Raw genomic sequence first — 72,089 nt, 5'->3', positions numbered from 1 at the left:
TCACTTAAAAGAAAAGCAAATAAATTGCCTTGCAGAAAGAATAGCCTAAGCGAGAATATTTTATATGGCAGCGGATTTTATACCCCCCCCCCCCCCTCCCCGAGTCATTTCGCTGTTTGGTAGCAGCTAAAATACATAAAGAAAAAATTTTTAATGCAACGATTTCGTCAACCAGTGACATTATAAAGATATTTCATGGGGCAGGGTGGTGGGTTTTTTTTTTACGCCGTATTCTCTGCTCAACAGAAGCGCGCGCACCGAGCACGTGCTACCTTATAATTTCTTGCCTGGTTTAGCTTCGGATGATTGTTAGCACAACTTGCGTGCTCTTAACGAAGCAAATGATTTTCTAGCCCAGTTTATTCGAATTTTGTCTAAACCTAGTTTGCAACGAAAATGGACGCCGCGACAGGAGTCTTTACGAACTTGACAAGTGGCCGTTCAAGTGTTCAGAAATGCAGAAAGGAAAATAAATATTTTTTTAACCTGCACAAAGTGGTTACCGTAACAACTTCAGCATTGTTTTCAAGATCCTGATTTTGTTCCCTCCTGCGTGCAAATTGTCATGAACCAAAGCGTCCCACAAGCTTTCGTCCACCTAAGGAGCTTTAATAGAAGGTAGCATGCATTGTCTATCCTATAATGCGTTTCACGTGTGTTTGTTCTGAAAGAAAACCTCTTGGAAAAATTCGAACAGTCACACAACCATTGCTGAGCCTCTGCTCGGCTCTCCCGCTTCATTAACTTTCGTCGTGCACAGGTTCAAAATTTTTGCGTCGTACCCCGTGCTTTTGTAATGAAGTCATTTCTCTCGACGTCGTCGGAACCGGAAACTGCATTATCGCCGAGCAGCAACTTCTAGAAACAACATTTTTTTTTTACTAGAGGGTGTTTTCGCCCAACGATCAAAAGTTGTTTTGTTGGTTGATAACATTTGCCTGTTTCTCTGAGCTCGCTGGAAATATTCCCTAATGTCTTTAACTTCTCTGTTCTTGATGCGATTGTGTTCATAGGGTTGCCGAGTTATTCGAGCCCGTATACTTTTATAGCCCTGCTGCTCCTGTACCTCCTTATTATGCCATGGTTAAATAGGGCTCCGTTTCTTTTTATTAGACTTTGTAATGATTTCGTTCATAGCGTTTTTATAGTCGGCGAAAGCTGTGTTGGCAAACACAGTGTTCGCGACAGAGCTCTGTTTTTTCGCGCTTTTGGCTCTGCACAACGATTTAGTCGCGGCGTCAGCGTCGTCTTCAAAGGTAGCGACAGAAAGCCCTCATGTCGCGTTTTCTTGCGTAGCACGTACAGTGTTTGTTATTTTCTGAGTTAGGTGTGGTGAGATCTTGAAAATGGCTTTCAAATGTTGGCTGTACAGCAAAAGTAACAAAACTATGGATATGAATATTTCAAGTATTTCTAAAGATATACGGAACCTGTATTAGAGTAAAACAAAATACGACAAAAATGATGTGGGTATTTTTATTTTTGCTGATAATTTTTTTGTTAATGTATCTTTGTCTTGAATTCTACTATCTGCACAGTGTTTAAATCATCTACGTAGGTAGGAACCAACGCTTCGCACATATGGTACCAAAATTGTGTGCTTCGAACGAAAATAGGATTTATGTTTTTTGGTCGATGGAATATAATTGCAATCCTTGAATGTTTTTGTTAGTCAGAAAAATACAAATGAACTTAGACTTTTGATTCTGATACCTTTATTTAAAAAATATTTATTAACATCTGTGAAAACTTTGCTTATGTATGATGCACCTATCTTCACAGGATTTATTCATTTTCGGATGTCATCTGAGGGTCTCAGACAGTTCAGTTATAAAAATTAGATGTGCTTCAATATCAGTCTTTCATACCCTGATCGTCAGTGCTTTCCACCCACGATATACAAGAGGGAAGGAGTGATGAAAACTAATGCCTCTATCGTATTTAGGAAGACGAAAGTTCCAGAGCGAAATACACAAGTAGTTCATTGAAATAAAATCTCAAGACAGCCGCTTTGAGCAGATCAGTGTTATTAATAAACATTTTGCCTACCTTTACCCATGGAGGGTTGAATTTGAAACTTCTTGAGATTTCTTGACAACTAGAGCATATCGCGCCGTTCAAGTGCCACTAAAATAACAGGTAGGCCGTCATACTTTGTAAATCATAACGAGAAGTACAGATCTTACCAGTTCAGAGCATTTATAGCAGTAGATATTTTACAGCACTCAATCACGTCTTCATGAACTGGAATCGATTCATTTCCTTTCCGCTGAAACTGCTACTTTGCTTTTTTCTCGATGCTTTTCATCTCAGTCACAATGCGTAAATGATCTCAGCAATACTTGAATTTTAGTTTGTTGAGGCTGACCACACCACTTGTAAAAAGCAGCGCCTATTGCGATCACCGGACTATGAACACAGTCATAACGCACCTCGATTACCCCGCTGCTGTCGACATTAATTTTGTGCAAAAGGAGCAAATCGAGAAACACTGCTCTACGAAACCCTAATGGCAAAAGAACCCCGACGAACAGCCTTTTGAAGCCCTGTGGTAATGACCCAGCAGTCCCGTGCTGTAAGCTGTATTGAGTAACTCACGGGAGCAAAGCGGACCTGAAGGGCGAGATTAGGATGAATTGCTCTGTACCCTGCGACGTTTACAACTCCCTTTGTCCTGATTCCATTAATTATATTGCCCGATGTGCTGGCCGTGAGGCTATGGCGCTCGTCTTGTAAGCACGAGGTCACAGGCTCTATCTCAAACACGGAGCCTACATTTTGGAATGAGGTTAAGTGTACAAACATCCATGCACCTGTATTTACCTAATTGCGAGGAAACTCGAGGTAGCCAGAGGCTTCGTAGCCTTCAAGTACTTTGTACTTGAAATGCAAACTGTGGGTTAGCTCGTATAAACTGGTTATTAATTTCGCTCTTTTCGTTCACAAGTCAGGCTGGCGAGGAGAGAAAGTTCAGGAGACAAAATGCAGCGAGATGGAAATGAACAGGGAATAAAAAATGTTTGACTAAATCTCGCGCACTCGAGGGCACCACCGACCTGGCCGCATCGCCCGCGTAGAAGCGGGGGGCCTTTCTTACGTCGCCGTAAGAACAAACTGACTGAGTGATGTCCTGTCTCGGCTCCTCATCGACATCCTTGTCTAGTCGACTTTCCTACAGCAAAGAGGGTCTTGAATTGCAGAGGGGTATAATTTTTATTATTTTTGTGCAAGTGGTGACGAACATGTTCGGGGTAAAAGCTGTTGTGAACAAAGCTCTCTGCTCTTGTGGGCTTCATTTCGTATGCACCGCGAATCCGGCCCATGAGTGAAGATATTAAAATTTGGGCTCATTGATGAGTTCCATATCGAGATATCGAGATTTTATCGAGAATTTATCGAGATAGCATGAGTATTGATCATGCAAAACGAGATGTCAGGCAAGCACGAATATTGATGGTGCTTCTAATAAAATGACAAAAAAGTATTTTAAGTATAGCCCACTTTTTCGAACTAAAAATGCATACATCTAGAGATGAATACTGCACTCCAATTATATTCGCTTTTGAAGAGGAAGTAAATGGAAGGAAGAGGTCACTGGAACAGCTATAACGAGATTTAAAGGAAGTGCGCCAGACTGAGCTTTTATTGTATTCCTCTTAACCGGCTTAAGAAGAAAACGCAGTGACAGTACAGAAAGGAACAAATACTCGCGCTTTTGTTTCCGTGACATTAACTTGCCTTCCTAGTTAAGAGCCCATGAAATTTCTCTCAAGGCTAATCACAGATGAAAACAAAAAAACTGCACACACTAGTACGGCCACCGAATATACAGAATATAAGACACGCCACAAGAGTTCGCAGTAATGAGAGGCCAAGAACTACGCTTGAACTAATTGATACCGCGCACTCAAAGAACTCTAAGTATGACTTAATTTATAGGCAGAAAAATCCAGGATTAGCGGCGGAAGCTAAAAGCAGGCTCGCAGTAGTTTGTACCGTATAAGCGTACAAATGGAGAGGGAGAGAGAGACTTATAAAGAGAGACGTATAAATGGCTGGCAGCTAATTGCAGCAGCAACACGCTACCTAGGTGCTTCGTCTACTTATTCTTTCCAGCCTACCTGCGTAGCGTCGTCTTTTCTCGGCAGTAAAGAACTTCATAGAGAGCGAGAGCGAGAGAGAGAGAGAGAGAGAGAGAGAGAGAGAAAGGCCAGGAAGGAGCGGAGAGGCTCTCGCTCCTAAATTTCGGGCACATGCCTTATTTCTACGTGCGTTTTTCCCGTAAGGAGCTTTCGGCGACGCTCAGGAGTTAGAGAGCCGCGTAGAAGACTCGTAGGCAGTTGGAGCCTCAGAATAAAAGGGGAGCGTTTCTCCTCTCAAGGAATGCTTGTCCGCTCAACCAGACTGAAAACGGAGTCATATGAAAATGCACGCCAAAATAACTCCCTCCTGATAACACAGTCGTAAAACATGACAGAAGAGAATTTCGCGAAATTGCTGCCTCCGATTATAAAATAAAATTTGAGAATTTTTTTCTTCGCTTGTTTCCCAACACAGTTTCTGTGCACTGCTTTCTTGTATCAAAAAACATGTACTGATCGGTACAAATTAGCGATGTACACAATTCGGTACTGCTAAACAATTCGCAAGCAGTAGGACAAAGACTAAGATTTCTGAGTTTCAGCAAGTTTGTACGCATACTAGTGCATTTCTTTCAACTTTTCCTTTCGCCAAGCAATAACTACTTAGGGAGGAATGCCAACATTCTTTAGGTTTCTTTGAAAAGGCTTCATGTTGGCGCAACCAAAGAGCTGAGATCCCTTACGACGGAAGCGGTGGCTACAGACAATTGAAAAAAACAAGTGTTGAAATGCCTGGAATTGTTCCTTTCACTAAAATACTGATTGGAGAAGTTTCCCGGAAGAAATTTTAGTGTATGCAGTGCCGGCACCTGCGTTGCTTCAGTACCTTGTGACCAAAAGCTTTAATTTCGCCTCTTGCTAATTTAGTAGGTAATCTGAGCTGGACAGACAGCACATGCTGAACGCTTTTCGCCCGTGTAGACCATGTGGACTTCACGCAATGAACGTAGCCATGGCCGCGGTCATTGGGGAAAGGGAGAGCGTACAGTGCCTCTCTCACGTCCTCGTTATTGAAAAAAAAAGTGATCAAGTTAATTTATTGATCATTCGCAACAGCTTATAATCGGTGCTACAAATTGAAAGCTTTTATGCCAGGGCACTCTACCAGGTAGAAGCAATGAACTGGAAGTGCCTGTAGAAGATCGCTATCATCTTTTACATCAACAACAAAAACGCCATCGTCTCTGGACTTCGTCTTAAGTATCTCGCTCAATACCCTTCTTCGCAATCTGTGCCAGCGTATGCCGAACGCACATTACGGTGTGCTATTCCCCGAATCCCTTTTTTTCTCCCATCCGTGGCAAAGTGTGCTCCCCACAAGAAGCGAGAGCGGCGTTAGGGTGAGCTGCAGGCCTTGCTTACAAGGCTCTTATCGCATGCCCGCCGAGTCCTGCGTTATCACGTTAGGCAGAGAGGCCTGTATGCTTGCCCGCCATTCTGGAATCCCATAAACCCTTCCACGCGCCCGTCTTTCCTTCCCCCTCTCCGTAACCCTCAGACCTTCGTACACAGAGGCCATTCTGCAGGCCCAAATTAGACGTAATTATTGGAATCTGTCTCGTCACTAGCAAACTTTGTCCAGCCTTTATACCCCTTTGCGTCGGGCTTATAGCACCGTGTAGGACCTCTGAAAGACGCCGATACTTATTGAAGCTTGAATGAACAGACGTGCCGGGAGGCTAATCGCAGGTTACCAAGCCGTGGCTCAGGTTACAACTTAATGAATCCTACAATGCTTAAAACGTGCTCTTCAATACATACTAGACAAAGTGCTCTAGCCACTGTGAAAGCAGGTCTGTTGCAATTAGTGATGTGCGAGGAAGCGTTCTATGAAATGGAACGTACTGTCTTTGCATGGTATAGACGCTGTTTTGTATCTTGGTGTTACGTTTGCTGTCACCTGAAATTTTAACGGCGTATCAAATTTTTTATAAGTAGACTACTTTGAACCAGGTATTACCAAATTCACATGCTGGATTAGAGCACGATATTCGTAATTAATTGTGTTCTACAATAGTTTCTTTTTTTTTCTTAGTCGTCTACATTTTGTTACAAGGCACTTAAATGATAGTATTGTCACGCATAGAAGGACGCACAAGTCCAAAAGAAGAAAAGTGCTGGGTGACCAGTCTAAGAACCCCGCAGTCAACAGTAATAATAATAATAATTGGTTTTTTGGGGAAAGGAAATGGCGCAGTATCTGTCTCATATATCGTTGGACACCTGAACCGCGCCGTTAGGGAAGGGATAAAGGAGGGAGTGAAAGAGGAAAGGAAGAAGGAGGTGCCGTAGTGGAGGGCACCGTAATAATTTCGACCACCTGGGGATCTTTAACGTGCACTGACATCGCACAGCACACGGGCGCCTTAGCGTTTTTCCTCCATAAAAACGCAGCCGCCGCGGTCGGGTTCGAACCCGGGAACTCCGGATCAGTAGTCAACAGTAGCAGTTATCGCTTTCTTCAGAGATATGGCTAAGGAATGTTGCTTTAGGAATTGTACACTCTTGTTAATGCTTTCAGGAAAAGTGTTCAAATCGAGGGTCTTTTACTTTTGGACTTGATTGAGGGTGTGCTTTTGGACTGAAAAACATATACATATAACGTAGATTTTGCTTATTACTTTGTATACCGAAATATGTGACCTTATTTGCGGTATATATGGTATGCGCCTTTGTTAAGGAAGATGCGTGCTTTTACGAATGTTTTTAATAAATGCGCCACTTCCGCTGTCACCCCCAGAAAAATAGTCATGAGTCTTGTATATGGGTTGAAATGTGGATGTACGAATAGTACTTTTGAAATCCGAGTTGAACATGAATTGTCTCATTTGCTTAGTTTTGCATACTGCAGCACTGCAGGCCCTATCGCGCTTTGCTAGCGAATTCTGCGGCAAAAAAAAAATTACAGGATAGTTACGAGTGTACAACGCGAAATATTTATCGTTAGCTTTGGCAAATACTCGCTGCTTGTGCGAATATTAGTAGGGGGGAGATTTTTACTGGTTAGTAAACCTCCAACCGCCGATTGGAAGATGCTGCGGAGGTTGGCACAATACACACACGCAAGCGCATGCACACACTCACACATTCAAACAGTCACACACGCACATACGCAAACCACGGCTCTTTTGGCAGTAGAGGACCACACTCCTAAAGCAGTAAAATAGAGATAAAGATGGGGTAACTTATGACACTATAACAGTGTCCGAAAGCTAAGCGAGTCGTGCATAAGACATCGTTCAGTCAGCTCAGGCACGTAGGAAACGAGATGTCCACAAACCCTTTTAAACGAACTGAAGAGAGCCAGTCAGAAATGTGCCTTTTCATAGTAGAGAGCTAGCTGTGCAGTCAGAAAGGTGAAACGAGGTTATATGGAGGGTCATGCTCAAGAGCGTGGTGCCTCCGTGGAGCGTCGGGAAATATACTTATTCATTCGCTTCAGATACACGAAATTTCCTTGCATGGACATTATATAAAAGTGGAGGGGGAGGGGGGGAGCATTTGCATCTTTTTCCTTTCATGCTTCTGAAGCGCGCTTCCGTTAGTTCTCGCGGAGTGCCTCCATGCTGCACTACGTGCTCAGCATGCGTGAACACGTGGCGGCGGGTCCTGATGCTGTTATATGAGAGCACAAAGAAGTCCGGAAGGTTGCTTTGCCGTCCAAACATGCCTGTGCCATTGAACCCAATACAAACAACCACCCAAACACACACAAAGCAATGCCGTGATACGTGTGCGCAGCGGGCTAAATCCCCAGACACACCTACCGGATATCAGAGCTATAGGACGCCCTGCTGCCGCTTGAGTATGCGTATTATGCGGCGTGGTGTGGCGTGCGCATACGAAGCAGTACAACGAGTGACTGAGCCTGTATCTTTCACGTGATGATTTTGATCCAGCTTAGCCTACTAATGTCACGTGGCTAGAAGTCAATAATAATAATAATAATAATAATAATAATAATAATAATAATAATAATAATAATAATAATAATAATAATAATAATAATAATAATAATAATAATAATAATAATAATAATAATAATAATAATAATAATAATAATTAATTGGTTCCTGGAGAAAGGAAATGACGCCGTATCTGTCTCATATATCGTTGGACACCTGAACCGCACCGAAACGGAAGGAATAAAGGAGGGAGTGAAAGAAGAAAGGAAGAAAGAGGTGTCGTAGTGGAGGGCTCCGGAAAATTTCGACCACTTGGGGATCTTTAACGTGCACCAACATCGCACAGCACACAGACGCCTTAGCGTTTAGCCTCCATAAAAACGCAGTCGCCGCGGTCGGGTTCGAATCCGGGAACTTCGGATCAGTAGCCGTGCGCCGTAATCACTGAGCCACCGCGGCGGGGTGGCTAGATGTCATCATCTCAATTTTTAGTGCGGTATCACTAGAGCTTGTATTCAGTCTCTTAGACTTGTTTGTGCGGTCCTTCTGCAACGTTGAAGAGCTAAGTGGTAGTGGCGTCACCTAGGCCACGTGTCCTTCTGAGAATACTGCTCACCGAGGCCGATGGCAGTTCAGTCAAGTATTAGTCGTAAGAGGTCGCTCGGGAAGACTAACTTGGTTTTCACAAGCCCCATCAGTGGCAGCGCCTGCCGTAGCAAACACCGGCACATCACTTAACGGCTACACAACTGCGCCAGGAGTGGCATGAGTACTCTCAGCTATCTATGAATGCGAAAAAAAGTTACCAATTCCTCATGTATGGGCGTTAACCCTTTGACGCTATCGCGTCATACCCGTAAGGCGAAGATTAAGTGTCCCCTCCAGTTTTATTTGTAGGAAGCCAAAATTCACCGAGACCAGGTAACATATTGTAATGCTCCTTTTTTATAAATTATTACAAATAATAGCATTATCATTATAAACTATAACAAAGAGAAACATTCCCCTATGCTACTTGGTTTCAGTGACTTTTGGGTTCCTTCATATATGTACCTTAACAAGCCCCTCAATTTCCTTCCCTTGTCTGCCCTCCAGTTTTAGAGCTCTAGCACAGAAGTCCCCCCTTCTATGATTTCTCCGATCTTTGTATGATGACTGCTTGAACTTTAAACCTAACCTAGACCAGAAATCTAAACCGAAGTGAGAACAGAAGTGCTAAAGCACCTAATGCGCATTATGCCTAACCACGCTAAAACTTCCGCTATTTTTTTCTTTGTTCAGTACTATTGAGGTTCTAAGTCAACACTGCCTATGATTCCTTCAACCAAAAAGGTGTGTTGTTCGCTTGCCCCGTACACAAGGTCGTCCAAGAGATAAAAGTCTCAATGCTTCTGGAATGAGCTCAACGCTAGGAAGGGGGAGTGCCTAACCGATATTAGGGACCACTTAGGCAAAAGAGGTTCCGTGGGCATGTCTTGAATGGCATTTCGGCGCGTTGGTGCGACGTTGCACTAAACCTAATGAACTCCCTTCTCGCGGGACCTCTATGTGGTTGACAAAAAAAGGGAAGAAGATAGAGATGCCACTTGTAAAAAAAAACAAGGCTGATAGAGGCATGCCGCGAAGCTCCTTCGTATATATTCTGCCGGGCGAAGTTCAGAACTCATTCTTGCAGAACTTCGAAAAAATAGCTCTGGCAGTAACCTTCAAGAAAATTAGTATGTCGAGGTCGTTACGAAGGCAAACATTTCTTAAAATGGTACGACGAAGCCACGCACGTGTTGCTTTCTTTGTTGTGGTTCCAAAGCCTGATTGTATGAGGCCAGAGGGGCGAGGTTTCTTGCATCTGAACCGCAACGTTTCAGTCTCCAGCCGGGTTTGAAGGACACGTCAAGAATCCGCCCATTCTTCGTATTGTCCCAGTTTTTTTTCTCTTCATTTGGCTAACGTGCGCTTATACAAACGTCTATGTTATGAATGGAAAACAAAACTGTGCCCTGCGTTGCGTCGATTCAGCCATCTGTGACCCTATGAGTGCATAGGCGCCTCCTGCTTGGTTTTGCATCTCTAACGACCAGCACGCCTCACTGCCTCAAGCGGTGAGGGTTGTTTTATCTTGTAATCACTTGTTTATTTCTTTTTTCGATATTCTAGGGGTCAAGTTCCAGAGCCGCGCTCATTATTCATTCATGGCAAATGCATGTGCGCCTTGTTTGCAACAATGTAGGTGCTATTTACTCTGCCCTGGAAACGAAAAACACAGAGGCATAAAAATGTTTAAAAAAAGCCAAATTTGCATTCGCCTAGTGCTCCCTGTACGATGGAAAACAAATATTTCTGTAAAAATTTCCTGTGTGCATGCACGAATTCCTGCTTCTGAAATATGAAAGCATTGTTTTGCAGGTCAGCTACAAACTGGCGAAATAGATTTAATTGAAATTCTTCAATGCACCTATTGTGCTCGGCAAATATGCAGAGACGCTTTAAAAAGCATTATTAAATCCTAGTTTTCTCTGACAAATCAGCAAAGAAAATGCGGCATAAGAGGCAGCTCAGTTCTGTCAGTTATAGATTCAAATAAAGGATGCTAGCTTACATAGCTTTGCAACAAGAAATGAGGGTCTGCACTGTACCAACTTTATAACCCATGTAATATAAAAGATTCATAAAAAAGTTATTAGGACACCCATGTAGGGCTCTGAATTGTCAGACAGGCCTCTTTGTATGGATTATGAATCCATGCGAAAGCCGGTTGCTGTGCCATTGACAGTAACAACGACGACAAAAAAAAAGAAAATTAGACAAACGAGACAAACTGAACGCTACTGTGAAAATTCATGTTTTATATTTGTCATAGCCGTTTTTGATAATGACTTCATTATCGCCGGCTGCATTGCATCCAGTCGTCAAGGATGTTGACTGTCTCAAGCGGGTCTCTGTTTGCATAGTCACCGACTAGTCACGCTCTGAGTAAGAAACCTCGCATTGACTACGCTCGTAAATCGCTTTAGCTCCTCTCAAGCATCCTTCGGGCCTTGATTAGGTTTGCGTTAGAAGAACGTTGCCAATCGATGAATGCCTGCGCTCTTTACTGGCGTGCTGGGACGTACGAAGTTCCGGGTGCTAATCAACATTTCTTGTTTTTATCTGTGCAGTGCCTTTGACCTGGGGCTGTAAATATATTTTAAAAGACCTGTGATTCTGGAGATTGCCTTCACAATTATCCAACAGCGTAGAAGGGAGTACTAGTGTTCTCTCGTGATTTTGATGCCATTTCTCGATTATCGAAATAAAAGGTTACAACGAAATAGAAACCGTCCCAACGCTTTCTATTGACTGGCGGTATATCAGAAGGTGTAACGTAACGCTAAAAATATGGTTGTAGAAGTAAAGCATAAGGAAACTGCGGAACTACTAGATGTAACGTCGGAGTATATTTATCGAATCATATTTGTGCTTCTGGTCGGAATTGTAAGAAAGACGCTGGCAACATAAAACAACCTCCACAAAAGCAGCATTCGGCAAGTGACTAAATAGGCAGCTGAAACTTACAGGAGAGAAGCAGAAGTCTGGCTAAGGCTATGGCAGCAGACTTTAGAAGAAAAGCTTGACCGAAGTGTGGCTTTGTGGTTAGCATCCGCCTCACATTCTGGAGGTGCTGGGTTCGATCCCCAGTGCCACCGGGTACCCACCGGTTTTTAATGGCTACAAGGTTATCTTTGGGTGTAAGATTATCTCTGGTCATTTTGGTTATTTTTTGCCTCTGTGCCTGAGATTTCTACGGATCAGACTACATGTAAATCGCTACACTTGCCTGCCCTTCCAAACCCCGGAAAGATGCCAGATATTTTTTTGTGTATTACACACAGCTATGAACGGCGTCATCACCAGCAGTTGCGTGCTTTGGAGCTAAACGGTGGCGCAAAAGTTTTACCAAACACGATTTTCTCGGAGCCACGCCAAGTTTCAGCGCTGGCCCAGTTACCAGCCTCTGGTGTCGGTTTGTTCTCTTCTCCCTGCTGGAAAACTTTGATTTTGTACTCTAAAACTTCGCTCAATGTTACGATGAAAGGCGGCTGTATTCACACCACATATTGCAATTAACAACTAACAGTTAAAAAAATTGAGTATTCTTTTAAAGCGTACCGGAATTCGTACGCTACACTCACGATGCCAATGCGCCGAGAAATCTGATTCACGTTTGATGCGGAAAAGCAGGTAAGATATTCGGTGCTTCCTGTACCGAATAAAAAAAAGTGATAGCGTGCTCGCCGGATAAGTTTGTCCCAAAGGAAGATGCTAGGGGTGCGTGACCACGAAATGGAGCCATAGATTTGATCTCGAAGCCACTTTTCGGGAGTACCTCGTTTTATTTTCGTATTCTTTTGAGGATACCGCTTTTCTTTATTTTTATTCTACCGTGCTATAAAAGCATGAAAGGAAGCTTCTTGCAGTCTGAATGTAAATATGGAGTGCTCAGATTTGAGACGTGGCGCAGTTCAGGAAACGTCCCGAGTTTGTGAAGGATTGACATAAAAGGCAAAAAAAAAAAGAACATAGTGAGTTGGCAACAAACTCTTCGATTCGGTCGACACTGCCTGCTTCTAACATAGATTAAAAGAAAAAGGACACACGAGCAGAAAGTAGGCGCTCTCTATCCGAGCTGTTTATATTCCTCAGAGTGTATTCCAGCGCAAGCTTCTTTTTTAGCAGTGAAACATTGGTGCGAGTTTCACCCGAAGTAAAGCCGTGATCCAAAGCAAAGGAAATTCCCATTGTTCGTACCTTTTGCGGGGGCTTCGTCGCTATGGAGGTTGCATACGGAGGGGGCACTCGCGGCTACGAACGCAACCACGGCGGTGGAAACATTGCAACAGGGGAAAATTTTTCGGACCTTGTAGAAAGCTATAAATGTTTCGGTGCATATTAGAATCGAAATAACGCTAAATTGCACAATTTACAACGCAAACAGAAAAGAAGCACAACCAACACAGGTCGCAGGGCTGCGTCCTATAGTGGCCGTGTTACTTTCCTCGATTGCTTGTTGTTTTGTTCAGTTTAGCTCCATTTCGGTTCTGACAATTCCAGACATTATAAATGTACCCAAGACTTTCACAGTACGCTGTGCCTAAGAACCGGCGGCCTTGGTTTGGCACGTGAAATAGAGAAAACAGTGGCTGAATTTATGAAGTGAAATATTCATTACTTATACACTCGCGGTGAAGCCACTTTGCATAGAGAAATGTGTAAAATTAAAGGTAAGAAAGCAAAAATTAAAGAATTGGCCAAGAAAACAAAGCATGCTAATTAGCTTCATTAGCAGATAACTATTTACACATAACTAATAATTTCATTACAATGCACTTATTTTCATGTATGCTCATGTTTGACTTGTGTTTGTATTCTAATTTCGCATCCATTTTTTTAATCTTTATTTTTAACCACTGCAGCATGTAGCTGCACACTGCTTGCCGTGTATTGGGGTACGGGCCTTACTCAAACCTTTTTCTGGCTTTCTGCCCGTGCTCCAAACATCCCTGACATGTTGAATAAACATTGTATTATTATTATTATTATTATTATTATTATTATTATTAGCATTATTATTATTATTATTATTATTATTATTATTATTATTATTATTATTATTATTATTATTATTATTATTATTATTATTATTATTATTATTATTATTATTATTATTATTATTATTATTATTATTATTATTATTATTATTATTATTATTATACCGACTGCTGTGCGCCTCGATGCGTACAAGCTCTGTACCATCCGCGAGCGAGCTATTGTGCACGTAATGTTTGTTTAGTCAACCCTGCCTCCCCCCCTCTTCTCCCCCACGACAGTGGTTGCGACATTGCGCATCGCATAAATCCTGCAGGGAAGTAGACACTAACGCTTGCTCGCGGTAATCCTGCCGATTTATGCATGCGCCCATTCTTACGTGGGAAATCGCTGAGATTAGTCACATTTATGGCTTTGTTACTCGCGTAATTGTAATTTTTGAACGCATGTCCAGAAGCCAGTTGTGAGAAACCCTTGTTATATGCGAATATGTAAGAGACGTAGACCGCTGAGTACACAGATGTGAGTTATGTAGGTGCCGCGACGTTGAGCTGATTTATTGAGGGGGTGTAACCCAGCTGGAAAGCCTCGCGCTTGTCTGATAGTGCAAATGCTATCGTCTCCCGGACCGCAGAAACACGACATCCCGGATCCTACACTCGTGGAAACACTAGCACGGCAGTACAGCAAGGCGGCCGTGGTTGTGGGCTCATGGCAAACATTGGAATCCTCTGCTACCCGTATGCATCGAGTCGGCGAGAGCTAATTTCATTATGCGCTCTATTTTGCCGCGACTGTGTCGAAACGTGCCGCTAACTCCACAAATATGCTTCTCATATGCCTGAACTACAAGAAAGAAAGAGAGAGAGAAAGAAAGAAAGAAAGGAAGAAGTAAAGGAAGGAAGAAAGAAAGACAGGAAGAAAGTAGGAAATAAATAAAGGAAGAAAGAGAAAGTGAAAGGAAGAAAGAGAGAAAGAACGTAGTGGCTTAGAGTTGAACATACAAGGCCGGTTTGGATGTATTATACACCAAAAAGAGCGCCGCCAAGAAATTACATGCGTCCATGTTTTCCTTCGAAAATTAGAAAAAAGAGTCATCCGCAGAGTATCTACAGCTTGACGCCCAAGCTTGCCCCTTTTAAAATATTTGAAGAGAGCTTTCAACGCCTTGGACGCAAGCGGTTCTGTATAAGTAAAAGGCAGGAGAGCATAGATGTTAACGTTGCGAAAAGAACATAACAAACTGCATTTTTAAATCAAGACGACGATTAGGCAAAATGGAAAGTAGTCGAATGTCTCTAGTGACATTTGTGAGCATCTCGCATCGAACCAAACACAGATGAAAGATTACGTAGGCATAGGAAAAAAAAAAAACTCAAACATTTCAGCATAATTATTGCAGCGTAATACGAAAACAATACATCAAAAGGTCGCATGCTTGAGCAAACCATCTATTCACATGCAAGGTGAGTACATTCCTTGATGACAATACTCCTGGCCACAATTATTGCGCCATTTCCTTTCCTTAAAAATCAATTTTAAATTTTCAGGTAAAAGATAGTATCCACATGAAGCTATGAAGTGTACCATATGCTTCTGACTTGACCTTTTATGATTTGGGTATGAAGCAGCCTGGGGAAATGTTTAGTTTTATCCCCTGCAATTAACCACATAATCACACGTGCAGAACCACGCGTACGTGAAAATGTTCTGCAGGCACCGACAGGAAAACTTTAGCACGGATGTTTTGCCTGTCACTATTGCTCGAGTGCTTTCCTGATGGTCGAGAAGCTACCATCCCCTTTTTTTTGCAGAAATTGCTTGCGCATATTAGAAATTTCTCTTTAGAGCAACCAGCTCTCCTAGCAGCTGTTATCTCTTTTGGTGGTGCTCAAAATCATAGTAGCAAATTTTGAGAATAAGTCCCTGCCTTCAAGCTCGGGAAAAAAATGAAACCAACATGCCTTTTTTTCTCAAATTGTCTCCGTCTTTATCGCTTCTTAAATAATTGTTTCCATTTGAAAAACGGCTACCAGGTATCATGAATGCAAATGCAAAACCACCGAAAGCTGCTCTTCGACTTGCCGTCTGCGAAAATGATTCGACACGCCAGACACTTGAATGTTCCGTCCAACATTTTTCGTTAGTTTTCAGCTGCTTCTTTGTTTCGGCTGCATAACGCTTCAACGAACACACTTATTTCGAGCGCTGCGTAATAGATACCATAAAGTTGGTGGCTTAGAAAGAGCTGCTGCACCAAGTTAACAGACGGGCCTTTTTTTCTTAAACTTTTGTCGTAAGTGGGTCCTGGGAGAAAATTGATTTGCTAGACTAGTAAGATAACGAGAAGCTGATTGAAATCCAATTATCTGTGTCTTCAAGCCCCACAAAGGACGAAATGTGAGTTAAACGTATTCTGTAGAGGCTAAATACGGAAGAAAAAAGGAAGAAAAAAGCTATGATCCCGACCGTAAGTCTAATATTTATGCCACAAAAATGGGCCCAGCAGGCCACAAGGCTGACCTAATATGGGGCCATACATGAGAAGAAATAGTGCCTTAGAAGCGAAATAAAGAAATTCGCACGAAGTGCTTCTTGGAGATCGCTTTCCTTGGTATTGGCTTTGAATTCATGGCTCGCCCTGGATCGTGAGGCAAGCTGAATCACAGGTAGATGCATATACATGTGATCAACGTGTCATGATGTGCATAAAGCATTTATAATTTGTGAAAGAAGCATGACATGTTTATTTCCCGACCATCGCGAATTGCGGGTAACATTCTGGGCAGCCATCAAGTGATGACACAGTAAAATTCACACCTTAGTAGAAGGAACAGAACTAAATAAGCCGTGCATGACAGAAAATCATTCTATTCTGGGTTTTAAGTTAGCCGCTAAGCTCAAAAACCCAAGGAAAGTTCTTGCGTTCACCTACATGCATTATTATTAGTTTTTTTTTTACACACGTTGCACAGCAGGAGTGAGAAGTTTTGGAAGGTTCAGACAAAGCTAGATTGACTGTGAAGCGAGCCGCGATTTGCGGCATCTCTCTAACGGAGTCTGTTTACATTATGGCTTCGGCATAAAATCATAAGAGAAATGAAAGAAATTGAATTGAAAAATAAATGTTCTTCATGGGATTGGTAAAACATTCACTGAAGGAATAAATGAACATCCCGAGGAGCCCCTCAAAAAAAAAAAAAAAATTCGCGGATTGCGCTTTATGCTTACGAAAATGGAAAAGATCGTTTCTGTGATAAATGGCCAGCACATGAATGTCCAAGCGCAGTTTCTGTAGCATATGCCCGCCGTGAAAGAGTGAATAATGAAGCCAAGTAGGTAGGCTCGTGTCCGCGTCCAGTATGCTGGTAAAAAAAGGACTTAGTAACAATCGAAATTCCCGAACAAGGATTGCATAGCCATTTAGCCTGCTGCGCTTCATGGAAGGTCTAACCCTGTCGTGTTGTGCCGCTGGTCAAAAAACGTGTTGGGATCGTGGACAAGAAGTGAGTCCTTTAAGCGACACTGGCTTGGGCAACATTTTCGCCCACGGGCTGTGTACAGAAACTTGCTTCCCTCCTACCTGGCATAGGCGTCTGATAATATAGCATGTGCGCCGAATAACTAGGAACCGGTTAGCTGGAGTAGTCATCATAAACTGAATGCCATCTGCTGCAGAGCACGGCTTGAATGCTTATGGATTGTGGACTAGACAGTACGGGCATGAGGCAATATTCGATCACACACAGTGACTAAAAATGAAACACGCTGGATCGATCCCGACCCCGGTGGTCGAATTTCGATGAAGGCGAAACGCTAGCGGCCCGTGTACTGTGTGATTTCACTGAAAGTTAAAAAAACCCCAGATGGTCAAAACTTCCGAAGCCCTTTACTACAGCGTCTCTCATACAAAATTAAAATTGGTTTTTGGCGAAAGAATATGGTCGTAATTAAATGAAAGTGCTTCGACCATGACAGGTTAGATAAAGCTTTTATATTCAAACGCGCGTTGAAGGGAAATATTATTATATTCGTAGCTGAAAAAGCACAGGCAAGTTTATTAGTGAAGAACTTAGCGACACTCTTACGGAAGTTAATCTCCATTGGCCATGTTTCATACCTTATGAAAAATTTGACGAATGTTTCATTAAGGCGAAAATGGGGAAGGGGAAATGAATTTATGGCATTATGTCATTCTCAGTATCCTGCCTGATCGCACTCCGCCTGTTTAGCGAATAATACTTGTACCGCCACAGGTTCCTGCATTGCGGCTACAAACATATGGGTAACTACTTTTGCTTTATTACGTTCCATTCTGCAAACAGCGTCCTTTTATAACCTTTAAGGTGGTAAGTGTCAGTTGCTTGCCAGACGGGAGTCCTTTGGACAGAGAGGAGTATACGGGTCACGTATATTAATTGCTGCAGTCATTACCCCGCCTGCCACGACATAATTTCTCAAGTAGGCATCTTTGCAAAGGGTACGCCATGGTGACCGAGACTGATGACGGCTTCTGTTTTATGGCCAACTTTATCGAAGCGAAGGGTTCAGCGTTGGTCAACGAGCTGGAAAAAATAGTTGACCGGCGCAAAGACCCGACTCATTTGACACGAGTACGGCTCTCTTGTCATACCTGAAGGTTCGAACCTAATTTCTTCGTGCTTAAAATAAAGAAAAACAAAATAAAGACAAAACTAAAACAGCATACCTCGATTCACGGTAAACAGTTTCTCTTTACACAGCTGCGTTGCTGGTATCGGTGTCCGGGATTTAGCGCCACAATGCGAACCAGGCGCTAAGAGGGACACCGTATTGGTTCAGTTTACAGCACCGGGGGTTCTTTAATTCGCTCTAACATCTCCCAGAACATGGGCTCTCTCGCACATGCCCTTCACAGACATGCGTCAGCCGCGGACGAGTTTAGATCAAGCAACCTTGTGATGAACAGCCGAAAGCAAAACCTACTGATCCACACGCCGGGTACCGCTACAATGTGAATCACCGAATTGAATACTAGCGTTCCGCATAATTATTACGACAGGAGTACAAGACAGACGGGTATAGTAAGATTTAATGTAGGTGTGCCTAGGCCAAGCGCTCCGTGCGGAACCATTGCCCCCTTTGTCGTCTTCTAGTTCGTGACAGTACCCGGGGCCACCGAGCAATCATCCCAATCGCGCGACCTAGAAAAATGGCAGTGACTCTGAAAATGTAACGTGACGATGGACGTGACAGGAGGGATGAACGCAAAACAGAAGAAGATGTACGGCTTGCCGTCACGATGAAAGGGATGATCGAATGAGCACTGGTCCACAAACCTTCCGGCATACAGGTCAATTTGAGCCCACTGCTGAGGACCATGAGCACACTAAACGGCATGGGAAGGGTTGCGTGCTCACGTGTCGCCTATTGGTCGAGTCGCTTAGAATCTGGTCAGTAGGATCAGTTTTCGTCGTGCCTTGTGGTCAGGGCGGGGGACGAGTCTGGGGCGAATGGCGAGGTCGGTTCTGGTCAGGCGGGCTAGGGCCACAGCCAGGCCGCACAGCCAGGCGGTGCAACCAGGAACACAAAGCCGAGGCAGGCGCAGCACGCCGAATCTCCTGGACCAGCATGGCTATAAATACCACGCAGCTCCACCAAAAGTTATGTGACGGCAAACGATGAAAACAGGACTAAATGTCAGATGGCTGTCGCAAGATTTAAGGCCGGTGGGCCTAGCGCGAGCGCTCCGTGCCATGCTACTGCTGCTTTATCGTCTTCTAGTCGGTGTCACAATCCAAAAAATCCAGAAAAGCGAGAGATCTAAGCATCTTCGAGACAGGCGAAGATGTTTCCCCCTTCTCTTCCTTCGGTGGGGGGGGGGGGGGGGGGGCGGATGGAGGATGGCGGGGAGATCACGGTGCAGTATGCTTCCGAGGACAACGGACTTCGATTGGTCGACTCCCTGAACCTGTCCTCTACCCCCCTTCCTCGCCGCAGGGGGAAAGCCTCCAGGAGGTGCTGGCGACCGCTGAGTCACCAGCCAATAGAGCGCCGGTGAAGGGAGCGGTCGACTCCCGTGTTCTCTCGCAGGATCTCAGCGTGCCCCCTGCTGCTGCGGCGCCATCAGCGCGAAGCGTGGACAACTCCGCGACCCCAACTATCCTGAAGGGAGCCGAGCAGCTCGCCACAGCGTGCAGCGCCGTTGATCATGCCACCTCGCGGGTTAGCAGCGCTGCGGAGACCAGCCGCGCGCTAGTACCGTGGCGCATGGCCTCGTCCAAGGCTCAACGGCGGCGACATGGTGCCTTGAATAAGGCAGCCGAGTCTGTCTAGGCCCTCAAGTAACACTTGCTGCTGGGCCAGTCGGTGCATAGTTCTACGTGCGAACGTTGGGGATGGTGACTGGAACAGGTTCGAATCTGCCTCTTCATTGTAAGGACTGTGAACTAAACACGTGCAGGCCCATTCTTGAGAAAACCGTTCTTTTAGGTAGAGGCCGTGATGCGTTGTCCCGTGAATTAAAAGAAGCATTTTTTATGAGGAAATAGTGCCTGATTTACGTTCATGCATCTATCTTGTACCAAACTGAAGAAAGCTTTTTAGAAAGGCTTTCTTAAGTACGAGCACGTGTGGAGATTTTTTTCCCCAACGTAATCTGAAGTGTTCAGTGCACAAAGCGTTTTTAGAAGGGCTTTCTGGTCACACATGCTTTTTCTGTATTTTTTAAAGTTTTAATGCACTTTAGTTTTGTTATCATCCTGTCAGTTCCCAATCAATCATGTTTCTTTGTCCCTGTACACCACGTGTGATGCCTTTTATTGTTCTTCAGCCACTTTCATCCTTTTTAGCTACGTCGTTCCTTTAGTGCTGTGTCTTTTATCGCTTTTATGACCCTTTGACATCATTATGACGTGTGCTGCAGTTGATAGGTGGTGTGATGGTGTGCCTTTATATTACGTGTTTCTTTCAATAAAGAAATCAGTTGTCAGTAGCGCGTTGTCCTGTCCACCTTTGCGCTAACGTTTTTACGTAGAACTGCGTAGGCCCGGCAGCGTCGTGGGCACCACCCTGTTCCGGACAGCTGACCGCGGCGTGGCCTTCTCCAAGGAGCAGAGATGGGAGCTCCCGTAGGAGCTTAGACCACGGAAGGAAGTCCTGGCGGTGCGTGTCAACACGCGCCGCAAAGTGGTGTCCGTGGACGTGGACAATGAGGCCACCAAGCGCGCAACGCTTGCTACTACCATCGTCCGTGGTGTCGTGGTGCACGCGAGGGAACCTGCTACCTGCAACATATCCATGTACCTCTCGTTTGCAGTGGACGCCCGGTGCACTCCACAACAACTCATGGCCGATCTCGTGTCTACTGCCTCCATCGTGTCGGCGTCGCTTTCTGGGAGTGCTATGGCCCTCAGATTTGCGTCGCTGGCATCACCGGAGGCAGTCTCTCTTTTCAGGAGTCCTCTGGCGGTTCGAGCCTGCAGACCACGGCCGTTGCAGTGCACCAGATCCGCTAGCATGGGGCGCGTCATGGAGACCTGCTGAGCACCTGCGCGCCGCCCTCGCTGCAGCGGTCTTCAAGAGGGAGGCTCCTGTGCGGCGAAAACGCCGCACTGCATTAACTGCGGCGGCCGACACGCGGCCACAAACCCACCTTGCCCGCACTGGCAGAGAGAACGCCATGTGGCAACTGTGCTGACCACTGCAGTCGTCCCTCTCTCCATCAAGGTGTGCTGTGTATGTGCGGTGCGATGTACAGCACGTCCTCGCTGGTTCGTCGACGGCGACGAGTGGCGCGCAGGAGTGAGTGGTGGTGGCAGTGCGAGTCGGGGGTGTTGACACGTCGGTGGCTTTTGTCTACGTGCGCCCAGCTGTGGCGTTGAATGGGCTATGGTATCGTGCATTGCCGTCGTGTTGTGCCCCACGCCAGATCATCGTGGGTGATTTTAATGCCCATCACTGCGCGTGGGGAAGTGCGGGAAACAGTGCTCGCTGCGACGATCTGCACGACGCAGCTACGCAACTGGGCCTCACTCCCTTCAACACCGGCGAGTCCCCCTTCCGACGACACGGCACATATGGCACCTTCATTGACGTTTCCTTTGCGTCCAGCGGCATCGAGGCGACCTGCATCGATCATCATCACTTTGGGGCTGAGATAACTACGCCATCCTCATCGAGCCCACTGCTACAGAAGCGCGCGATAAGCGCACTTACTCCACCGTGAACGGGAGCCGCTTGGATGTTGATGCTGTAGCTGCGTCCGGCGGTGACTTTTCCTCCAGCCTGGTCCGCGTTGCGCCCGCCGCAGCACGATGCACCGAGGTTCGGGCAGGCCAACCCACAACCGACAAGTTGCTCGACTTGCGCGCCAAGCAAAATCGAGCTGGAACGATGCGTACTGCGGAGCGACAGACCAGCAGATTGGACTTCGACACCAGCATACGGACCCGCACATCGCACGAGGTGATCGCATCTACAGCATCAGTGGCCGCTCCCTGTCAAGGCTGCAGTGCGCGATAATCCTCGGCGACCGCGTAGGATGCGTGTGGCCCGGGGTACACCTGTGCGCCACGAACTAGCTACAAGGAGGTGTGTAGTGATTGTGGTGCAGTTGAAACACTGTAGCACTCGCACCTACGCTGTACCGCGTTTGCCGAACTTCGCTACGATATGCTTGCGACCTACAGGGCGCAAGGGCTCATCCCGGACAGTGTATCGGCACTCATGTGGTCGCAGGGCAGTGCGCGCACCCGTGAGCGAACTCTGGTGAACCTCTGTGTATACTTCGAAGAGACGGACTTTACGTCCCGTATGTCCCGCGCCAGGTAGTTCCCCGCAGTGACAAACGCTTCTTGTGTGCTACCTTGAGACGCTTTACATCTGGGCAACTCCGCACCAGCTTTTTGTACGATTAGCCGCGTGTGGTTGTGCCATGTTTTTTTTTTCTTTTTCTCTCTCGTGGCAAGACCGGGTGTGTGTGCGAGCGTTGATGCCCCCTTATGCAGACAATGGCTCAGCGCGATGTTGCATGATGCAGGGCAACCCATCTGTGCCGGCGTGAAAGACATCACGTTGGCCGAGACCGGCCTCCCCCCCCAAGCAATTTGCACGCCCGCGCACCGAGTAGTTCTGGCAACCGTGCGCGGTGCAGCACCCCGCATTATTTCTGCATCCTCTGTTTGTAAATAGGGAAACTGCTGCCCTACCCTATTTATCTTATCGCTCCCCCCTTTCTTTCCATGTCCCTGTCCTTTTATTCCCGCTAGCGACAGCTCTGGTGCGTCGGGTTTCGATGGCAAATGCCACGGCTAGCAACATGTTTTCCTTCCATTGCTATTTTTATTGTTTACTGTTATTAATAAATAGCCACTAACAACAACAACACCATATCGCTGTCAATGCCAGCCAGTCACGCACTGGCCGGGTCGCTTTCCACAGGTGCTTCACAGCCGCGGGTATATCTGAGTGGCCAATGACAGATGACTTGAAAGTGCAACGGAAGGAGAAAGCGCGACATACGCTGGCGCTAGCATTCTAGGTATATTTATTTACTGCGCATCCACCAGAAAGGAAAAAAAAATCCCTGTTTCATGATATCTTAAGACAAGCAGAAAGGCGGGCTATGAAGGCTGTTTATTGAATAGTTTGAACTTGCCAGTACAGAGTGACGCGCGCTATAGTGAGACATTGCTTCAGAACTGGTTTGCTACCAACTGTGCCGCTACACTCCAAGTGCATGCCAGCAAGCTGAAACGACGCATCAGGTCCCCCAGTTCTATTGGTCTTGATACTGCCCGCTCTAGCTGGTCGTAACTCATACGTAGGCCCCGCGCGAAGCGCAGACCCATGCTCAGTATTTCATTGAAAAGAACCTCATGCGATTTTACTGAGGTTTATTTATTGGTTTCGCGGATGATAAAGCCCATGCCGATGCCTTTCTTCGACAGGTGCACGCATCCAGAAGAAGGCAGTGTGCGAGGGTATAGGATATGATGCTGTGGCTTTCAGGGGCTTGTGCTCCGCAAGGGAGCGACGTTAAGGTGCGGTGTCTGTGGGAAAGTTGGAGCGTGAGCTGAAGTGTGCGGTTACGGAGGAGCAGAATGGGAGCGGGGTTAATAAGACGGCGTCTAGAACGTTTCCATAATGAAGTCCAAGCTTCCTATTGAGCAAAACAGCTGCAGTCGATTTCGGGCGTACAATTTTCGTGTCGAGAAATTATGAAAAGAAAACAAGAGTTGGCACAATAAACAGTAAACGGTATTTAAAACCTACTAAAAGTGGCAATGCTACCATTGCATTTATTGCATTTAGCAATAATCAACTGTAACGAGAGAAGATGAAGTTGTACGCAAGCTGTATACACAAACTTAACAGCACAGTGTTGCAGTAGCCACTGGAAGGCGTAGTGTCGATGTCTGAACACATTTTTTTTGTTTGTGTTAATTTCTTCGTATTCATGTATTACGGTTTTCAAGTGATCGAAACAAACAGAACTACCCCCCCCATTAGTTTTGTGTGTCCAGTGCTCCTCTTCTGCATTTAAAAATTCCTTTTTTCCGCGCACTATTTGCGATTGGAATGCGCTATCCGCCGACACGGTTGACTGCCCAACGGTTTCGTCATTCCTCTGTGCACTTGCGCACAAATCCTGAGTGACATGTGCCTCCCCCCAGAAAAATGAAATTCACGTTGTAAATAGTATCTTGTGTGTTTGTTTTTGTTCTGATTTATTATTCAGCGTCCTGTATCTTGTTTGCTAATTTTGATGTTTTTGAATTTGTTCATTTGTGTTGTCCACTCCTGCTCAAGGCCTGATAATAAGGCTGGCAGTACCTGTAAATAAATAAAATAAATAAATATATAAACAAATAAACAATGAAATCATTTTGAAGAAAAAGGACGAGGGCACGGAAGTAAAAACAGTTGGAGTGATACGAAAACCCTGATAGGCCTTTCAAGCCCTGCCTACACGAATGAGCGACTGCACATAAGGGCCTGTTTTGGAACTAACGGACGAATTGATTTTGTCGCGGCCCAGCAACGACATTTGAGAAAGTTTAGAAGATAAGCTGGTGTGGCAAGTTCGGTCAACAACAAACGAAGGGCCTCTCATTACTTCATGAGAATGGCGCACACTCCAAGATTTCCCTGCAAACGCAAAAGGTTCTTTGCACATTTCAAGAAGCTCGACGCTTACTTGTGTTCGACAATGTGTAGCATACCCCTGCGCGTTTTCATCGTAACAAAGACAAAGTTTCCTGTTACTATACGTATATTTTTGTTCCGCCGGGGAGACAGTTTCACGAAATAAAGCCTAATCCGCACAAACTTTCGGCGTTCATTCTCGAAATTAAGAATTTGATTTATGTTGCCTTCATGCTAGATATCATGTCAGACAACCATAAAGAGCAATATTTGTAAAAGAAAGTTGGAGCTTCACAGTCAGTACGTTGGTGGTCCCAAAAGGAATAAACAAATTTATCAATGAAACGGTTCTTTAATATTCGCTTTCTTCACATCTTCTTTGATACCCTGACAGCCACGAGTATCCATGGGGCAAAGATCTCAAACACTTAAAGCAGCTCTTGCATTTTTACTTCGCTAGAGTGCAGCTCCAAATTATGCACCTCTTACGGCGCGTTTTCCTTCACGCACGAGTCAGTCCAATTAGCACAAAGCAAAACGCTAGCGCTAGAACGCAAAAAGGGATCTGCAATCGCGAGTGGTTTCTTTCAACGAATTATCGGCTTCGAGCTGACTGCTCAGGAAAGCTGATTAATGAAGGCGCCTGATTTCGCTGAAATATACGGAACGTGCTTCGTTGTGTGGGACCTTCGGATTTCTTTTTTTTACTCTCTTGTACGAACGTTTTTCCTTTCGGCTTGCCAGTAATCTCACGCGCTGATGAAGTGCTTCCACAGAATGTAAAAGCTAACCCTAATTGCCTTCTCGACACCCTCAGCGCCGAGTGAACTTCATTTTAGGACTTCACCTTCATGCCAAATTGAGAATGAAATACAAGAATTTTCTTGCGATATTTTTTATATTCCAGCTAGGGAACTAAGAATAAAATTTGTGGGAGTTTCGGACTGCCGTGGAGACGCAGGGAAGCGGACGCTTTCCTCCTTCCCCGCAGGAGAGTAGCCAGAAGGTCAGCTCGAGAGGGTTGCCGCCTCCTTTCTCAAATCGGTCGCAAGCGCGCACCGCCAGGCGCCGCCGGAGCGGTCGCTGATTGGCCGAAAGTGACAACGGGCAAGTGCGCCGAGATCGGCGGGGTACCGGCCGTGGCCGGGAGAGACGACAGCGAGTCGGGACAGCGAGAGAATGTCCTCCCTTCTTCCCTCTTTGTTGTCGCCATCTTGCCCTGTCAGCCGCATGACCAAGCCAGACGGCAAGGGTCACAGATCAAGCAGCCAGCGATTTTGGAAGAGCTCAATAAACGTTTTTTTTTTTTGGGGGGGGGGGGGGGACCCGGGCAAAGCGTCCTGTTCCGTGTTGTGTGCTTATTTCGCATTTCCGCTGCGCCTCCGTGAGAACGGCGGCCCGTGGTGTGCGATACCAGGAGCTCGAAGTTCACGGCCTAGACCTCGAAGGATGCTCAACGGCCTAGTAAGAACCCCCACAAATTCCAGGACCTCTTGGGCCGCCTTCCAGAGCTGAGCAGAGGGGCCACCCCCATGGCATAGACAAATACCGTTCGGACCACACCATTCGCCCGCGATAAGTGCACGGTCATTTTACAGAGACATATTATTGCACGATGATACCCACTGCTGACGCTGTTAACTACCATCTCACGCAATGCTGTGTTTTTCATATTTTATTTATTATATACATCACAGCGGAAGACGCCACAGCAAGCACTCCTGGAATACCTGCGGCTACTTATGACACTTACGTACCAAATTCGGAAGGAAGATTTTATGAAACATTAATAAAGTCGAAATTATTCGAGCCGTATTTCATAAACAAGTGTATTCAATAGAAACAAAATGATTGTAGAGAATGCTCATTGGATTTGTTGACGCCTAAGCAGGTTTAACTAAAATTTGCTTGCTTAGCAGTACACATACCACAGGGCATCTTCGCAAAGCGCGCGAATGAGGAGCTCTGTAAGCAGCTGTAGTCCCTCCTTAGTGTATCTCTTAAAGCGTAAGTCTTACTTGCCTCACTGAGTGAAAAATCCTTTATGCATATGTGTGCGTATTAACGCTCGATGGCATCCTTGTGCAATCTGGCAATTGGTTGCGTGATGTTGGTCGGGAAGAGCAAACTCGATCGTACAAGTACCACCGGTGACAGCACCTGCCATCCCAGATCACTAGCAGGTGACGGTTAAATTAATGATAAGTCACGCGAGCTTGCTCGGGAAGAGCAACCTGGGTGGCAGAAACCCCACCGCGGTGGCTGCCCCTGTCATCGCAGGGCAGTGGCACCGTTTAACCGCTGCACCACTGCCTCCAGAGTGGAATCAAGAGTCCCAGAGATCATGAATGTAATGTTGAGAATGACCTCAAGCAGACGGTCGGCGCACACGAATGCGACCTGATGCGGCAGCTGATGGGGAAGGGGGACGCGGGATGGCTACGTCGAGCCATGCAGAGGTAGAATTGCCACCTGCGTCGCATCGACTTACGAATTCCGTCGCATCGACTTACGTCGCATTGTTCGCAATTGAGTGGGTGGGCTTACGCTTTCTCACACGTAAGCAGTCATAAGTTCCTCTGCCGACTTTTCGCTCCCTTCATTCCTTCCTTCTTGGAGGAGTCTAGGTGTCTACCGGGAGTGAAATAAATCCGTCGATGGACAGTTTGTAGGAAAGTGGGCTTCAATGCGTGCATCCTAGGCAACGACAGCGTCCAGAACTTTCATGCGCACGTCTCCGCCATCAATTTTCTTCCTCTTCGCTTGCGCTGTAATAGGGTTGGCGCGAAAGATTTAACACCCACTGAAAAAATAATAAAACGTTTTGCTATTTCCCTTTTCAAGTAATACTAGCGGTTTGCCTTTAGATAACGTAAGGAGACGTTTAAGCTGTGCTTCTTTCTTGTTTTGGGAGGTATCCAGCAACAATATCGTCGAGGGTGCTGGCACGCTGGGTAAACATGAAAATAGCCTTTGCCATAATTGAGTGATTCATAACTGAATGGTGAAGAATAAAATAAGCAAAACAAGGAACAAAGAAACCTATAAACTAAATACTCCGAGCTGTTAATCAAAAACATTGAAGTAGAAAGTACAGTACAGCCACTCCGGTGCCTTTTGCTCTATTTCTTCTTTTGCTCTCTTTTTTTTGTCAAGATTTATTGCCTCAGGGCATAGTATATTTCTTGATGGATCAGCTGAAGTTGCACACAGAGTGACACACTTCAGCGCTTTTGCTTTCGTTGTAAGTAACTTAGCTGTTCTTTTCTTGCTTTCTTGTCCCTCCCGAGTTTGAGCCAAGCAAACGCACGCCCAACTAGCTGGGTTCATCTCAATAACTACTACAGTGGATAGCAGCGAGGAGAGCATTGAAGCATGTATGCGCTAATTGGATTGTAGAACGAGAAAACGGAAGGACAACGAATACGAACTTATAGCAAAGAAATAACACGCAACAAAGGAATGCTGGCACTTTTTTAATCCCCCCATGGTGTACACTAGACACAGAAAAAGCTCCCCCTTATAGAGGAAGGCATTATTTTGGAATATGTTTACTGCAGTGTTCTGCGTTTGTTGTACATCAAAATTATCATGGTATGCGTTTGTTTCGTTTTCCATGACTGGATTCATATAAACTGCCGTTACAGAAACACAGGCTTGAGATACATTTCAAGCACCTATGAACATTGCAGGCACATGAACGCAACGCACAAGAAAGAAAGCACATTGTCCTCGCTATGGGCAGGTGAGGCACAAGGTAGCACTGTATAAGCACGGGAACCAGGTGGCCACGGTTCACGCAGGAAGAGGCAGGAATGCGCTTGATAACTGCGCGCACTGCTGTGGCCGAAGTATCAGCTCCACGGAGTGTCCGAAGCAAGGTATGACTTGTGTTCGGCGTGCTTGCAAGCCGCCGCGGCACTGCGTTGCCGTGATTTCTTACGGTGGCGCTTGAACCATAACGCTGAGCCGATGGCCGCTAAGCCTAACATGGCGACTGATGTAACACAGATGAGGACAACCACCGTGTTCACCACAGGCAGCTTGGTGTTGTCAGCGTCTCCTTTATCTGCAATGAAGATCGAAGCCAAGAGTGAGAAGTGCGATTGGCTGTAATGTGCAATAGAAGACTGAACAAACTAAACCTTTTGAGAAATAAATGGAGCACTGCTGATGCTTACAACCCGTGTTAAAATAAGGCTCCAAGTGTGGTCTTTAGAAGTAAGGATAGATAAGGAATAAGTTACCATTAAGAGATAGGATGCTGGAATATAACGATAGATGCGATGATGTGCACCGTAGTATTGTTTACATGAAGCCAACGTTTCGGGTCGAGTCGATGCGCGCCAGATGTTGGGCTGAGCCAGCCCGACCCGACAGCGTTTATATAAACACGTATTTTGTCTGTGGGGTAGGGATAGCCGCTACTTGCTCCTGCCAAACGGGTCGGGCCCCGTCAACCCACCCCTTGCAGGCGGGCTGGACAAGCTCGACTCAACGGTCACTTGGCTCGACCCCCTAGCGCGTACATGAGCCCGACAACCGGGTTTCAACGCGACAGCCTACTCGAACCGACTTTTGACGGGCTGATATAAACCCCCAGCGTGTGGCAGCTGATGCGGCTGTTAAGATACATCTTATGACAAAAAGTAGCTCATGAAAATTGTTGATCAACTACTGGACGACATATGTATGTGCACACACAAGAATGAGGAAAACAGCCAAATAAGAGTATATTAGGGTACAGGAAGCTTTGGTTTCGCACAGTAAAATATACGTGGTGCAGGGTAGTGGCCATAGCTTACTGTATGCAAGTTATGGAACATACTCAGGCGTTACTGTGGGTGATAAATGTGCTGTGAGAACACATTAGAATGATGTAAACACCAAAGGCATATATGATTACCGTATCTACTTAATTTTGACGCGCAGCTTTTTTCTGAGAAAACTCGTTTTAAAAATGACATGCCCATTAGAATCGAGTATGGAAAAGAAAGTACCCTGTTGTCGTCGGAATTACAAAATGGTGTCTTGGTACTTGTGACTCGATAAAGTACAAGCTCGTTAATTCGAAGCGCATTAATTACTCAATCAGGATAATTAGAAGAGCGCGGCGCGGTCCTAGCTGGCAGCCATGAAAGTCTATGGTGTCGGACGCTCGCTAAGCTTGTCTCACCGGCTAATTCGAATAGCTTCGCGAATGGAGGCCGTGTTCAGGTACCGCAGCCACGGCAAGTAGTCATCAAAATTAACCTATTCAAACCTGAATTGCATGCTGCACTGTTGCTCACGATCCACTGACGTGCGAGCCGCGGTACTAGTGAAGAAAAAATTATGAGATCCCTGCGGCACCCGCATTGGAGGAATGCATAAGCATTGACCAGGATTCGAATCTGGGTTATTGCGGCCACAAAGCAAGATACGATCATGGCTGCCCAGGAGGGACGGACGGCACAGAGTCACGTGATCATCTTATTGAGAGAACTGACAGCATTTCATCCAATTTCCCAATTGCCTCAATTAATTGACTTAATTAATCAAGTTTCATCATTGCCCATTTTGAGTTTTTGAACTTTGCGCCACTCTTCGCTCCGTCTGCTCTTCCGGTTTTACAAATTTGGCGCCATCTTTTACTAGGGTAAGGGTGCAGGCTAGTTGGTAATCTATGATTAAAAAAATATTTATTTCTGCTTGTCTGTTTTAAGTTGCGCTCTATATATTTTAAGCCACGCTTTAGCTCCGACGACTTGCGGAGTTACCAAATTTGGCGCCACTTTTGCTCGGGCCCCGCCCACTTTTTGGACATTTTTGGCTCTAATTAATTTAATTAACTGATTACCGCACACGCACACTCATGATTTCCCCTGCGAGATTTTTTGATGCTCTATCCTCATGATTTCCCCTGCGAGATTTTTTGATGCTCTATCTAATGCAACCATTCTTTTTCTTATAGCTCAATTGTTTCGAACGTTATCGTGATGACAAGCTCGTGATGACACGAAACCGCAAACATGGCCATACAATGCTTACGCATTAAAACGCACGGCCTCCTCCTCCGAGAACACTCCCACGTTTAGTTTAATTTTCCTATCCGGAGTTTCGCGCCAGCCCTCGGCGACAGCGGCTCTCGGGAGCGCATGAGCCAACAAATCGAGCACAACTGCGCGCCGTTAAGAACTCTGATTGGCGCCTCTGCGCGTTACTCTCGCTTCCGAACGCGTGGCTCTTCCAGTGAGCCGAAACTGCGAACTCGTCACGTGCCATTCGCTCTCGTGGGGGATGCAAGAAAATCTGGTGCGCGTTGCATCCGAATACTTGCACTTTTCTTTTTGACAGTTAAAAAGGGGTGCGACAACAATAGATTAAATACGGTAAGCTCACGTATCAAGAACACGAAATGATATCCTCTCGAGAAAAGCTGCTTATGCTCTAAATATTGCTTTAGGTGAATGCATAATCCATTGTTCCTTCTAATGCCAAGTGCAATGTCCGCCGAAAAATGTACCTGTGAGTTCCCGGAGCGTCTGGGCCGGCGCCAACGTCCTGACGTAGGTTGCGAATGTTGCCATCTCCTGTTCGAGCCGAGCAACCACCAGGTAGTCGTTGGCCGGTTTGAGGCCCGTGAGGAACACTGGATTTTCATAGCCGTCGCCACCATTGCCGGCCCTGAAGCTTCGCAAAGAGCGATTGCCAGCGGTAGCGTCGTATAGTTGCACATGAAGACGAGGCAGAGGTGCTCCAGGGACGTCCCTTCGACGGCGTGACGTGCACGTCAGGGAGAAAGACGTGTCCGTGTAGTTGCCAACGGTGCAGTCTAGGCTGGAGAAGCGCTCATCTAGAATTTTGTAGAGAGAAAGACGAAGGGAGGGATGGTTGGGAGAAAACTGAAGACTAGTAGCGACCGATAGCTACGTGTGACGGCGCGCTCTATAGAGTAGATTGCCGTGATTTTCATACAACCGCCTCCTGTCCCGGCTCCGACATCGCCACCACTTGTACGGAAGCACTGTGCTAAAGCAGCGTTCACTTTCGACATTGGATATCAGGGATACGCAGTTTTAGAGGGGCTACCTTCTGTGCAGGCCACGATATGGATGATGGCATCTGGTCGAGTCTGAACCCGAACCGTGGTTCCCTGAGACAGAACGCCTACAATGCGGCTTACGTCTATGGCATATAATAGTAATAATCCTCATGTCAGATACCTTCCCCAAAGTGGAAAGGCCTCTCCTGCTGATCTGTAATAGCCCCTGTTCCAAATTTCCTCCGCCCACCCGACTGTCCGCCGTCTCCTATGTTTGCGACGTGTTGAATCAACACGATTGTATTAAAGAACCACCTGTTATCCGCTATCCACATCCCGTGCTCTGCCCGATTACGATTTCAAATTCGGCTTCAGCTGAAATATTAACTAGCGTGTGTGCTTTAACCTCTTCTACGCTTTCTGTTTCTCGTATATACAGCTGCTCATATCGATTTCATTTCAATAGCTCGCTGGCTTGCCCTCAAATGGACTGCAATAGGAGTTTCATGCTCATCTGCTACCCATCAAGTAAATATTTTGAAGCCCTTACGTCTCAGCTGAAAGCGGAAGCGGCAGGGTTCCCGCTGCACGCCCACTGAGTTCCTCGCCCAGCAGAACAACGTCGCGTGGAACAGGTACGTGTCCACGAAGAATTCCAGCTGGTTCGAATCCGCTACTGACGGCCGCACTTGGTCAAGATCATCTCCTTCGGCATGCTCTGCAGGCGCAGCTCCCAGCCGCATGCGGCGCCTCTTTCCAGCGTTGTCTTCGGCGATCCAGAAGTAACGCAGGCCCTCACCTGGATCCGCTGTCACGGGGCAGGTCACGTTCAGAGGCTCACCTGGTGCCGCAGCTAAGGTCGTGTCGCGTGTTGCGACGCATCGAGGGGCGTCTGCAAAGAGCAGACCGTGTGAGCCCAGTACTTCTAACTTCGATGGAATATTTTTTTTTGAAGTGGTGGGCTTGTTATTTCCGGTACACTGTAATATTGATTTTAACGCCGTGACGGCAGCTTGGCCAAAGGGCGCCAGCACCAACGTGTTCTTTAAGTGCTCGAGGTGGGGTCAGACGCCCATTTTCCAAAGCAGTGGCACCCAAGACAAGATGGTTTGTACGGCAACAATGCGTGTCTACCCATTGAAAAGCTGCTCGGCCATCAGCGGCCCTGGAAATATAACGCCACACCTATTGCATATGGGGCGCATGCCCAAATCTATATGCTACTGATCCAATAGAACAATTAAGAATAGACGAAGTTCGTATACTACGTCAAAATATATAGAATCGCGAAGGATTTTCAGGGGTTTCCTGTACGGTTTTAATGCGACTTTCACATGATGTGCATTATATCGTGTGGAGTCTGTATGTATTTGGACTTATCTGCATGCGCTATCCGCTTAGCCCGTGTTGATTCCATGCGTTCTATGTGGTCCCTATGTGAGCCCTAAGAAAAGAATACATATTATGGGAATCATCAAAGGAAACGTTTCCCCAGGGGTTGGATGATGTGAGGATGTAATGAACCCAAGGAAAGCATACGGAAATGGTACTTCTCCTAACACAGAAATACGTTCTTAGGAATACACACCGAATAGTAAGACACTTTTTATGTCCGCATTTCGCGACAGCAGTTTTGCGCTTTCACTGCCGAGTAGATATGATGATGGACCATCTGTGTTAACTAAGAGGTCACGGATGAGTGATAAGAACACCAAGGGAAATAAGATAGGGTCGATAAAACACAGGGTTTCTTTGCGCAATCTGCAACAATCTATTTCTGCACCACTTCCAGGCAGCATTGTGCGGATGAGCCTCTAACAATTTTGTGGCGGGCTAGGTTAAAGAATTAACTGACGGCCTAACGACTTTAGGTTGAAGATAAGTTTAGGGTAAGTAAACGAATATGCATGGCTCCCCAAGTGCAAAAAGAGACGACCGAAGCCGAAGCTCAATGTGTAGAGCACTGCGCATGACATGCCGAGGACATGAGTTAGAATCGCATCGGCGGCTTTTGGCTGTTTCTGCTCCTACTTCGTTCAAAACGGCCTCCAATTTAGTATAGTTATGCAGGTAATTTCCTCCCTTTGAGACTGAGAGCCACATGGGGCATCTAGCAAAGGTACCGAATAACAAAGTATCCATGATGAATTCATTCTTTTGCGAGAGGCCCTCAGCCCAAGAGCATCGCCTTCATCGCCTTTTAAGAGCATCGCCTTCTAAGGCATTCCGGTCTGGAGTTTGGAACACTTCTGAAGGTATTTTATCACTGCCGGATGGTCAATAGACTATTGTATCCGGTAGTCGGGACTGTAAAAGCTCTATCGCGAATAGAATGATGAATATGGTGCAAAGCGCAAATCCCCTTAAACTTTCGATATCTCCCTGCCTGCAATAATAGAATGATGAAGTGACAGTAAGGAACGGAATGTGGTGCATTCATTTCGATTATTCGCTTGATACTGCGTGTAGCAGTCCCGATGTTGGAAATTGTGTTGATTCGAAACTAAGGTAATAAACAGAGAGACCCCAAATGAAATAAGTCATGAGCCATTCATCAATCACTTTCCGACATTTGAAGGCGAAAGTCTTTAATGGCTCATCGTCGTCCGTCCGTGCGCGAAATCTTTGACACCATAGCTGTTACTGCTTAAAGCGCCAACTCCAAGGGCCCTTCCTGGGCGTACGCGTCCAGCTTCGGCGCTCTTGGCGTACGCAGGAACGGGCGTCGAAAAGGGGCATGCATCTCCATGTTCCTGGCGCTCGCTCGCTTCCCCTTTCGAGCTGACGGAGAGAATTTCAAGCCGTGAAGAGAAGGGTTGGGGGGGCGATGAAAGGACCGCTTAAACAGCGAAGAAAAGTTCGGGGAACCTAGCCATGAAAAAAAAAAGAGTCACCGAGATCCCGGTGATCCTTCCACAGTTATAAACCGGACCCCTCTTCCGACGCTACGTGAGCGCCCGTGCGCTGACGCCGGTATCAAGCACGGACAGATATCGGCGCCTCGCCGAGGCTCGCTGACGTCTTTGGTTTTGGCGTACGCCATGAGTGCCGACGCCGAGCGCGTACGCCAAGGAAGGGCACTTAGAGTTGGCGCTTAAGAAAAAAAAAGAAAAACCTCGTGCACGGCGGCATTCGAGCCGCCATCCATCCGCTCCGCAGCCGAGCGTGCTAACGACTACGCTACTTCCACACATGATTGATATAAGCAGCAATACCGAGCTAAAGGCTTTCGCCTCACCGCACTTTAGGTCAACAAAGTGCCCCCTTGAATTTTTCGCAGTCTGTGCCCAGATCCCGCGCTCGCTGAGCGTCCTGTATCAGAATGAGGTGTGAATATTTTATGAATTTTTTCAATTTGGCAAGTTATGCAAACTGGATTAGTCTGGAATCAATAGAGTCTTCAAAACTTCGATCATTAACAAGCAGACTAAAGTGTATCTAAATAAAATGTAATTCGGACATTTAGGATAATAAATAGCATAACCGTGAGCGTTATCAAGTTACCTGGTGCCGTCAAGCCCAACACACACTCAGTCAAGGCAGCATCCAAGTGATGTAAACATTTATTTTTGATAAAGATGTAATGACAAAAAGAATCACCTGGTATGATTAGAACTGACGACATAAGCACTTTTCCTTGGAATTCCTTTGGCACTCACGTCTCACACGGAGCTCCTTCGGCGCACTCTCCGTCGTCTCTCCGTCCGCGCTGGTGGCCCGGCAGGTGTAGCGGCCGGAGTGGGTGACGTTCACCCCTCGGATGACTAGGTAGCGTGAGGTGACGAGCGCCTCCCCCGAGTCACCCGTGAGTCCCTTCACCGGGTGTCCATCGCGGCGCCAGGAGACCTCGGTGACCTTGGAGGCGGCCAGTATCGAGCACTCCATGTACACGTCAGCCCCTTCGGTGATGTCGCTGGCGTTGAGACCCGCACCCAGCCGTACGCTCACCTCCGTCTTATCTGCGCGGCAGTGCAGTGCATCGTTTTATGGCGAAAGCCTTTAATGGCTCATACTCGCGGCCTTGGATCTGTCCGGCGTCCGTTAGAGCCAGCAACTCGATAAGAAAAAAAAAGTTGGGCATTGTGAGATTCGAACCACCATCTTTCCGTTCCTCAGCCGGGCATGCTAACGGCTACGCTACTTCCTGCCAACGCATATGTAGTTCCCTTTGTCTAGGACGGTGGAGAGTGTTTGCGGAAAGGCGTCGAATCAGACGGATGCCTCCTAAACACCCTCCAGTGCCTCCAGCATTTAAGATTAACAAACAATTGTGTACTCAATCAACATCTTAAGCACACATCTGCGACACAAGGAGCAACACCACGCGAAAGGCTTCCGCCTCACCGCACCTTAGGTCAACAAAGTGCCCCCTGAATTTTGAAGCGGAAGGTTCACTACGGTACCTCGTAACGATTTCGCCGCGCTTGCGGTTTTTGTTGAAAATGCTTGGCCTGATTTTGCATATACTACCACTCAGGATGTCCGCGCAAATTCTGGGCTTCCGAGTCAGTCATGGAGCCCATGGCATATGGCATATTAAAAGCCGGCACAAATACGCGTACACGAAAGTGTGCCGCAGCGGCCAAGACGCGCTCGCGTGTTTCTCATAACGTCAGTGGTGAGTTTACATGAGGTTAATGAAAAAGAAAAGGTGCATATATCCTGCACGGAAAGACGGTACATAATCAACTTTGCACCATTTCTTAAACTCCTCCTTCACATCAGATATAATACGCAGCGCAAAGTGACCAATCCACTAATCGCTCTACGAGCACTTTCCATTCTCTTTTCTTTTTAATGTATCCTCGTTTGTAGTTAAGATTTCAGCTTCGTTTCTCGCGGAATATTTTTCCTCACTTATTAACATTTGGTGCCGAATAACCAGTTTTGCATGCATCATGAGGAGTACCGTAAGTGCTGATTTCACAACTACTAGCAGAGTGGAGTGTTTGAAAGTCCAGATTATTGTCAGATAATTAGAAACTAAAGTAGGAAAGGTCATCAAATCTATCATCAAGTAGTAACTTTGCGGCTATTTATTCAAAATACTCCTTCAACGTTGCAGTTTACCGAGTGGTGTATAGAATGCATCTCTTGGACGTTATAAAAGCGTTATAGAATTACAGATTCATCTTTACCAAGAGTTAGTAACAAGCATTTCTAGTTCGCTTCGCTGCCACCGCGTGGAGCATGGCTTTATACATTCAAAAGTAGCGCGTTGACATCATCCGTGACGTAACAAGGTAAGGAAATGGCCGAGTTGCTACAGAAGACAATGTGAAAGGTATCTATGCTTAGCGGTAGTGGCTATGCGATGTTCGTGGATTCTTGGTAATTACTGACCTCACTCGAGCTGCTGCTTACGCTCGAGCATCTTTGCCTTTAAGCTGCCACTCACGTGACGTGTCCATTTTGAGGAAGTGGCTCATCACCCCAAGGTTCTCGGGCAGGTTGCCGTTGGTAGCACGGCATTCCAGCAGCCTCGCGGACTGCACTGTTGGAGGCACAAAGAGCATGCTGGTCGTGACGTTGCCCTGCGTCACGCTGCGACTGAACGCCGGCTCGACGGGTCGCCCGTCGAGAAACCACGTGATGTTCGCAGCGGGGCGGCTTCCGCTGGCTTCACACTCGAAGCTTCTCGATGCTGACGGTAGTAGGGACGCCTCGACTGAAGCCAAAGACGCAGCCCGGTTTTGATCCTCAGCGCCTGCCGGCGCTTGACCCGACTCAAACGGTTTAGTCCTTGTTGGTGGTGAGAGTAGCCCGGATGCCTCGGTGAATTCCACCGAGCGAGATACATTCACCTTCTGGAGAGGCCAGCTCCATATAGTCACGGCTGTTGGTGCCACTGCGGGGTTAAAGCAGAGGTCGCCGTCACAACTCTCATTGTTTCTGTAAAGATCCACAATCTTGTAAGGAAAAGTGCGCGAAAGTAATTACAGTCCTGCTGTTTCAGTGCGAAGTCATAGCTTTGGAAAGCAGATGAGTTTTCTTTCTTGCTGGTAGAAGTTGAGATACAACGACCCTTTTTCAAATTTAAGTCAAGCTTGTATTCGAGAGATCGCGGCTTATTTTATTTCAGGAAAACCTACTTAGCTTCACAGGTGCGGAAAGAATTAAACGGAGCACATTCCGGACTTCTAATCCGAATCACTTCTTGCCCGCTGAAAATCACGAATTTTGGCTTGCGCATGCCGGCACTTACCGCTGCTGTAGTTTCTCATGTGAGCGAAATATCTCTTGATTTGTTGAAGTACGGACGTGATTGCATAAAGATCAAAATAGCCTGCTGCGTATGCTTAGTTGCTCTGCAACACCTGTGATGAAAGGCCCTACAAAACAGCAAACAAATAAATGACACGTATTTATATACACACTCAGGTTGTCTGCAAGGTCGAATTCATTTTCGGGACTTAAATGCGGATAAGGTGTCATGCTCCCACCAGAATGAGAAATTTTGTTTTATGCAAAGCAATGAGCAGAGATAAAAACAGTTTATGTACCAGAAACTTACGGACGGCGTGATTAGTGAAATTGTTGCCGGTTGCTATGAATAAATGGAAAGGAAGCATGATAAAAGAAACTGAAAGGTGGGTGATACTGGCGATGTGTTCTTTTGAGAAGTAAATGGAAAATACCAGTGTTACAGGAAAGGCAGGCAAGTATATGTACTGTATCTAAACATTAATTTCTCTTTATTTTTAGGAATTCAAGGAAAAAAGTGGGGCTTAACAGCAAGAGAACTGACATAAAATTTCTGAAGGGACAAACAACTTGACGAAGAAAGAACGCGAATTTCAGAACTCTTTATCGGCCGGTGGCAATAGCACTTTCAGTTCACGCTGACTTCACGTGCAAGAGAATGAGTGATAAAAATAGTTAGCACATTTCCTGTTAAGCTGCTTCGTATGCAGAGTAAATGAGGAGTCATTGTTTACTTACAAGCTGCTTTGTGTCAACAAAGTTCAACTTGCGCTCGTGGGTAACCAATATTTATATATTTACACATCATTACAAAATTTTGCTTCTCCTTCTAATCTCCTGTGACGAGTATTAGCCCCTATGGCTTTTCTAAATTAGTGGACAGGACACAGGTGCTGGATAATGAAATAAAAGCCAGTAATACATCGGAAAATTATGCATAATATTCTGACACAGGCGACCTAGAATATGGGGATGTACAATGTGCCACAATATTTCACGAGGTCTCACGGACTGCTCTAGTTGCCATCCGGTCGCTTGTAGTTCAGTTTTATTTTTCTAGAGTTTCAGGGAACATGCTGTTTTCCCTGTGCAATGGCTTACACAGTATCACTTTCTGTAATTGTTTGCATCTTGAACCTTTTAGCGTTTTCTGTGCCCCCCCCCCCTCTTTCCCCTTATTTTCGTTACAATTTTCGTGTTTCGAGTGGCGTTGTTCGATATCTCAACTCCGTCTCCCCTCTTCCTAAAATCTCTCTCTCCTCTCTCGTTTCTGCTCCCGATGGAGTTGTGCCTTTCCTGGCGGCAGCTATCTGCCTTTTAAGGCGAAAGCCTTTAATGGCTCATACTCCCGGTCGAGATCCTGTCCGTCCGTTACATCGCCAACCGGAAGTCACGACAACGGAAGTGACGTCATACCCACACTTTTATCTTGGTTCATCTGCACCAAAATCGATGTCCAGCCTAATTCGACTATGACGAACACCATAATGGCCCTCAATTCTGGCCCGGTTTACCCCCAAATTGGCCCACCCACCCCCAAATTTGATAGTGGCTGAAGGTTTTCGCCTCGCGCACTTCAGATCGCCGAAGTGCCCCCTGAATTTTTTCAGCTCAGTTTTTATTTCGAGTGTTTGTGTTCACGTTTCGAAACTGTACACAAAGAAACCTTCTGTCTGAAAGTTAAAGCTGTATCACTGAATGATCTACGAAGTGAGGCCATACTTGGCTACAGAAAAGAAAAGCCGACGAGAAGAATATCCTGTACAACTGTGTTTGCTGCTCCCGAGATTAGAAGCCGCTCTAGTATTAGTGGTGTAAAGGTGGCCAGCTGGTCTGGGAGAGCGCAACAGGGGCGCGAGACCATGCTCAAAACAAAACCTGACACCACATACTTCCGTCATTCAGAATTCAGTTTACTCGTCTTTTTTTTTTCTGTTGGCTTTCTTAATAAATATACGGCTGGATGCAGCTTTCCTAAGTGGTTAAGAGCAGTCTTCGGGAGCACGGCGGTACAACTTTCGTATCTAACCTAATATAACGGGTGCAACTGAACGTGAGTCTTAAAAGAGGCATATCCGCACTCTGGAAAATTATGCGCGTACCAGCTGTTGTCAACCTCCTCGTGGCCAGTGGCCTCTATTAACATTTTTTTCCCTAGATTCTGAGTGAAAGCAGAGAAAAAAACACTCCACATCCAGGCATGTTCGGATCTTCAAAAAGCCTTAAATAACCTTCATTTTCGACGAGTAAATGGTTTGTAGAGCAGCGATCTGCCATAGTTTCCACCAAGCATCACGCAAGCAGGAATACTTAATCGCTCTTTGTGCGCACTTGTGATAAACACGGCACACGTTTTTGAAATCCTTGCGTGCACGTGAATGTGCATAGATCTATAGGTATAGTGCGATTCATTTAGTATTGATTCCAGTTACTTTACGTCCACTGACTTTACATTACGCATTATAACCACCCACCTGTGCTTTTATTTTTGTAATCATGTTTTAACGTGCATATCTCGTCGTGCAACGGCGTAAATAGGCTGAAGCCATCGGCGCTTAAGTGCACGCTCGGTTTAGTACTGATATGGAAGTGCCATGCCCTATGTTGCACAGTAGCCCGTCATTCCACGCTGCATGACTCCCACGTGCCTGACAAAATAAACCGCTTCCAAATTTTTTATCCCGCACGTTGGCCATTATGACGTCTCTCGCAAGTAGCGATTATTTTCACTTTGATGAATTGCCTTGTAAACGAAAATGCTAGAGGTAATGTTTAGCAGAGAGCAGAGTGAGTCAGTGAACAAAACGAGTTAATGACATTCTATTTGAAACCAAGATGAAGAAACTACCTTGGACCGGTCAGTCATATAATCTGAAGTCAAGATAACTGATAATCTCTTAAGGTAATGAAGCGGATCCCAAGATATGGCAACCGCAGCGGGGGGAGTCAGAGAGTGACGGTTTCGGGTAAGGTTAGAAGTTTGCGGGGCTGAGGTTAACGGAGCTGGCACAGGCCACGGGTGATTGCATGTATTTAGGACAGAGGTTGATGGTGATGATGATTGACAGCCTTGGTTAAATGTCCTGAGGCCTCTGCTTATCCTTTTAGGCCTTGCGTTTAGGCACTACGCTGTAGTAGTGAAATTTCGGTGGAGGCTGAGCAACCTCCTTGATTCCATATTCTTCAGAAGCCGTGCGCTGCGGTGTACCTCAGCATTCATACAGTTGCATTACTAGCAATACGGTTGCTCGGCTCGGCTGCTCCTGTTTCTGCTTTTACGATTTCTTCTACTAACCCTACAAGCTCTGGCTCCCACTTCTTCCCTTCTTGGTTTAGCCCTTAAATCAACTGCAATTCTAGAAACCAACACTGCCGATCAGTTTGCACATAATGCTTGCAGTAACAGCTTCAGTTATTGTCACGTTAAGCCATTACCTAAAAGGGCAGTAACGCTAAGGTTGAAATAGAGCTTGAGCCGACTGGCCACCTAGTTTGGTCACAGTAACAATGGCAGTACAGGCGCGACGTCTTTTCAAGAGAACACTGGGTTCTCACTTAAGAACAAACTTAGTTATACTTCTGCTTCTCTTGTGAAAATATCTCAAGGAAATTATGGGGCCAGAGAAATACTTAGATAAAAAATAAAGGAAAAACATGTAACTAAAAGTTTTGCGTAATCCTGGACAATGTAGTAAAATGTGGCCTTCCACGTGTAAGGTATTTTTACGCGCATGCGGACAAATAAGCGTCCAAGGACGAGTGCTGGAACGCGCGGATTCTTTGGGCATTCTTACGGAACATGTCGACGGGCACTGTCACCGATGCCGGGAAAGAGACGTCACTGGCTGCTGCGCAGGTCAGGTTCGAGTGGAGGTGGCCGCGACGCAGTGGTCCCAAAGTGACGAGGCTCTTCCAGCCGCCCCGAGATGTCGCCACTGTCTCGTGGGCCGTTGTGAGTTTCCCGCCGTCGTGGTACCATGTCAGCGTCAGGTCGTGGTCGCCTGGACGGACGTGGTACAGGCATACCCGACATTAAGACTACGGGAGTAGAGAAGCCGAGCTCAAGAAGGCACGAGAAACTGCTACGTCATTGCCGACATGGACTCACGGGTGCGGAAAATCGGTATGCAGACGTAGAAGGGATGTTCACTTCTTCAAATTCCAAAGGGTTGAAAATAAACACTATCTTGCACATCAACAAGAGTTTACTTATAGTAAATGGTTAAATCCATGACCTACTCCTCAACATAATCGTCATGCTGGTTGAGGCTCTCCCTGCTGTGGCGGGCCCTCTCGGCAACGCAGTCTGCAATGAACACTGCAGCCTTTGTGTGGAGTCCCGCTACGATAGTGTCCTGAAGTGTCTTCTTTGAGGTGAAAAGCCGACATTCCAACCCCCTCTTCATAGTCAGAAACAAAGGCTCTTGTGAAATTCCCGAAGGAACGCAACCCGGTAGCTAACCATTGCGAAGACGCAGACCATAGAATCAACTTAGAAGGATCCACCACCCTCGGGACCGAAACTAATTACCCATAAAAACCCCTGGACTTGTTCCCGATGGATTTTTCCATGCGGAAAACTGCGCCTTGGAAAGAAATTTACAATATTCTGGACGTATATTTTGTGGTGGCAGAACTGTTGTTGAATCAGCATATTCCGCTTCCTACAGCGCCAGATAGTGCGGCCCCGCGGCCGATAACAACTACAGGAGGTTCTTAGGGGGATACGGGTGGTATTTATAGATGTGTCGCAGTAAGTCACGAGAGAGACTGGAGGAAATTGAGGCGCGATGAATTAACAATATAGTTTTAGACTAGTTGCCACTCGGATAACTTACATGTCTCCACTTCGCAGGTTAGCCTTGCTGTGTCTCCTTCAGCAAAAGGGCCAGCCGCAGTGTGCAGTGTGGCGCCGTCAGCGTTCTTGATGACAGGAGGGCACGCTTGCGCTGTTGATGAATGAAAGGCAGCTGAACGCATCCATGCTGCTGCAGGAAGTGAGGCACAGTGGAACGAACGCTACCGTGTGATAGCCACGACGGCTGTTTCAAGTCCATTCATTTTATTGCCGTTAGCCGAGGCCTTTTGCTCTCACACATGTAAAAATATGTCATTTTCGTTATTTTTGTAACGGTTCAAGGACATGAAGTTCATTTATGCATACATCGACGATTACCACCACATAGGATTATGTGAGGTTGAAATACTGTTACAAAAATGATTGCCGAGAATTACGAGCTTTTACTTGTAGTTCCAAAATAATTGCCCCACTGCCACCGACGTGCGCCAGACCACACATTCGCAGGTGTTAATTAGAATGGTGGTGGTGGAAACATTTATTACCAATAATATCGAGGTTGGGGGTGACGTGCTTATCTTTCCGAATGGAAAGAGCCCATGGGGCCTGGCGTAAGACATATCAATCTCCTCTTGCAGATATCTAACCAAATGCGCATGGTATTCCCGTGACGGCCTAGTTGTTTCAGCATCCGTATCGTACGCGGGAGGTTCGGCGCCCGATACGCGGGGGCGCTAGCTACTCAATGGCTTTGAAATAAGCACAAGCCTTTCACAGGTGTAACGCTTGGCCAAGCTTCGGAGGAATATTTGGGAAAAATAGGTCTTTCACTCCACCTTGCGAAGGCAAAATACACGTTAGTCATGGTATTTTTGGGCTAAGCACTCTTTGCGCCATTAGACTCGCAGCGTCATTATCAAAGTCGGATTAGCGTGAGTGTGTCATTTTCGAGCGCTATTCGTTTTTACACAGCCAGACGTAGTACACGCTATAGAGCGACGACCGAAAGCTAACATGGTCAGAGTAACAAAATGTTAGTAAAGTAATAGTATTAAAACAGTAAGAGCACAACAAAACAAAGTTCACCTCTATTAAAAAGATCGACGTTATGTGGATCACGGTTCCGACATCTGCGTGAACTGATCTGCTATGTTAGGGAATCTCGGAACCGGGTTACACTCGCGTGGAAGCATGCGAAGTTTACATGGGTTGCAGAAAAATATCAAGCATGCCTCTGTACGGCTGGAATACGGTGCCGCAAGTCTGTAAACTGCCGCGCTGCTAACAATTTATTTAAAGAAACGAGGTGTTTGTAAATAAAGCCAACGTTCATTGGTAGCATTTTTTGCTCATCCCACGCCTGGGCTAAAAGACAGGCGAAGCGCACCTAAAAAAATGGCACTGACCTAATGAATTAGGCAACAGCCGGTCTGTGCATCACTTTCGACGTGTTAAGCGGCTTGCAGATAACAGATTAACCAAATCCGGTCACGTTACGTTAGGTTAGATCCCCGACGCCCTCTCCCGAAACATTGTTCTTTTAGCAGAGGTAAACGAGCAGTGGCACGCACGGAGGCACTTTGGACAGAGCGTCGATATTTGGATTATGGTTTAAAAAAAATGGCGGTGGTTTAGCTCTGGTTAAACCTGGAGTGACGCGATAGCTACAGCTGGCCGAGTGGAACTACCTCAGTTGAATTGCAAAGTCAGTCTTTCGCCGCCTCCCATTCGCTGGGCATACCTTCATCTTTGTCCCACTTGACACGGAGCATGCGCACAGCTGTTACAGCTCGGTTTTGTAGGTGCTCCGCGCCGCGCCGGCAGCAGCAGCTGCTCTGCACCACGTGACCAACCGTGGCACGTGACCAGCCACGGCGCCACGCCGCCGGCAGCTTCTCCGCATCACGTGACCTGTCACGTGACCGTGGTGGCGCCGCCACTGTGACGTGCCGCCACCCCGCTGAAGAATCAAAATGCTACCGTAATGTAGCTATCGCTGCAATAAAATGACGGAATATTCCCGGACTCCAGACACAAAAAACGCGCCTCTTTCTGCACTCTCCTAGGCGCCAAAAAGACTTTTCCAACCGCGCAGGCCACGTTTGCGGGGCTAGTGTTCTCTGGTGCAGATTCTGCTGAGAGCGAAACACAAGAATCCCGTCGAATAACTTTCGCTGTAGTAGCGTTTTCTTCTGCGAGGCATATTACGGAACGGCATAAAATTGCGTGCTATTGCGTCACCTCCGCGCTAGGATATTTTATGGTTTGCTGAACTCATGATTACCTCGATCCCTACTAATGCATCTCGCTTGACCTGCAAGTGGATGGTGTGTGTTCTGCGCCCGCCACCGTCGTACTGATATTTTCATGCACGCGTATCTTATCGCCTCATGGCGCTCATTATCCCCAACGTGTGCTGCTTTCAATTATGAAAATAGCCAGGAGGGAAGGAAGGGAGGTAGTTCTTTCTGATTGGAAAAGCCGAACTCAGTGACTAAAACAGCAAATTGTAAAATATCCACCGCTTTCAATATTCTCCGCGGGCCAGGATATGATGAAATTTTCTTAAAGAAAGGATGTCAGCTGCTTCAATAAAACAAAAAAGGACGCTTCAATAACTCAGATTCTAATGCATCGAATGAAAGATGGGTTAACTATGTTTTTAGTGACCTTTCTTCTCCGCGTTAAGCTTTAAAAACGCTGCATTTTCACAGGACACTGCATTTTTTGTAGCAGGAAAGAAGTGTCCCATGCACCTCGTGTTCTACGTTCGCTGCCTTTGAATGTCAACTCGCATGCTATTTATTTTATAGCTCCTGGATGCGAAGTGCTAAGCTTCACTAGCGCTGCTTTTGTCCTAGTTTAAAGCTTTTTTGTTTCCTGCCTTACCTTTCAGTTACTGGAAGTTTCAAGCTTATACAAGGTCGCACCTGCACTACACAAACCTGCCTCTAAGCTTTGTATCTCTTTTCCTTCAAGCTCAATTCTCCCTTGCTACTAATCACTTTTGGCATGGACAAACATATTTTGTGTTGTGCGTGCGTGCGCGTTATTTTACCGCCCGTTTTAAAACACACTCCTTCATTTAGCTCCGGTAAGGATAGATCTCTACAAATTTTTCGATTTTTTTTCTAAAATTTATAAATCAACAGTAACAGAACAGTGACAGAAAGAAGGATCTCCCTTTTGGTTTACGCTGTTTTAACGCATGTAGCGTGGCACTTCATCTTTTTTCAGAATATATGGAAATTACTCCCATTTATGTGAGTAACTGAGGAAGACATGGGCAAATGTGGACAGCGAACGACGAAGATATTGATGTTTCCGCAGAGCAGTTAATTTTTGTCGCACAACTGCGCGACGTCGGACAAATGAGTGAGTGTTTAGCAATGCGCACAGCTGACGAGCGGAAATACAATGCGACATTCTCATTTATTTCTGCTGGCTTAAACTTGTAATAGAGTAGTAGCAAGCATTTTGAAAGATACAGCCTTAAGAGGTTATGTTCGTAGCAGCGAGTATCGATGTACAGGAATCAAGATTGTGTTGTTCCCCGATGAAGACTCTGCACCACACGATTTTCCTTTTCTGATGTTCCCCGCTTCCCGATAAATAATTGCTGGGGTAAATCAAGTGCGAGAGTCCTTCGGCCCAGCCACAGCGCCTTTCCTCCCGCCTTTCCGCACCCGCAATCCCAGAAGCCATAAATTCTCCTTTGACAGTTCCGATTAGGATCTTGCAGTCACTGGCAGCTAAACGCGCCAGTAAAACTTTGCAGCACTGGGAAAGTTTGGCTTCATGTTATTAAATCACGCTGGCTTTACCGATATGTTTTTTTGCAGGGCAGGACGCATGAATAGTGATCCCATTCTACACCTTGTCGTCAACGCTGCATAGTGTGCCGACGCCTGCCAGGCATACATAAGCCGTTATGAAGTATGATCACATTCGCAAGAAAAATCGTGCAGATGCCTTCAGTCTGGCCTGCACACAGCTACACGGTTTCACTGAACTTGACAGGATATAGAGTGGACGCTTGGTGCCCCCAGACAGCGCGCTAGTAAACTTACGTGGCACATTATTTATCTTCCGGCTTCTAGTCTTGCGTAGTTAAAAAAAGCCGACTCACTTAACGGTACTTCGTGCCTGTTAGCTGCGTAGGCTGCATTTGTCAAAGAAATTGCCTGAATTTCCTCGGTAGCATAGAGGGTCTCTGGGCAGAGTTGCATGTAAAACAAAAGATACAGCGTGATGCTGCTGCTGTCCGCGTAGTGGCTCGCAAGTTTCCTCTGATCGCGGTGTCTGCGTGTTCTGGTTTGTTACTTAACAACAAATGAGAAAAACCAACTTTTCTCTAGAAAGGCATCTTTCCTGCTTGCTTTGACTCACGCTTGGCGCAACGAAAAACTGGCAAGGATAATGACTTCCAACAATGTCTTTCAGAAATTACTGCGTTGTCTTCACACAGCGTTTAGTGCATAAAACCTATCGCGCGATTATGTAGTGCTTACACCTGCGCATTCTGCCTTTCAAATAACGCAGTTATGTGCTGATAAAAAAGCATGCGCTGCGCGTTTTATTACCACCCAGTCAGCGTTTCTTAATCAATCGTAATAGAATTGTAGGCGCCCATTTTTCATGTATTTTCCTCTTGATGCATAAACTTTTTGTTCTCTTCATGATTTCTACCCGACCGCGGCGGCCGCGTTTCGATGGAGGCGAAACGCAAAAGGCGTTCGTGTACTGTGCGATGTCAGTGCACGCTAAAAAACCCCAGGTGGACGAAATTATTCCAGAGCTCTCCACTACGGCACTTCTTTCTCTCCTTCTTTCACTCCCATCTTCCTCTCTTCCCTCACGATGTGGTTGAGGTGTCTACCGAGAAGTGTGACAGTTACTGCGCCTTTCGTTTACTAAAAAAAATCTATAGACTGTTTTATAGCTGGAATTATCGCGTTCTCATTCGTAGCGGTATTTGCATGTTATGACTAAATTAACGTCAGAAACCGAGCGTGTCATTTTCTACTTAATGAACACGTAACATTCACAGGGATACTTTATCATCGCCATCGTTATCACTAAAGTCACCACGAGCACCATTAAGTGAGCTACTTTACTGCGGGAAAAATGGGTTTCTCTCGACTCTTTTCAGCATTCTTTGTTGTGTATCAGCCGTGGACTGCCTACTAAGCTAATTCCTCTGCTCATCCTGGTAAGCCTTGATTATGTATCGCTTCTCTAGCGAAAAGACGGGGCATCATTTGGTATTGTTCACAGTAAATCTATCACTTTACTGCGGGCCTTCCGTTTTCGTGTTTTATTTTTACGGGGAATGCCGGGGGCTGCAATGTAGCGATATTTCTTGAAATTAAATTTGGGTACTCATTGGGTTATCATGTAACACGTTCCATATTTCTGGTTTTGTGTGGTCACATTTTGCAGCAGATTACAACTAACTGTAATCGTTCGTTCGATCCCTTTTTTTTTTTTGCGTAGTATCGTGCAAGACAAATTGAAATGGCATGTAGCAGTGAAAGCTATTACCAAATCTGAAATTTCTTTTTTTCCCCATTTCTAACCGTAATTGCCGCAAATTCATTATCATTTGATGCGTAGTACATCATTGTCTAAGAGGTTCCTTCCTGGTTTAGTTTGTACATTACTAAAACATTATTTCAAAAGCCTAGCTTTGCTTTCAAATGGCGAAGAGCCTTGCAGGAGGACGTCGTTAACGTGGAAAGCGCTTAGTGCATTGATGTCCGCAAGATGTCTGGTCAATACCCGGTCTTGTTAGAAGGCTTACTTCCTTATAGAAGAGGGGTTCTTTGCGATTTTTGAAAAATCTTCTTTGGGTACAAGAATCTGGTAAAATCTAGGTTTTAGTCAAAAACAAAGGACCCTATGAATATTGTACTTGGCTTTTTTTTATTTGATTCGGGCTGCTGCTTTCCTGTATCTGAAAATTGCGTTTTTTTTCTGCCTTTTCTGCTAACTGAACTGAAGTCTCATTAATGCAGCTTGCAGCTGGCACGAGTGACCGGAGAAGCACCAAGCTTGGAGCATCCAATAAAATAATGTGCGGGTTTTAACGAAAGTTACGTATAGTGAGGTTAGTTGCATCAATGCCAGTGTGTTGTGTGCTTTCAGGCCATTAATGAGCTAAAGTCGGAAGTTTGTCATTCACGCTGAGATGCCCTGTACCTTAAAGACTCAATACCGTTGTTGGTCCCCTATACCGACCACTGCCTTTATGGACGACATAGCTATAAGCCTTTATAGATTTATAGCAATGGGGCCGTTCACACAACCGTAATCGCCGCGTAAATGACGGTTCCACCGGAACTCAGAGTCCCTTGTATCCCTTTCCTCTCATTTTTTCTTTTTCATTCTTTGAGCCTCTCCAAAGGGCCAGTCTCCAAACCTCAGGGACGCATTTCCAGAAATGCTTTGAGCTAATTTCTTTCTCGGATCATCCAGCTCCGTAGAACATGAATAACGAAATCGATCTTAAACAAGTGCTCGAGCACAAGTTGGGCTAGCTTGGTGTCCTTCTGGACGCCGGCGCCTCGAGATTACCCGTACTCTTAGTTTAGTTTGCTCTAGGGTCTCTACTGCTCTGTTTCCCCGCACGACGTCACGTAGTGGAGCATGTTTTCTGTGCCACGTCTTGTCTAACTTTAACCCGGCCGACAAGCTACGAACGCTTGTCACTTTTCATGTTTATCTAGTTTCCTAAGTTATATATCAGTTCTACGAGGACCGACTTCAGGAAACGGGAATGTAAATTTCATTTCTAAAATCGATGTTGGGATGGGAGGGCTTTGAAGTCGGCCTGGAGCTTACCGCCGACGTCATTTTGCAGTTTTCTCTTAAATGCTTATTTTCTTTCGGTGTCGGAGGCAGGAACTGATCTCGTCAGCGAAAGTGCACATGTCAAGGGGCATGTGCCTACCCTTGGGAGCTGCGTATGCCTGCGTCTTTATTTTGTATGTATGCATCAGTCTCTATGTATCTAAGTGTCGTGTACATGTGTTCCTTAATGTTGTCCTAACCCTTTCATCTGTATGCATGTCTGTGTGTTCGAGCGTGCGCCATTTCACAAGCCACACGCGGCATTGTGGAAAGTACCCTTGGCGTCATATATTGGCAGAAGCAAAGTAGATGGCTGTTTTCGAATTTTGGAGACAGTTCGACACAATCTGAGTTCGAAAAGTCGTCCGAAAAGCCTCTTACACCCATAACACTCATCTGATTTTGGCGACGAGAAGCTGACGCTAGTCCTAGCCTAGGCAGCACTACACTGAATAAGCAGTGGCGACCATTATGCGGACAAGAGAAAGCTCGCATGATAACATATTTGTGGCGTAGCTTTTGCTGCAAACAACAAAAGGTGTTATTTGATAACTCGAATAAACGTAGAAAACGTCAACGTTCCAGCAGATACACTGTTTACTGCACGCGTCAAGATAAAGGAAAGGCATCTTTTGAATGTAGAGTCCCAGTTTCAAGAAGTAATTTATATATATATATATATATATATATATATATATATATATATATATATATATATATATATCAAAGTGCATCACGTGAACTACAGATTACTTTGGCGCTTCCGGCTATCTCGCTGTTGTGGCAGTTTTCTCGGCTTTGTTCTTCGCATTCCGAGTAATCACAAATATTCTTTCTCCGCACGGGGATCATCTGACTATATAAAGTTTAATAAAACATCTATAAACACGGCTATGAACTTCAAGCCTCGTAAAGTGCAAGCAATGTCGTTCGCCGGTTTTGTGGTCGGAGGTGGATCTGGCGAATGATAAGGAGGCAAAACAAATCATCAGGAATTGAACAGTCACGAAAAGCGGCCCCTAATAACTTCAACACCGCACGCATTTGCTTTTGGCTGACCAGCATAACCTATCCCGTGAGCAGCGCCACTGAGCTCTAATTACACACAGAGCTCGAAATTACTTCGTCATTCGTGTGTAATATGCGAGTGACGGCCGACGTTATATGCCTTCGTGTTGCCGACAGCTTTACTGCATGGTTGCTAAGGACGAGTAGGAAGATTCTTGCTAGCAAGAAAACGGCTGACATAAGCTTTGCGAACGGCCCTGGCTCAGCAGAAGCCGCGTGCTCATAAGCAGGTGCGATGCCATTCACGGTTGACGACTCTTCGTGCTGACAGCGGCACCCAAAGTTCCGAGCGCCGACTTCGACGCGGTAACCCTGCCCGTTGGCTCATCTGTCCGCTCGAAGGCGAGTGATCCGTTTGGCAAAGCGACGATATTGGCCGGTATCAATAACAGCGCCCATCCCCCAAAATCTGGCTCTCTTCCCCACTGCACCTTCCATCATCGCACGGTTTCATTACACGCGCTGTAGCAGTCTGGCCTCGAAGGGAGTCGAGAGATTCAAATTGCAGACACGGCAATTCGCCAAGATAGAAAATAACCAAATATATATGAAACCTGACATTTGTTATCATAGAATCAAATAAGCGTCATCCAACGGACAGCGTTTGCAGTTCGTCATGTTTAAAAATTTAACAAAGAAATCAATTTTTCCGGCCATTTGTAAGGTTTAACAAAGAAAAAATATACGATGGTTGGCAATGCTCAAAGGCGCACTTGAAAGCAATAAACGAAGGAACAGTATGACTGGTGGGGGATTAAGAGTTTTCTCCTAATCTTCTCTTGGTTTTCAGATTTGTTTATTGAAACGAGCAAATCGAAACAATGTCTGCCATTGTGAAGAGGCTCTCCTCACTACGCACCCTCCAACTTTAAATCCTGCCGATAACAAGAACCTGATCCGAAATAAAAATTACCTTTGTCTTGATGTAATATATCCCACTGCCTCGAAACTTCTAAATGACTACATTGTAAAAACATATAAACTGAACTCACGCAGCCGAAAGCCGTGCGAGCCAGCGGAAGATTTTGTTGCAACTTTTCTGTTAGCAAAAGAAGACTTCCCAGTTTCTTCTCTGCAAAAACAATCATCCCCTGCCTCCTCAGGTTATTTGCGTGCCGCTACCAGGTCCTAAAAGTTTGTCGACTAGAGGGCGTTAGGGCTTCAACTTTCGTCGTTGTGGTGTCTCAGAAAACGACGCGAGGTTGCAAAGATACACATCAAGCGTAAACGAAACTTCCAGTGTGGATATTGCACTCGGTCGCTGTTTACCGAGAGTCCCGGATTGAAGCGCGAGAGGTGGCAGATGAAAAAAAGGCAAAAAGTTGTAAAACGAATCTCCTTCATTTCCACCCAATTCGCAGAGCAGAAGCGATTGCTTCCGTGAAAAATTGACCGTCTTCTCTGCTCCGACGACAATTCTAGCTCATAGTGGAAGCAATAAAAGGGAGAACAAAAAGTAAGTTGATATAAAATGAAGTATATATTTGTGCGCTGGCATTTATATTTTCTGGGAGGCGAAACCGGGATCTGCAGAATTTCTCATCTTATTTTCTCGCACGTTTCATCCTTCGCTCTGGGGAGCACTTATAGTTCTATGTACAAACGTTAGCGCAAAATAAGAGACAATCACAATAAAGGTGGACAAGACAACGCGCTTTACTTGCGAAGAAGGTGAAGAAATACTTAGAAAAGGGCCCACAGCTGTGGGCCCACAGAAAAGGGTCCACCTTTCTTGTTATTGTCTCTTATTTTGCGCTAACGTGTGTACATAGAACTATGCACCAACTAGCCCAGCAACAAGTGTTACTTGAGCACTTATAGATCCAGATTTATATAATTTCACATCCAGCTGCAAGTGTCCTTGTACTGTTTGAGAACAGATTGCTTCTTTCAAGACAGCAGTGCTGCGAACGAGATGACCGAATGAACTAGTGTGTTTTTGATATTATCCGCTCTGTGTTGCATATGCATGTCTGCTGGTACCCCGCCTCATGCTTAATCGTTATGAGCTCAATCACTGAACCTTGCTGCGTGTCTAATGCTTAGTTGCGTTTAGTGGGAATGGAATTGAAAATAGAGCTCGGAGGCGGCGAGTTAGGAAAGAATTCGGTAAAGTAGCAGCTTCGGCTTTTTGATGAGAAAATATATAAGAAGTCACAGCTTTGCGATTCACTCCACTCTCCCCTGTTGACTTCTTCACTGCGGGGACTCATGATAAAAAGTTTCCTACCATGTAGTGCAATGAAAATTATAAGCCTTACCAGCTTCTGTACAAAGTTTCTGCAAAAGGTATGATCATATTCTTTATTCAAACAATTTCTTTTGTGCAGAATACTGACAGGTAAATTGAAAAAATTCTTTTTTATCATTTTGAACCGTCGAAAACACGAGTGTAATTGTGTTTAGTGCATTTGTTAGCTGTGCGGTGAATAGCCGTGATAAAAAAAAAAAAACACGACATCATCAAAATACTCCGCCTCGGTTCAGTTGTTTTTTTTCATCGTTAAATACTCTTCAAATATTTGTTCACTTAAATCGATTAAGAGGTTTCGCAGTGCCTTTGATGTAGTGTTAAAAGAAGTATAAATCTGCTCCTCGTATTGGTTTTAAGCCGCCAGCACTCTCATTTTGCTGTCTTTCTCTCTTTGTGGATAGAAGGGAAGCGGGTGTATTATTTGTTTAGCCAATATGGGCTGAGAGTGATTTCAAAAAGGGGCCAGAAGATTAACATTCATTATTCAAAGGTTCGAAATAATTTGTATGCGCTGTACAAACATTTTATGAGGAGGCGTGTTTCCGTAGCGCGGTTGCTTTTAGGAGCGTCATAGTGAGAAAGCGAGAATACCTCCTTCGCAGCAAAATATTTTTCATTTTTATTCTGTCGTAGCGATTTTTGAAAACGTTTAATAGAAGCATTTTCAGCGCTGCAGTGGCATCTTGAAAGCTCGAGTGGCTGCTTTCAAAGCGAAATGCGCTTGTCGTTTCTTTCCTTATGCTCAGTGTTCTAAGCTTCTTGTTCGATGTTTCCTCGACAGTTTTTTTTTTCTGGCATAGTGGTCGGTAAGACAATTTTTTTCGGAGCCCTGTGGTATAATGTATGGCTGTTTTTAGTAGGAGCGTGACAAATGCAAGGCGGGCACTGTGTCTTCGCTTCAGTCATGTCTGCGGCTTCGCTGAGCAGATTTTAAAAGAACGCAGTTGCTCGGCTGGCTTTCCTTAGTGAAGGGTAAAGTTTCTTCTTTTGGCTGTCTAGACAAGCGAAAGTGCCTAAGAGGAGAGATTGTGACAAAACATAAAACAGCGAGATGGCACAAAAGTAGATTGTTAAACAAAACACACCGGGGGAGTAATAAGACAGAAATGGCATTTCAGAAATTTTCGTTTCAGGAATGCGAAATGTCTTCGATGGCAACAAAGATTAACGCAACTCACCGCAGTGGTGACGTGGGCACTTCAGTTAACTTTAAAGCTCTTCTTTTTATCTCGAATTTAAGATAGATGTACAGGTTGTCAAGCAAGTGTGCCCGAAGGTTAACGCAGAGACGCTTCTTGAATAGTGTTATCCAAACATTTGTCTAAGGACCTCTTAGGCCAATTTTCGGTAGTCACTGCCAGGTAGCTTTCAAAGAGAAAGAGTGGCTTTTACACTCGTGTAATCACGTCAGAATAGAGAGAAAGTGCAATGCCCCATTTGCTTATGAAGACTGTGAAATTTGTGCAATACATAGAATTCGCATTTCGGAAACCTATTTGAAAGTTTAGAAGTGTATAAAACTTGTACAGTGCACTTTCTGATAAATGGTAACAACAGGCACAAGTCTAACAAAAAATATGGTGCGCCGCAATATTCTAAAATGCGTGAACTTTAGTGATGTCCCACAACTAAAAATCGTTAAATTTACTTTAACCGCAACCTGGATTATCACGGAACAGCGCCCACCAGAAAAGAAAAAAAGAAATCGAAGCTTGAAGGAAACCCATTATGCTTTCTCGCCTTCTAAACTAATCCGATCCGTGCTTGTGGAAGACCATTAACGAGAAGTTTGAGAAAGCAGCCGAAGAACTAAAATACAGAGTGCTGCAGCGCTAAACGCGTACTCTGCGAACGCTGCTTGTTATCGATTGCCAGTGCTGCAGACGACGCTGATTTATAATTAATTCCTATCAAATCAGGAATGCAAATCGTCCTAACTTATCAATCAAAAAGCAAGGCAGCGATATGCCCCCTCTGCGTCATAAGACAGCGCAAATAAGCGAGTGGTATACCCGAGAGAGGCATCTTACGGTCCGCGGCTAGCGTTGTAAACTCTATAAAACTATGACCATTTGGCCTTCTCATATAGATTTCCAAGTGCCCTCTAAGCGATTGCATTGTTTAAATCCCCTGCAAGGAAACGATACCACGAATGAGGCACCTTCCTTAGTATGTTTAGTTGACTGCTGTCCGTGGTGAGCTTGTTTGCAGAAATTTATTCGCAAGTTTTGTTGGAGTCTGTTTAGCGATACGCCTACGCAGAGCTCCTATTGCATGCGTGCTCACATAAGCAACATCTTTTGTGTTCACGTGTTCACTCGTGAATCTTAAGACTCTGATGGGAATGCTCTTCTGTGGTTTTCCTTATTGCCTTAACTTCGCTTAACTAAGGCCACCCAGCGTGAGGCAGACAACTTTATGGCAGGTCATCTGGCGCTACGACTTTCTAAGCACTTTGCCGGCGATCGTTGTCTTTTGAATGCGGGAGCTTACCACGCAAGTTCGGGTGGAGGGTTCTTGAACTTCCTATTCCCATCGGCGCTTTTTTTCGCCCTAAATTATGAAAGCCGCAGGTGCCGCTTCTCTCGTTAACAGAAAATAGAAATTTTTTTTTCGTCCAGACAGCGTTCTGTACTACGAACAGCTCCTAAAATAGAGTGTACATTACGCATATGATTTACATTAGCTCTTGGGAACGATTCTGTATGGTCGTTGGTCTACTTTCTGCACATTTTATGCGTACGAGCATCTGTCACATGATAATGGTTTAGCCGCCGCGGAGGTTCGGGGGTTAAGCTGCTAAGGTGCTGACCCGAAAGGCGCGGATTCTATCCCGGTCACAGCGGTCACATTCCTATGGAAGCGAAATAATAGATGGCCGCATACTGTGCGATGCCAGCGCACGGTAAAGAACCCCAGATGGTCAGAATTATCAGGAGCCCTCCACTACGACTTTTAAAACTCATAGCCTGAGTCGCTTTGGGACGTTAAACGCCATAAATCAAACCATACCTCGAGAATGTTTGTGTGAGGATAATGTAATGAACAAATTATTAGAGATCTTATTCATCGCCAGTAGTTGTCATGCAGAAATCGAAAAACAAAGATACCTTTGGCTGTGTGCATTTGTTTTGTTTTCCCCTCACTCAGTGTGAGATGCTTGTATGTTACCATATACATAATACCTCGCAGTTCACGCGACTTAGAAAGTTTGCGTCATGAACAAGCATGCCGTATTTACTCGAATAATGCGTGTGCTTTTTTGTAAAACGATGAGCTTGCTTATTTAGGAGCTATAATTATCAATCGTGCTAAAATTTGCGTTGTGGTCTATTAACGTTTCATTTTTTAATTCAATTGACTAAACGAATAGAAGCACACGTCTGTGGCTTAATTTAATGTAGTTTTATGTCGCATGCCCGTGTCCTCCGCACAAAATCGCGAGGCGAAGCCACACCAGACTGGCAACTTCTTGTGGTAATTCTCGTCATCTTTGTTTTTCACATTATCTCCCTATTTTATCGAATCGTGCGCCATATTTCTTCTTCCACTTGATGCGAATAAGGGACGTGCTGCGGGAAACATTTCGCATGCGTAGAAAAGATCACACTTGCTGGTATAAAATATAAGCAGATAACAGTGACTTTCTTTTACGAGGGCTACAGACTTTAGCGGGCATGCATAAGTGGCATCGGCTGCTTTAAGTACTGACGAACAGTCACTCGATCATAAGTGCAGTTAGAAATATGTGCTTCAATTCATGTAAATGTTGATCTCATCGACACTCAACGGTCAGACTTTCTACTGCTGCTCATTGGTGTGGGCGTTCAGTCCAAGCCGCGGGGCGTACATTTCGATGGAAAGGAAAAAGAAACGCCGGGTGTATGGCGTGATTTCGGTGGGCGTTAAAAAACTGCATCCAGACGAAATAAATCAGACACTCTCCACTACAATATATGCCTTGGGGTTATACGGTAAAAATTAACTATTTACGACGAGAATTTTTAGCCGATTTCAGCAATATATCCTGCGCAAGGCACATTTGTTGGCTGCTAAGAAGCAACGTTCGCATAACTAGTTTTCCTGTGAAAGGCAGCGTCTCGGCACTGCTTCCGTGACCAGAATGTCGGAACCATTCAGGGTTGGGAACCCGTTGAAATACCGCCGGGACGCCACGACGGCACGGGTCGAAACAACTTCGCTTGGGGCATACGCGCTCTTGTCTATTCCACTGAGCCAGGGCGGCGATCGATTCTCTTCGAAGAGAGCAATGCTAGCGGGTTGTGGCGCTTCCTTTCCCGGCATGTGTACACGTGGGGCGAGCAGTCGGCGCGCTCATATGTCGATACGTGGCAGCTCTTGTTCCGCACGGAAGAGCCCAACTTTCAGCGAGACGAGACTGCAGGCGTGCCTTCTCAGTAATATATGTATAGTAAGATTTATTGGCCCAATGCGCTTCAGTTAGGTAGAGCGGTTACTTGCTTGGCTGCTCGGCATTTCGGTTGGTGCATATGCACTTTCTAGAATTTAAAATAATCGACCCGTGGCCAATTTATAGGAGGAAAACGCAACACTTATTGTTTCGGCAAAAAAAAGTGAGCAAGCCTTTTTTTTTGAAAAAATCAGCACAAACAAAAAATAAGTGATGAGCTTCGTAAAATGCTACGGCCCGTGAGACTAAGCTACCGGAGCAACTTTTGTTCTATTCGTCATGCTCGTATGTTAGAGGTTTAATTTTTGCCTGGGATTTGTGATAACTCCTGGCCCCTATTTCAAAGATGTTTTCGTAAAGTAATAGTCGTAAAGACACTAAAACTGTCATCACATATTCAAGCTTTAACACCTCTTTTTGGGCTAGTTGGTGCATACTTGATTTAGAGAAAACCTAGCGCAAAAACATGCAACCACAAAGACAGAACAGACGAGACACAAGCGCTAACTCACAACTGGCTTTTTATTGAAGCAGGATGCAGTTTATATACGGTGAAGCTTCAAGGGGAGAGAAGGGGGACAAGGAGGAGAAGGTGAACAACGGGAACATCGCTTCGCAAAAAACAGGCAGGCAGCCAAAAAATCATACAAGAAAAAAAGAAAAAGTTACTTGATAACTGAATCTAAAAATTGATACTCTGAATCAAAAAGAGATAAAGAAGGGGTACTGATGCACCTACTGCCATATTTCTTGATGTAGAAAGCCTCCAGACTAACACGCGCCGTCTTATCTGTGCTCTTGCCAGGAATCTACGTCTCATTCAAAAGCGCCTCGCGCCCGTCGCAGCTCAATACGTGCGCAACCAAATGTGCGTACTTGTCTTTTAAGTCTGACAAATTTCGGGCATAGTCCCCCAAGCGCTCATTGATGCAGCGGCCAGTTTGACCAACATAAAACTTCCCACATGTTAAGGGGATAGCGTGGACCACTCCTACGGAACACTTGATAAACGGAGTGTCGTGCTTTATCTGGCAACCCCGCTTCCTAGAGCTGGCGATTCGGGGGCACAACTTTCCCAGCTTGTTGGGAGCCGAAAAAACGACACTCACGCCATACCTGTTGGCCACTTTCCTCAAGTTGTGCGAGGACTTGTGTAAATAAGGCACAACTAGCGGCTTTTGTGTCCTGTCACGATCTTCTCCTGACTTTCTTCGGTTTCCGTTTTTTAATTTTTTGGAGGTGGGTCTCGCAAACAGCAACCAACACAGAGCAGGGGAAACCAGCCGCCGAAAGTCGGCCCATCTGATTGTGAAAGCTGTCTTGCAACTGATCCGGGCACGATTTCTTGAGAGAAGACTCCAGGCAATGCGACGCTATAGCCCTTTTAACAATCTTGGAGTGCCTAGAGTCATAAGGCAAAAGATCTTTTTTTGCACGCCGGTAATAGCCCCAGCAAACGTGTCTTTCAAGGAATGTTAGTTTCAAAACTGAAACTTTTTTTGAAACTGTTTTTGAAACTAACATTCCTTGCAAGACACGTTTGCTGGGGCTATTACCCGCGTGCAAAAAAAGATCTTTTGCCTTATGACTCTAGGCACTCCAAGATTGTTAAAAGGGCTATAGCGTCGCATTGCCTGGAGTCTTCTCTCAAGAAATCGTGCCCGGATCAGTTGCAAGACAACTTTCACAATCAGATGGGCCGACTTTCGGCGGCTGGGTTCCCCTGCTCTGTGTTGGTTGCTGTTTGCGAGACCCACCTCCAAAAACTAAAACACGGAACCCGAAGAAAGTCCGGAGAAGATTGTGCCAGGACACAAAATCCGCTAGTTGTGCCTTATTTACACAAGTCCTCGCACAACTTGAGGAAAGTGGCCAACAGGTATGGCGTGAGTGTCGTTTTTTCGGCTCCCAACAAGCTGGGAAAGTTGTGCCCCCGAATCACCAGCTCTAGGAAGCGGGGTTGCCAGATAAAGCACGACACTCCGTTTATCAAGTGTTCCGTAGGAGTGGTCCACGCTATCCCCTTAACATGTGGGAAGTTTTATGTTGGTCAAACTGGCCGCTGCATCAGTGAGCGCTTGGGGGACCATGCCCGAAATTTGTCAGACTTAAAAGACAAGTACGCACATTTAGTTGCGCACGTATTGAGCTGCGACGGGTGCGAGGCGCTTTTGAATGAGACGAAGATTCTTGGCAAGAGCACAGATAAGACGGCGCGTGTTAGTCTGGAGGCTTTCTACATCAAGAAATATGGCAGTAGGTGCATCAGTACCCCTTCTTTATCTCTTTTTGATTCAGAGTATCAATTTTTAGATTCAGTTATCATGTAAGTTTCTCTTTTTCTTGTATGACTTTTTGGCTACCTGCCTGTTTTTTGCGAAGCGATGTTCCCTTTGCTCACCTTCTCCTCCTTGTCACCCTTCTCTCCCCTTGAAGCTTCACCGTATATAAACTGCATCCTGCTTCAATAAAAAGCCAGTTGTGAGTTAGCGCTTGTGTCTCGTCTGTTCTGTCTTTGTGGTTGCATGTTTTTGCGCTAGGTTTTCTCTAAATCAAATATTCAAGCTTACCATTTTAATCGTGCGCGAATATGCAATGACGGGCAAATCAGAACGCATGATGTCGACTGAGTTTAAATATGCACAACGTTTCATATTGTAGCCCATCGGAACGCATTAAGTATAGATAAGGAAAAATTTGCAGTCGTTACTACAAGCATTTCTGTGGCATTTTGCGACGTGAACTTGCCCTAACGGCAGCGTTTCTTTATAACCTCAGAATTTCCAGTAGTGCTGCATTTTCATCTGTCGCGGTGGTGCAGTGCTTCAGCTGGTGTAGAGCCGCTTCAGTGTGCCGAAATTTATAGTGTTTGACGACAGGAAACAATGTTGGTATGAAATGGCAGATAGAATTTTTTGTCAGTTTGCCGCAGTCGCCAAGGGAAGCGAATTCAAAGGAACCCCGTTTAAAGAGCTCCCAGCGTGCTCGGAACCAGACAACGAAACAACTGGCAATGAGGACGAAAGATGGAGTGAAATACAAAGACAACGCGTGGAAACCCCTGACAGGAGTAAAGCTGAAATCCAGAAGCTAGCACATATGTATGGGATACAGAAGTAAAATAAAAACAGAGCGCCAACACATTCGCCCAAAGTGGGAGGAGCTGCCAATGAGGGTTTCTCCTTTCAATAAATCAATAAATCAGAAAACTGAACGCCAAAAGTGTAAGGTTTGTAAAATCTAAAAGATTAAAACCCCGAAATGGAGCCTTAACTTGTCGCTCAGAATTTAAGGTAAGAGATTCGTTTTAGGGTGACAGACAGGCTTGTAGCTCATAACTGCCCTTTACTGTAGACAGTGGAAGCGCTGAAACACTTCCAGGCTCATCTCTCGGTGTGTTTTCAAAATCCGGTACTTCTAGAAAGTTCACTACAGATGCACTTGACACATTGCAAGGGTGAGGTTGCTCATGTCAACTTCAGTGAAGCATAAGGCTCACGAAGGCGTTCGGAGATGATTTTTTCAATTTGGCTTAAGTTCGATAAGGGGCCGGAAGAAATCTTTTGCTACAGCGTTTAGTACAGAGGTTGTCGGTTAGAACGGACAGTAATGCATTAACAGCTTGTCACGCCTGCTATACAATGAAGATACGCATTACTTGCAAATTCATATGCTAGGGTGGTTTAGACTTAATTCTTTGCTTTGGGCGTTGGAAATTTTATAGGTTTGACTGCTGAGTTTGTTTTCTGGAGTTTGAATTTTCAGTCTTTATCTTTTATTCATTGACAAGGAAAAGCTTGTCTACCACTTCTCGCCGCGTTGACATTTGTTCTTTCATTACATTTAACTTTTTCTTCGCCTCGTTCCTTCACTTGCTGCACTCCAGCGCAGTTAGAACATTAAGCATTAAAAGAATCTAGCCCCGCTTGAAAACTTCACGTTGTTGGAGTCATGATATTATTTAACCAGACACTATGCTATCGCTTCCTGGTTAATGAAGATGCTCTGCTGCGCTCGTTGTTGCCTGGTTGGGTCATCTGCCATTAATCGTTTATTAGGATGAAGTAGATAATGGGGACGGACGCCATGCTGGTCGGGGCAGAAACGCTCCCATGGTGCCACTTACTTTTAAAAACACGCTCAACACGCATACCGCACTGAGTGTCTGGCGCTGACACCGAGGACGACCAATGACTGTTTAAGAAGAGGCGTTCGATGCGCCTTGGGTGAGAAACCTGGGTTTCACAAGCCCCACTGATGGCAGCACCTGCCATCGCAGAGCAGTGACGCATCGCTTAAAAGCTGCACCACTGCTCCAAGAGTGGTATGACGACTCCCAAGGATCTACCAATGTACAGAGAACGACCCATTCCGCATGTATGGGCGTTAACAAATTTTCGCTATCCGAACAACTTCCATCCGTGAACAATGGATCCGAACACCGGAACCGAAGTGAAAACCGGAGTGCTAGCACACCTAACTCGCATTTGGCCTAACTACGCAAATCGACCGTGATTTTTCTGTGTCACTTTGAAGGCACTGCACGTTACGAAAGCCCCAGAGCCGCAGCTTGAGCCATGATATGCACGTGAAGACGCGCCCCGAAGCCTGCAGCATTTTCCTGTTTTAAAATAATGAGCTCTGTGTTATTTTATACAGTGCTTCACCTTATTTTTGCAACGTGCAGTTCAAGAAGTATCACTATATATGTTTTGTACTAAGCGGCAAAAAGCAACGCTACATGGAGCCGGGTTGGGGTGCTTTACCGAGACAACATTTAAGGTGGAGAATCGCGCAGTAGCAACGTATCGACATAGCATGGCTGATCCGGCTCAAAATGCAAGCTTCAGAAGTAGTGTGATGTGGCAGGTGCTTCGAAAGTTTTTCTTGTTCCCGTATTTACGCTATAAAACCGCACAAGCATGCGAAGGCAACAATTGATGTCTGCTGGCTGACTAAACTGTGATAAACTCTAAGGATCCGGCCAAACAAACATGCATAAACTGTGGTGGCGTTTCGGCACCATTTTAAACGGTAAAGCCAGCGAAATGAATAATATGCGCACGTCAGTAAACAAGATTATAAGCGAGTATTCTTGCGAATTCAAGCCTGCAAGAACTTGAGCCAGTGTGAGTCTCAGAGCAAGTGCACACTTTTACCATCACAGCGTAAAGAGGAGGCTGCATTCAAGCTGACGACGTCAGCATACAGCCGGTGGACGTCGTGAGTACTTAGGCGTCGAAACGAAGTTCTCTAAGCGGAAAGTGTTTTGCGGGATTTTTTTTTTTTACCGGGTGTATATTTTTGACTTCTCTGTCATTTTTTATTGTCTGCCCCTGTGGATATTGTAGCGTAGTCGCAGGTGTCAACGACTGAGCTCATTTTTTGGGTAGAATTTCCCATATCTGCGCACGCGTAGTACAACCCCATTCTCATGGTTACAACTACATGAAAAAGCATCTCTTCAAAGAACGCGTACTTTTTAGGACACTCCATGTTAATCACAAACCTTGTTGGGGGCGTTAGAGAGCACATATTTTTCGCGTTCCAGATAGCGTCCGCTCTTAAAACTGTAACGTTGCCTTCATTGACAAATTGTAAAGGAAAACAATGTGCTGAAAACATACGCCTTGTCCATTACTTACCGATGTATGCTATTGATGTCGAACTGAACTCGCCCTACAGTTGTAAGGGTTCATGAGGGAAAATGCTATCGACGTTTTGTTTTAAGCAGTAGTAATCCATGCGCTTTTATTTTTGCACATGATGATGTTCGCTCGGCAGAGAAATGCGCATTTTTGCTGAGAAAATTGTATTTTTAAATTGTACCCACACTATACAAACTCACGACGTCTACACCTTAAAGACTCCGCGACCAACATTTCGAAGTTGATGGCAGGGTAGCTTATCCTGAGGGATCAGCCTCAAAAACGTGCTCATGCACGAAGTTTACTTGCGAATATTGGCTGGTAATGGCGACACCTGTATTTAGTTTTTCGACATAAATATGTTATAAAAGGTTCTCTTTCAGCGCGGCGGGTGGTTTCTTTGTGAATAGAAAGCGGTTATCTATCAATGCAAACATTTAGTTTCGTGTTCAGAATGTCTTTGACCTAAATCGCGTGAATAAACGTTCGACATTCGAAGCGTGTGCATGCGCAGGTAGTATAGAAAGGTGAAAATGAGATATTGTGTTTGTCTTTCAGTAAAGTTGTCCGAGTGGGTTAGAAAACCTACGTAGTGTTTGCAAGCATTCCTTTTTGCACGGGAGTTATTTTTTTCGATTTCTTCGTTCGAGCAACAAGATTATTAGGGCTAACTCTTACCGAAGCCTTTTAATGCCCTCACAGTAACACGTGCTTTCCAATTAGAGATGCGTTAGTAGGACCGCATCCAAAAGTGTGTGGAAATTAAGCACACATATCAGGGCGTAGCTGATGAAAAGAATAATTTTCACCGCTAAGATGTGATGCGTTGGTTACCGAAAAATGGCTCTTCTGTCAGCTATTCGTTCACGAACCGTCTTTCTAACATGCGAAACTAGTGAAATTATTTTGAATGAATCTTCCTTCACCAGCAGGAAGGGACCTGTACAAGGATAGAACTAAAATTCCAAGTCGTCTGATACGAACAGCGGTAGCATTAATCGATTTCTGTACATGAAAATTCTTTTGTTGAAAGACTGTGAAATTTACTTAGCAAAACTACATTTAGGCCTACTACTACGGTGTGGGTTCGAATGAGAGCTTGTCGAATAATTCCATAGACTCTTTGCCTTCTTTGATTTCTTGCAGCTTCGAAGCTGTGAATTTGGAGCAGGGGGCTGATGAAAGTAATGAGAGTATATGAGATTGGAAAGTTTGCAAGGATAAGGTGGCCGCAGCTGGCGCAGGACACGGTTAGTTATAGGTATATGGGAGAGGGTTTTTGTCCTGCAGTGGACGTAAGTAGGCTGGTAATGATCATGATGACACGAATTGACACAACTAGCTAGCGAGTTAGTCAAGTGGCATAAGATGCTCATTGAACTTTGCAACTCGAAGAGAGTTTTTCTCCACAAAATATTTTGCCACACATCGCATGTACAAAGTATTTATTTTCAAACATTTTCGAAACATTTTCATTTCCATACTTTACAATAGCTCTCACATTGTTCCAATTTAGCGGGAAGGGATGAAGCAGTTTTTTTTTTGTACGAAGGTGTGCTTGTTTGTGTCCGGTCAAAGCTTTGCACATCGGAAGTGAATAATGCCAGGTTTCCTTCGCTCAAAAATACATCGTTGGATACATTTTTCTCCCGACCAGATATCAGAGGCTGATGTCCAATTGGGACACCTTTCAGCCTTCCGTTCCAGGTGTGTAGTTGACATGTGTCAATTTCGCGACGACCGGACAAACAGAAAGGTTGCCTTTCACCGAAAAGTGAGCACATCACTTGTGTTGTCACGGGTCTTTGCAGGCAGAAATGTTGCCAGGGGCTTGATGCACAGAAGCTAAAATACCTTGCTCTATTAAAAATAAAAATTGAAATCCCAGCGTTACGTCCTGGGGTTAAGGGTAGACGCTTTGACAGTCGCGTGCGACACTAGGAAGTCCAAACACTGAGACAATACCCCCGCTGAGGCAATTTCCCTTTTGAAGAGAACAGATTGGCCCTGAGACCGCTTAAAGATTAAAAAATACATGTGTTCTAGCTAAAAGCAAGAAAACCGACATAAAAAGTAAGGCGTGCATGTATTCCTATACACTGACAGCAATATTTTCGTGTTGTCTTTCAAGCCCATGATATCGAACCTTTCAAATGTGATGTGGGAATTTTTTCTTATGCATTCGGCAATGGCCTTGTCAAACGTATCATTCTATTTGGCCCAAAAATTTGATCAATTCTTTGTTTAGGGCTCAGGCGGCATTGTCGCGTAAACATCTTTTTCAGACAAAAGAACTGCTTATTTATAGTGCGACAAGAGAGGAAAGCAAACAAAAAAGAAAAGAGACTGCGGTAAAAATCTGAGCGAAATCAGAGCCTCCAACTAAAGCGAAATGTTGGGTCCAGCTGTGCCAAAAATCAACCCAGACTGAACATAAATTTCTATCAAGCGAGGTCTTCGCTGCCCAAGTGGCCACAAAACAACGACAACATACGGAGAGGCATTTAGGCTCTTGAGCCACAAAAAGAAAAGGGAAAACCAATCTCCCTGGAGCACAAACTGTTAAAAAAAAATCTGGCACTAGCGGGAACCCTACGGTTCATCTGTTGCTACTACCGAGCAATTACACATGGAACAGTACACGCGCGGGATTCGTTCAACCTCAGAATCAAGGTGTTCGAGGGGGAGAGGGGTGGCGAAGACAATGACCGATAATGAACTTTCCTACCCTCCGGCAGAATACAAGATTTCCAGCTTCGCATCCGCAGGCTTGACCGCCACGCTGTTCGATCTAACTTCCCAACGGCAGAAAAGGCTCGTTCTAAGGCCCCCCGGTCTTAACTTATTCGATCCCGATTTCGGGAGAGCAAGTGAAAGGTAAGTGAGGCTAAGGACAAGGAGAAGGTGTGGGCCTGTTTCTGTCACACACATGTGGAGCTGTGTTCCGATTTTTTTTTGCCTCTTGCATGTTTCCTTACCGTCTTTCTATTTCTATCACCATGTTTGCGTGGGACGAACCTTTCATTGCCGGCGGCCAATTTTTCTTCCGTCTCTTGCTGCGACCCCACGTTAACTCGCTATTCTTCGCTCCAGCCTTTTTCACGCAACTCTGACACTGAAGCTATTCATATTTCGCAATACTCTCGGCTCCCGGTGTTCCTTTCTCGCTTCCCACGTCATTGCTGCATTTCATGAGTCTCGTTCTTCTCTTCAAATTTCACGCTGGGAACCCAGCTAAATTTCGCGAAACTATTTCAATTTAAACTTTCCATACAAAAACTGAATGCCCTTGAGCCAGACGCTGGTTCTAACGAAATAAGATGCATGATTAAGAGCTATAGGTTGTATTTTATTCATTCCGGCAAGTCCGGACAGCGAATACTGTTTGCAATAGCAGTCGTCTATATATATATAGCAGACAAGGCAAATGAAATGAGGGGCTCGTTTGACAAACTTATTAAGGAAGCCAACAGTCACCGAAACCAAGGTGCATAGGGGAATGTTTTTTTTTAAATTTCTAATGCCAATCAATAGGTTTTTAAATAAAAATTACTTATAAACCAGCAGAAAAATGTTTTTTTCTATATATATATATATATATATATATATATATATATATATATATATATATATATATATATATATATATATATATATATATATATATATATATATATATATATATATATATAAGGAACGAGGAAATGTTTCCAGCTGAAGTTAGGAGAAAATACACGCTTTAGTTCGGTTTTTGTATTTGCTGCGCTTGCTGCATGTTGGACATTATCCGTTGTGCATACAGTTGGCGTTGGCGTTGGCGTGGTACGCGTCTGCCGAAGGCATAAGCTCTTACTCTCTGCTCAATATAATTAGAGAGCTTCAGCGCATCACAGACGTATTAGATAGCGTGTATACACGAATACCGGATTAGTGGATGCCTTTTCTGTACGCCCAGATGCATGTGGCGCCCTTCGCTGTTGCGTAGTTGCGCGTGCTCAGCGTCTGAGAAGACAGTCGTAGCGACGAAAATTCTTTTTTTTTTTTCGTGGGAAGACTAAACATGCCTTTCACTTGTTTTCAGTCGTGTTCCACAGCAGTAATGGTTACTCTTTGGAATATTTATTGGCTAGTCATCAGAGACAAGCCGACAAGCCAAAGAAACAGGCACAGCCCCTCGTTTAAAAGTGTAGCGAGGTACTATAAAATAGAAAATTTGTTTTTGAGTAAACTAAATGGCGCAGTAATTGTCTTACATCTCGGTGGACAGAAACCACACTCATCTAGTCAATAGGTGCACGTGGTTCCTGTGTTGTGACATACTACAAAAGCGACGGTTTCTACCCCAGTAAATCCCTTCTTTATAGCGCTCGTAAAAACAACGAGAAAATCTAAACATTGTCTAAATTAGATCATGCTGTACTAAGATATTGTACTGCGACACAGTCCTCATTCATCACTTCTTGTAGAGAAAGAGGGTAAAACGAAGCTAAAGCAAGCTTACCGGCTACGAACAGCTCTATGTGAGCCTCAGTGACTGTCGCTGGGGCGTAGGAAGTGACGCTGTCTCGGTACGTGACGTTGCACACGTAACTTCCGCTGTCTTCACGTTTGAGCCTGTTCAACAGGAGTGCCGGCGGGTCGCTGAGAAGTGAGAAGAACGCCCTGCCCGACCACGATGGTTGCTTCCAGTGGCTCCCGTCCACCAGTCCGGAAGCGGCTTCCAATGCACCGGTGGTAGAGGACAGGTTTGGCGCCTCTAATGCATAGACCTTTCTCATCTGTAAGTGGCGGGGTGGATCATCATGCAGGTTGGAACCACCGGCGGGGACATGGAACCAGACTGCCGATGCGGCCTGTCGCGACTCCATGTCGATGGGGCAGGGGAGCGACGTCTGCTCGCCTTCCAACGCGTTCAGGCGAATAGGGGCGATGACCTTGCCGTCGTCTGTAACAGAATGAAAGCCTGCACTCATTTCGATACTTTCTCATAGCCTCTCAAAATTGAGGAATAAAAATAAAATATGCTTGAAGGTGTCACTGCAGGCAACTGATGCATCCAGCTCTCCCTCAACATTCAACGCTTGATTTACGTTTGAGAGATATTAAAAATGAAAAATTAAGGCATACGAAAATCTAGACACAACTCAGCGCGATATACCCGACTCAGTCACATGCAAAAAAATTTCGTTATTGCGTTGTTAAATTGGTAGCTGGTTTGCAATAATTTCACACTGCAGCGCTTCACCAGTTGCTTCGTTTGCGTTTCGATCAAAAATAGGCATTTCTGAATTTTGGTTATACAAAGGCCATCAAATAAAGAAGTTAGCTATCAAGTTTGTACTGATCCCACCAATAGGAATGATAAAAATCAACTTTGTTGTAGTGACAGGGCCGGACCAGGAGTTGTTACGAGTCCTTGAAATCGTAGTGTTCAATAGGCAGCGCGACGGCAAAAAAAAAACACATCGCAGTTAATTTTTGCACTTTTTGCAAGCTGAGAACCTGATTAAGGAAGGCAACCGAAACCCATTCAAAACACAAGCATTGACGGCATAGTCATAACGTTGTTAGTTGTGAATTGCAGAGAAAATGAAACTGAGGCTGAGACATTTGTGAAGAGGCATCATTAGCAGTGAAGACTCCTCCACGGAAATAAGATATGGCCTTATTAGAAAAAAGAAAAAAAAGATATGTGGCATCGTTTGAAGGCATGTTGCACATGTTTTCGAAGCCTATACAGTACGCTCACTTTCTCCACGGTCACAATACGCTGTGCGCCTACGCCTGGTATCGACTTGAAAATACGCTGCATATTTACTGTACGCTTCGCCAACGTCTTACACAGATATTGCTGGAAAAAACGCTTGCTAAAATAGGTACGTCACCAAACCCTCCAAATTACAATGGTGTGATTTTTAAGCTTGCGTACTTCTTATTTTACGTCATTCTGGTGGCTTTTTTTAGTACAAAGTCTGAAAAAACATCAAGCGTGTTTTATTTAACAGCCGTTTCTTACGTTATTTGCGTCAAAGCAATCATGTTTTGCATTCTTGTATTTTACTTCAAGTTTCTTGCCTATATTCGCTGCCGTGAGTATAAGGTCTTATCGTCATCAGTAACGTCACACTAGGTGAGTTTATCTCAGGATTTTTTTTGCCCCTTATTGATACTGGATTTCTATAAAAGAATTGGATTTAAAAAGGAAATACATAAGTGCGTGTAAATGAACCAAACTAGAAGTTTCAAGATCATGAAGTAAAGAAGGCAACAACAAATGCTTCTAAAAAGGAAATACACAAGTGCGGGTAAATGAACACAACTAGAATTTTCAAGAACATGAAGTAAAGAAGGCAACAACAAGTGCGATAAAATGTAACATTAGAAAAGTACAAACAGATATAAGCAAACTTTCCCGTGATGCGGTGATATACACAATGCGGAACTATACTGGCATTCACACAAATGCAAGGTAAAACATAAATGGCTCTCTCACTTTACGCGGTGTGAATAGGTACGAAACCTGAAAGCTAGCAAGATAAAACTGTACAACAAAAGAGTGCTCACTAATGCACTACCCTGCGCTGGTTGAATTTGGTCGACTTTGTAAGTGACAAAGCTGTTAATATTCTCAAGAATACCTTTCATTACAATCAGAGCGCATTTTGGCAATGCTCATTTCGACCATGAGCCGCCATGATTTTTTTGGTACTATGAAAGTGGGGCTTTTTGAAATACTATGCCAAAATGCCTCGTTGACCACTATTCGCTGCAGTGGATTGACGAGACAAGGCCCACTTTGCTGAACCACCGAATCTCAATTGCACCCTCTGGTGAAATCGGGCATCTTTCATGCCAGGAACCAATTCCTCTTATATCCGCAACGCGGCTTTGCTATCGTTGCACGACCGAGTTCCTCTGGCACTGAAACCTAGCGAACCCCAACTGTCTTCACCTGCTTGCAAGGGATTCGTGTTTTAACAGCAGTGGGTGGGCGGTACTGCACTCAGTGTTTTGCTGTGATAGCGTACCCTCACGTTCGCATGTCCATTAGACGAATTCAAAATGACTTCGGTATGACTATAACATTTCTAGCGATGTTCGATTTCTCAGAGTTACAATGCTCGCTTTCAAAGTTAAAGGTTCAAGGTTTAAAGATTCCAACTCATGCTTCAGTTGTACTTCATTTTTTTTAATGGTCTCAGCGAATTTTGCAAACCCTCTAAATTAACATGGAGTTAAGAGGAAGAATCTCGAGGCGAAGAAAGCGGGTTGCAGTGCTATCGGTGTTAGCAAAAAAAGGTAAAGAATTACCTTCATAACAATACGACTGATCTAAGTTTGTGGTTCATCTCCCACTACAAATTTGGCCGCGTATTTGTGACTTCTGTGTCTGTATACATGCAATGCAGAAGCTTAACTCTGAATAGTGTCTCTCCATAAAAGTCGACCGTGATTGGCTCACACTGAGGGACTTTCCTAGCCGTAATAGCCAAACTCACCAAAGCCCAATGGAGACACCGAAGGGCTGCCTCTTCGTGAGAATAGCGATGCCAGTTTCACCTTTGACTTGCTGATGCCAGCCGTACACTGGGCATTACTATTACTAGTAGTCTATTTATTGAAATAAAAAGAGAAGTAAAAAGATGTCTCTAGCCGCGACATTTGCCATAGAAACCTAAAGCACCTGAGCTGCGACTAGCGTGAGGAAAAGAACAGGGAGAGAACAGTGGAACAGTAAAAAAGAATGAAATAGGGGAGCGATAGAGAGAAACGATACAGTAGGGCGGGAATGGGTATCGCTAGCGTATTTTAGTGATCCCATGCTATATGTGTGCTGAGTGTTCAGAGAATGACCGTACGGAGCTTAAGGCGAAAAGGCAAATGAGAAAGGGGGGGGGGAGGTGTAGCATACTGGCCCTACCCCTAACCCCAAAAATTGGCGGTTTGAGTGGTTCTCATGAGCGTTCTGGGAAGGAAGCAGGGTAAGAAGTATTGAAACACTTAACAAAAAAAAAACTTAATCGAAACCATTGATGATTTTTTTTTCACATCTCGTCAGATGGGATACAGTGAAACCTGTAATTTGCGCTGCTGCTGGAGAGAACCTCATTGCTTCTGCTTTGTTTTTTGCTTTTAAACTTAGGACTGCTAAATTAGCGATAACTATTCGGCCGAGAAACGTGCGACTTTATATAATGACACTGCACATAAGATACTGGAGAAGAGAGCAGATTTTCATAATCTGTTTCAGAAAGGTTTCACTGGCGCTCACGATTGTTCACAGCACCATAACAATCATAGACTTGGGATTTTAAAACTTCGGTGGTAAATATTCGCATTGGAGTCCGAATATGGTTCCCTAATTAACGTTGCTTCCATTTTAGTGGGGTGTCTCCTGACATCTTCTCAGGGCCTATTTGCGCTCGCAGCGTATTAGATAACATTGAATACTCACTTGATTGAGTCGCTAAAGTTACAATTTCCACTTTTTACAAGTGGGTCTACTCATTCTTAACCCAGATCTAGAGAACCTAAGATGTGGTGAAAGGCCTCGTCCGAATGCTTCCGCCTTGGGTTATCTGTAGTGTTTGTTTACATGATATGAGTATCACGAAGGTGTTGCTGAAACCACATCAGTCTGAATATTTATCTTACGCGCAGTTGTGAAGCTATCTATAACCATCGTCTAGATTCCGGATTTTGCTGTCCCGTGTCGAGTAACCTTACTACCCTCACGGCGAGCATCACGACTACTCAATTTAAATATGTTCGGTGCAATCTTTCTCGTACTCTTCTTATCATTAATTTTTTCACAAGCTTGGTGAGTGCTGCTTTTTTTATACAGGGGAACACGCATCTGAACATGATTGAGATCGGGCCATAGTTCACGCTCAACGTAGGTCGGGGCACCAGCTGGCACTCAGCGTCTATTTCTCAGTGATCACGCAACCGCGCGTCACGCCACCGGCACATCACGAATGCGCGATCGTTCTCTGAACCACGTCGGCACATATTTCTTCAGCTGCGTGCGCGTGTGCTACCGGCCATCTGC

General features: G+C 45.2%; 1 protein-coding gene across 1 annotated transcript; it reads right to left on the bottom strand.

The window, feature by feature from the left end:
* Positions 1-28,221: 28,221 nt before the first annotated feature.
* On the bottom strand, positions 28,222-67,976 carry LOC144106948 (titin-like). The gene is made up of 8 exons (XM_077639910.1): positions 67,539-67,976; positions 42,824-42,934; positions 41,780-41,986; positions 37,180-37,629; positions 35,441-35,740; positions 32,332-32,673; positions 31,263-31,592; positions 28,222-28,826 (listed from the first exon to the last, which is right to left on the bottom strand). The coding sequence occupies exons 1-8, from the start codon at positions 67,903-67,905 to the stop codon at positions 28,612-28,614; spliced, it is 2,322 nt and encodes a 773-aa protein (XP_077496036.1). The 5' UTR covers positions 67,906-67,976; the 3' UTR covers positions 28,222-28,611.
* Positions 67,977-72,089: the final 4,113 nt, after the last annotated feature.

This window comes from Amblyomma americanum, chromosome 10 (genome assembly GCF_052857255.1).
Source record: "Amblyomma americanum isolate KBUSLIRL-KWMA chromosome 10, ASM5285725v1, whole genome shotgun sequence".
In the NCBI taxonomy this organism is placed as follows: Eukaryota; Metazoa; Arthropoda; class Arachnida; order Ixodida; family Ixodidae; genus Amblyomma; species Amblyomma americanum.
The sequence above is the reverse complement of the archived record's forward strand: the minus strand, read 5'-3'. Positions and strand labels throughout refer to the sequence as shown.

Excerpts from the sequence above, each read along its gene's own strand:
- LOC144106948 (XM_077639910.1), bottom strand. The coding sequence starts at position 67,905 with ATGGAGTCGCGACAGGCCGCATCGGCAGTCTGGTTCCATGTCCCCGCC. Across the intron at positions 41,987-42,823 it reads AACCTGCGAAGTGGAGACAT|GCGACCACGACCTGACGCTG; the intron begins GTAAGTTATCCG and ends ACGTCCGTCCAG. Across the intron at positions 32,674-35,440 it reads GAAGGAGCTCCGTGTGAGAC|ACGCCCCTCGATGCGTCGCA; the intron begins GTGAGTGCCAAA and ends TGCTCTTTGCAG.